Below are 70,925 nucleotides of genomic sequence, written 5' to 3'. Positions count from 1 at the left end.
GCGGCGGCTGGAGCGGCGCCGGGGCCGTCTCCCGCGCGGGTCCTTGGCACGGGTGCGGTCGGAGCCCGGCCCGAGGTGCTGTCGGCACCGTGCGAGCCCTGCACCCGCCCTCCGCCGCGGGGGGACGGCCTGGGAACGCGGGCGGGGGCGTCGGGGCGCCCCTCGCTGAAGCGCTGCTAAACGCTCCGCGGGCGCGCAGGGGCCGGCGGGAGGCGCAGCCGGGCTGCCGGCGGCGCGGCCATCTTGCTGGAGCGGCCGTTGCGGCGCTGTGTGCGCAAGGGGGCGCCGCGCCCACCAGGTGGCGCTAGGGCGCGGGCAGGTGGACTGCCCCGTCGGGCCCCGCCCCCTCTCGCCGGCCCCACCCTCACAGAGACCCGCCCCTCGCAAGGCCGCGCCCCACTCAACACACCGTCCCAGGCCCCGCCCAGGTCCTGCCCCCCAAGGGCTGTCCCGACGGCTCCCGGCGTGGTGCCACGTTCCAGACCGGGTCTGTTTGCCCCGGTCTGCTCCGTGCCTCGGCGGTGTCTCCGCTCCCTCCTCCCGAGGACACGGTGCCGGCGCTGCCGCAGCCCCAGCGTTCGGGAGAGGCGCCTGGCGGCACGAGCGGAGGCGGAGCCTGGTTACCGATGGCTCTGTGACCGACTCGCTGCGCCAGTGACACCCCGTTACCTTCGCCCTTGTCGGTGCCTCACTGCTGGGGATAAGCCGCCTCGAGCCGGAGGTTCGCGTCGCAGCTTAGCTGGCCCCGGCTCGGTGCACAGCGCGGCGCTGCCGGGCGCCCGTGTAAGGAGAGGGCTTTGCCGCCAGCCACTCTCCCCTTCCCGGCGCTTCGGCAGCAGACGCTGCATCTTCGCCCTCCCCGAGCGTCTCGCAGAGCGCCGGTCCGCCGAGCACGGGCCAAGCCTGCCGGAGGGACCGCCCCGTCTCACCGGTGTGCCGCCCGTCCCGCTGCCGCAGCGCTCCCCTGCGCCAGGCGCCCGGTGTAACGCGTCTGTCGCGGCACCCGCAGTGCCTGGTAACTCGTGAACGCGCTGCTGGGGGCGAGAAGCGGCCGGCCGGCGTCGCCGGGGCTTCTTGCTTCAGAGCGGCTTTGTTGGAGGACCCTTCAGAGCCGCGTAGGTAAACGGAGAGGGGCGGGAGAGCGTGAAGCAGGTAAGGAAACGACGTGGTAAACGTCTCTTGGGCAGCTGAAAAGCAACTTCCTGGCTGTGTTCTACCAGCTTCAGTGCGAATGAAAGACATCGGTGTGCCGGCCTTGCTGCCTTCTCTGCACAGAACAACCGCCAGTGTGCCTTCTAAGCACTGCTCCACGTCTCTGCTCTCCTGTCCCTGTGCTGTTTGGAGATTTACTGTGCGTACTGTCAAAGACGGAACTCGTGGGTCATATGTGGCCCCAAAGCAGTCTGTATGGTCTGCAAGAACTCAAATTAATGTGTTGGATGCGGTTTATGCAAAATTTCATCAGCTATCTAGTGACTGCTATTGCTTGGTTATGGGACAGATACTTCTGGCACTTTGGATGTGAATTCTGCTCAAGAGAAGTGAGCCCTTCATCCTTGCTCTTGGCACAACAGCAAAAGAGCCAGTTATTAATCTTTTTTTGACTTCTGTCTGGTATTGTCGTTGGCATGTCTTGCCTACGGGCAGAGGCATAAGTTGCTTCCAGAAGGAAGTGACATAGGGTAGAAAGAAACAAAAGCTTGGCTCCTCAGAGTCTCACATCGTTAGTGGGGGACTTAAAAGGAGAAGCAGTTGCCTTGTAAGAATGGTTTGGTATTAGTGGCTGTTTAAGCAGTTCTTTTTCCATTCAGCTTTTGACAAAAATAGCTGTGAAGGAGCATGTGAACCTCAGAGCATGCAGTCTATTTTTTGATACATCCTGGCTTACATTTGTCAGCTTTAGATTCTTTAGTGCAGCACATTTCATCTGTGCAAAACGTGGATTACACAAGAAATTGGTTTATTGGGCCAAAAAAATCCTTTGAGTTCATTCCTGAAAGGTGCTGGTTGCTTCAGTGATGCAACATCATGACCTGCTCAAAGCAAGTGGTTTCAGTCAGTAGCTCATCACTGCTGATTGTCTTCTGTCTGATTCACTATTAGGTTAATTCACTCAATTCTTCTGTTTGGGAGCTTACACTAAGATTTTGTAAGTACCTTATGCTTTTTCCCATGGGTCAGGCATGCACCTTACATTTCTGGCTCCATCATGGGCATGGCAATTAGTTTGTTCTGATGGATCCAGTGAGCTTTTAACCCCCCTGCGAGGGGTTCCACGTGAACCTCTTCGACAAAGCCCACTGACCCAGTTTCAGCACACTGTCTTTGTGCTGCCCCGGAGACATCTTCCCATCACCTGGGCTGTGAATAGCTCCCTGGTGTGCAGGTTATTGGCCTCATCTGGGTGCATCGAAGTGCTGCAGCCAGTGTGCTGCCTGGGCCTTTCTCCCCAGTGCCTACAACAAGGCTCCTTCCAGCAGCACATCAAGTGGTACCTGGGAATCTGATAAATACACTGTGGTATTTGAACTGATGCCAGCTTCAGTGCCTAGCAATAATTTCGTCTTTTGTCCATGCCAACATAAAGCAGGGGGAATCTTGCTTTCTTCAATTGAGCATTTGGTAAAGTATTCACATTTGGCTTCTCTCCTTGGAGTGCTCTGCTGCTTTCCACTTACAAGTACTCTTGATGCACGCATTTGAATACTCCAGTGGGGAAAGATGTGGATCCTGGGTGCTAAGACACAAAATGTCACTCTGTTGTATGTGACTAAACACAGAAGGGCACAGCACTTGGAACGACTCTCGCACAGAGGTGAGTCCCAGTGAGTGCAGGTCAGAGCAGGTCCCTATGCCTCACAGTGGCATGGAGGGAGCATCTTGCAATGAAAAGATTGTGTTAGAAGCATTTTAGTGCCAGTTATTTACCTTTTTGTGAGGCCTTCCTTAGGGCGCTGACTTTGGCAAAGTAAATGAGTGTCTTTTAAGTGGGTTCAGAGCCTCTCAAGTGTAATTGTCAAACTGCAGTTTTTAACTGAGCTACGATATGAACCAGGGACACAAAAGCAAAAAAAAATGTAACAACCAGACTCCTGTATGTGCTGTTCTTGTATTGTTTCCATGGGTCATTGTTGATTACCTTTTTGGATATGGCTCTTTGTGCTTCTTATTTAGCTTTTAAAGTGTGATTGAAAAGAATATTCAGGGATGCACAGCTGGTTTAGTTACATGGGGGAATTCACTGCCTCCATTTCTTTGGCTCCTAATCCTTGAAGGGGATGTGTGGATAGGTGCTAAGTGTTGCTTTATTATGGTTCCACAGACCAGCTGCTAACTGGTTATGGCTGTCTCGGGGACTTGCAGTTTGGGAACTTTCCCCCTGAGGCCTTAGCTGTGAAACCTAGTTTCACCAGTGGGGAAGGAGAGGAAGAGGTGGTTTTGCTGGCTGTGGCTGGGGTTTGCTGACTTCTCAGAACATACCAACCTTGGTTTTCTCTTTTCACACTGCTGAGCTGTTCAGGTTACAGTGGTTACTTTTACTTGAGATCCTCTTATGTTACTCGTGTTAGACCAACACAGAATAGAAAGACATCCTTTCAAAAAATGTTCCTGTGACAACTAGAATTTGCATGGTGCCTCTGGATTGTGGATCCAGCTTGGTGGGTTTTTTTCTTTCCCTGAAAAAACCCCAGTTTTTATAAAGTACAAAATAACACATCTGTGCTTGTTTAACCACAGCTTGAATTGCAGTGTGTGCAAGGATCAGGCGTCACTACCCTGTGTGCTATGAGCCACTGCTGGTTTGTGTTCTGGTACTCTGGTTGTGCTGCTTCCTGACTTGGTGCTGTTGGATTGCTGCCTCCTTTTGCTTAGCCTGGCTGACTTGAATTACAAGACAAAGCTGAATCAAACCTTCCCTCCTCACCCCTCCTCCAATTAGTACAGTAGAACCTAGTAAGGGGAAGCAGGTTTTTCCCTGTGGACTGCTGTGCGGTGGTGCTTGTGCGCAGCGCTCGGCTAAATCTTCAGTGAGATCAAGTAAAACACATGGCACAAGGGGAGATAAACCTTGGTTTATAATCTGGAATTTCAGAGCAGTTTCTCTGGCTTGCAAGAGGTTGCCGTACCAAGAGAATCATTTCCCTTTGTCATGTGCTGACTCCTCTTGAACTCCTCTGTCGCTGTGGTTCTGCAGACTGCTGCAGAATGACTCTTCTTGAATCATATTTGCATATCATTTCCCTTCATCACAATCTGCTTGCTGGAAAATCAGCTCTCCTGTGTCTTGTATCTGTTGTTCGCTTTTACCCTCAAAGAAAGATGGTGTAGATTTGTTCCATGTCTGCTCTCACCCTGTGTTGATAGGTCTCGTGCTGGGTCTGTACAACATCTCCCTCCTCCTGGCTGCATCCCAGTTTGTGTTTATATTTACAGAGTTAGCAAGCATTTAGCTGTAAGAGTGGCTTTTCCTGAACCCCTTCTGAAACCAATGTTCACAGGCAAGTCTGTTACCTTATCTTTGGGAAGACTGGGCTCAAATCTCAATCTGATGTAGTTTACTTGAGTACAAACCTCACCTCATGGCCAGTTGGTTTTTCACACATGCCTTGTGCTAGAGCAGGGGGTTTGCCTTCCATTGACCTGAAAGAATTCAGTAGAATGAACCTGAAATGTGGTGTATTCATCCTGTATTTCATTGAATGGTAGAACACACGAGTCTGTACTTGTTCACGGGGACCCTGCCCGAGTGTGAGAGCTCACCTCTGTGTAAAGACAGCAGAGCGTGTGTGTGTACAGGTGTGTCACAGTGGGGCTGTGTCTGTGTGTGTTTGGTGCATGTGGTGCGGAGACTGGTAACACAGGGAGGCTGTTGGTTTGTTTACAGTAGAAAGCTGCTTGTTTTGATCATTTTTTATCTCCTATTACGGAACACTCACAGCACTATAAAAGCTCTTGATCTATATGTACTCATTATGGTAATAAAAACACCATAAAATCTTATTATGAGTCATTTTATATGTATATAGCTTTGTCTATGCTCAGCTTTTAAAAACACTACTTTAAAAAAAAAACCAACATAACAAAAGCCACACACACAAATGGGTTGTGTCAGAGTACCTGTTAGAGGTTATGGTGTGTGGTCCATGGATTACATCACTCATAGCAGGCACGTGTGCTTTACTTGAGACTCCGGATTAAATCTCAAAACGCCCAGAGAATGCCCTGCACAATCAGCCCAACTCCAGACTCTTACAGCTCTAGCTAAAAGGTCCTTCCCTGGGAGGCTGAAGGAAGGACATCTTCTAGCTCACTCTTTGGGACACCAATCTCTTTCGAAGGGTTCCCTGCTCCTCTGTGTTCTTTAAGTCTAGGAGTATTGTAGGCAGGGCAGCTTTAATCCAGAAGTGAACCCAGACCACCTACACACCATTGTATCGAGGCAGCTTTCATTTTAAATCCATCATTACCCCTCGTGTCTGCAGTATTTCTTCATAGAAAGTAGACGATGTCTTGGGAAGAGTAGTCTGGAAATTTGGGGAGAAGAGGGAAGGATCTGGATACAGTTTAGATGTGGGAGTTCTGTCATCTGCTACTGTTTTGGGGTTTTTTTTGTTTTCTCATGGATTACTTGGGAAAGAAAGCTATTTTCCCAATCTGTGTTTCAAACCGTATTGCAAAAAGGCCCTTGTGATATCTTTTCTGGATGGGTGGGGCTTTTTAAATACTCATGTGAAAAAATAGTGAAGTGAAAGTGTAGTGTTTGTCTTCAAGATTCATCCTCATGGGAGATACTTTTTTCCATGCAGATCAGAAGCAATAAATCAGAGATCTTGGACAAGACCATTCTACTCGTTAAAGACAAGGTGATGGAGATCAGCCACATCTACACCAAAGCTGATAAATGAGAGGTTTGTGCATTGCATTAGAAAGTTTTCTTCCTTTCTTTTATGTGTTTTATAGGTTACCTGCCCAGGTATTATGATTGTGGCTCCTTATATCCTATGTTTGTTTTTTAAATCAGTGTGTTTACCCATGGCTCAGCACATGTAAATGTTTATGGTTTTGGAACATCCCTGAGTAATTTATTGATGTGGATTCTACAGTTCCTAATGGTAAATAAAAACATCAGTTGTGGGTTTGATGATAATAATATTGCCAATAATGTTAATTTGTTTTGTGATTTGAGGTGTATCTGTGAAACCATTTATAACTTCAGAAGGTCACGTCTCACATCCAGTGAGGATACAGTGATTCTAAGTTGTTGATGATTGTCATGTGTAGTAGTGGAGAGACGTCTGAGCTCCCATCTTCTTTTGTGTCTGACCTGGCATGTGGTGTATCCGGAACAGGGGAGCCAGTGTGACTCACTAAGAGTCACATTCTTCCCCTCCCATAATTCAAGAAAGAGGGTCACCCAGTGAAATCAGATCAGCAGGCAGGTTCATGATACAAAAAGGGAGGTACTTTACACCATGAATGCTATAGAACTTGCATCCACAAGATGTGACATATTCCCAAAGCAATTAATTAATTCATATTAAACAAAATATCTATCCTTCAGCCACAAATTCTTGAAGGCTGAGACATAATTTTGTATATTTGCCCTTTAAACCTTTCCCTAGGCAATCCCTTCAACCAGTCACTGCATAAGAAGGATTCTGGGGCTGCACAGCCCTTCGAACTATGCGGTACAGCTGCTTGTTAATAACTTTTCCATTGTAGTTTCCACTTAAATTCTGGCTATGAACAGCAATCTCTGTGTGGGTGAGGAATTGTTCACTTCTAGCAGAAGCATGCAGGAAAGGATTGAGTCGTTTAAGGACATAAGTGGTGTTTGAATTTCTACAGGGATTTTAATTTTGTTTTGACTGGTGTCTGAAACCTAGTGAAATGCCTGCCACCTGTCTAAGCTTCTGACCTCTCTCCAAATCCGTTTGTTTCTAGTTGTCCAACCCTTTCCCCCTGTTCTACAGGATACTGCAGAGATGCCCCTTTGGCATCTTTTGCCATTTGAAAATTAGGACTGTCCTGGCTGTTTTTGTCAGTGAGTTTAACTTGTTCTGGAATGACAGCATCCAAGGTGGGTATCTTCTCTCCAGAGCTGTGATCAGATTGGGTAAAAATACCTGAGATCTCTTGGAGTAGAAAGAAAATGTGCACGAGATGCATTTCAGCTAGGTTTCTTCCTCTTCTGATTAATTGTGTGCTATTTTAAGGGAAATCTCATTCTCTTTGGTGATTACATTTCCAGGAGCAGCAAAATCCCACAATGTTTGTCTTTTCTAATTTTTGGCTGTAGTTTTACAGGTATTAAGCAAGTGGCTTCATTTAGACTTCCAGGGGCAGTAACAGTGGGAAAGGCATCTCATCTGTGGGAGAAAAGCGAGTCATCAGAATTCACTTTTTGTGTTAGGAATGGTAGTGGCCTGAAAAGAAGCAACCTTATAGTGAAGATAAATTACAGATAAAACTGGCTAAGTGTGATGGGTTATGAGAATATAACACCTCCTGAGGGAACAGAACAGGGAAAATAACATCCCCTTGTGAAGTTTGGGGCTCTGAAGGAGAAAGCTTCTCTTCTGTTAGTGCTTGAACTTTGTATGGGAGAACCTGTGACTTCAAATCTTTCATCTGAGGATGTTACCTGTGCCCTGGCTGAATGGGGTTCAGCAGCCTTAGAGAAAGGACAGGAAATCCATTTTAGAAAACCTCAGCATGTGGAGGTCAAAAAAAACAAGAGTGTCTTTTCCAGGGGAAGAACACTGAATGCCAGCAACTCGTGCTGTTTTGTCACACATCTGGTGATAGCTGGCATTGTCCTAAAGCAAGGCATTCTCCTTCAAAGCCACTGGCTGGGACTCTTGACAAACACTGATTTTCAAGTAATTTTTAGCCCTTGCAGGGAAAGGCCTACAAAACTGTAACTTCCAAAACCATCTCATGTGATGGTGTGAAGTAAAAGGTTTGTTAGATTTTCTGGGAGGCTTTTTATTGTCTTTTTCTTTCTAGATATGTTGCAGTCTCTAGGATGGCGGCTGTGTGGCTGAGGTGGGGGGCTGGCTGAGGTGGGGCTGGCTGTCCTGCCTTGGCTAAGGCACTGTCCAATGGGTTTTCCTGACACCCGGGATAGTTTCTGACAAACTGAACTGGGAAAGTGCTGGTGGGGTATGAAGCATCCTGTGGTTACTTTGTCAGTTCATCTGGACTCAGTAACGGGTGAGTTGCACTGACTGAAGCTCCTAGAAAAGAGACCCTGTAGTAACAGTTCTTTCCAGCAGTTCCCAGTAGATGCAGACCTCCGGCTGCACTCTCCAGAGGCTGATAGAATGGATGAGAGATGGATGCTCAGGCTGAGGAGCTGTGGAGAGTTGAGGTTTGGCTTCTCACAGAAGACAGCTTCGCTGTCCTTAGTAAATCTTAATGAAAATAAATCATTGGAATAGGAAATCTTTCCTATATTGAGGCCTTGCATTTTTTTACCTTTTCTGAGCATCTTTCAGATGTAACTTGATGCTGGTTTCAGCTTGGCTGTTTGCTCTGTATCACCAGTTCCTTTTCTTGAAGACTCCAAGGCAGCACATACTGGGATTTCAGTTAGTCTTCGCCACTGACAACGTGTGATCACATGTGTGTCATGCTACTTCTTTGTGCCCTAATTTACCTCACAAGATTGATGTTTAGTGTTTCCAAAACGCTATGAGATTTTTCTGACAGCCTTGAAGAAAAATATTTGTTAAATTATTACTGAAACATACCAGATGGGAAAGATGAGCAGAGAGAAAATAGAGCCGAGTATTTTGAAACTGGGGGTGTGCTACATTGGTATCTGAAGCTCATTAATCTTCAAGTACTGAATACTACCAGCCGTATTTTTAATGTTGGGGAAAATAAAAACCCATGACTTATGATTAAACATTGAGTGTTGGGAACTTTGGAGCCTTGTTCAGCTTTTTACCTGCAGCCATACTTTTGGACTGACTGATAGCTCGTTTGGGAGCCCCAGCGAGGTCACATGGGTTCTGTGTCAGGAGAGGTGACCCTCCGATGGGATGGCTGAGGGGAGGGCAGGCAACAGGCCTGCAAGCCAAGATTTCAGCCAGGCTTTAGCCCTTGTTTGCTGCTTCCCTGAGGGAGCCAGCGCAGTTCTCGGGGTGAAGTGAGTTTCTGGGGTGTGACAGAAGAGCTCGAGGGGTCTGCAGCCCTGCGCTGGGACATGGGGCAGTGCTGCAGGTTTGGAGGGGCAGGTGGGAGTGCTCGGGGCTTGAGCACTGTGCACCGGAGCAGACATGCCCATGTACACGCCCATGGAGTGGAGGCTGGAGAGAGGTGGGAGTTGGGGCTGGCGGGATCCGGTGCCTTGCACATGCTGCTGGCAGGAACAGCGTGCAGCTTCCCCCTGCGCGTGCAGGAAGTTGGGATACAGGACACAGCCGGTTCCCACTCCAGCCAGTCCTGTCGGAACGAACCCGGAGCAGGTGGAAGAAGCCTTTACACTAGGAATGTCATTGCTGGGCTGTCCCGGGCAGGACTGCGCGGCGGCGTGCAGAGAGGGGCTTGTGCAGGGTGTGTCCTGAGGTGCACACATAGGGGCAGTAGGAGCCGTAGTGCTGTGGCATTGGTGTGAAGGGTCTCCTGTACGAAACGGCTGCGCTTAGGGGAGACATCAGCTTTCAATGAGCCATCGTGCTGAAATGGTAGCGGTAACATTTCTCTATCTTCTCTGCAACAAAGAAGTTAAAATTACAATCCAGATCTTCCCTTTTTTTTTAAATCAGAGCTAAGATTGGCTTCTGACTTCCTGTTCTCTAGGGGGAAGGGATTAGGCCCTTTATATTTTGAAAGACACTGAGCCAATTCCTGTTGCAAAATTCCAGTGCTGAGATAAAATGAATGAATAAAAACAGTTGGAAAAAACTTGATTTGTCAGAAAGCCACCTTCATTAGTGCCTTAATCTCTTCTCTTTCACGGAAATTGTTTTTAAGCTGTAATTGCATCTCACTGACAAAAGCGTCTGGCTACGTATGTAGAGATTTGTGAAAAAAAATCAGCCTTTCTGTAAGATGGTGTAATCTGTGCCAGAAAATAGAAACCCAGCCTCTGCGAGGGGAGAGCTCCTCCTCCAGAGCTGGGTTTCGGGAACCACTGTTTAGTGCTGCTGAGCTCTAAATACATCCTGCAGTACGGATGTGCTGGGCTGTGGTGCTTGCTCTGGAAGGCAAGGGAAAGATCTTCCTTCAGAAATGTTTTACGTGACATTGCCCTGTGCAGAGTTAAAGTGAATTAGTTACAGAAAAGACATTGGCTGGCGCCAGTGAAGTGAGTGGTGAGTGTCTCTTTGCCCTCCCCTTTCCCTACACTCCCTTTGGCTCTCCTGTAAAGAATGCAGTGTGTGGCTGCTGCTGCTTGCACTATTGATTTAAGCAGTTACACGTTGCAGCTCTGCACTGGCCTGTCATCTGGGGCAATACAGGATGCCTTCAGTCCTATCCGATTTGCTGTTGGCACTTGGATTTGTCTTCCACGTGAAGTTCTGTGCCATTGTATCCATTGTTAAACAGCACTGCGTGCCCTCAACCTTACAAAGCGTGTAGGATACAGTTTGCAGTCCCAGTGCTTCAGGGCTCCTGTGCATAAACCTGTGCTGTGCCACCATTCTTAAAACAGCAAAAGCCATAAAATAACAAAAACTAAAACTTGGGGCTGTGTCTCCAGCAAACCCCCTCTGAGGGCAGCAGAGCTGGGTGCGAGAGGTGCTGCTGCATCCCTCCCTTAGCAGAACTACTTGTCTCCATTTTTCTCATGACATCCCAGTGTGTATGTTACAGGGTCCTGTTTGTGCATCTTTATTAGCCACATTTTTCCAAACTAAGAGTTCTCTTACCAGAAGAGGACGATTGTTTCCCTGTTCCAGGGTGTCTTTGGTTATACTGGTTTTTTTCTCAGTTTATGCTCTACCAGTTACTTCTGAAATTCCAGCTGAGCTGCAGAACCGCACTGCAGATGGGATAATGTTTGGGTTAAACACTTCAAATGGGTTGTAAAGCGTGCAGAAATGAGGTTCTTGCCAGCCATAGTTGTGGTGAGCTTGTTGGGAACTTTGTTTTGCCAGGCTTGCCTGGATCGCTGTCTCCACAGCCTGGTACGCTCCTCACTTACCCTGTAACCTGTGTGCATACTGCTGCAATACTGTCGGCACAGGAATGTCTGCAGGGACTGTGGGTTAGCTGGGACAGAAACAAACTGTGTTTATTGTATTTCTATTTTTAATTCTGCACCAACAAAAAAGTTGACCTTTTAAATTATGTTCTGTTTACAATCATTTTACATAAAAATAATTCAGAATTTATAGTAGGGGCTAGGTGGTTTAACTGAGATCTGGGTGCTGCGTCCTGCAGCACCTGATTGATGCTCTGGGTAAATACACCAGGCAAATTGGCAAAAGGGAATGTGTGCACCAGCTTGCTGCTGGGAATTGGAGACACAGAACTGAAATGGCTTATTATGGCTGTGCCATGGATCTGCAGTACGGCCTGGCACTGCATTGAGGTGTCCGCAGAGCCCAGGCTAGAAGACTCTCTCTGCATGAAGTTTGTTTGCTGAACTGTTGTAAGGATTCGGCTTTCCACCTGAAATCCTTTTCTAAACGATTAAAAAGGCCAGGTGAACAAAGGATCCATTTATTTTATAACTGGATAAACTGGTACAAGAATCAGGAAGATTATATGAGCTAGTAAAAGGTTTAAATAGAAAAATCCTCACCCCAGGTACTCCACGCAGAGTAATATCTATGTTAAAGTTTGGATGAAGTTGGCATGAGGAAATTTTGGAATTTGGCTTTTATTATACAGAACATGTCGCAGCCTGTGGGTTTTCACAGTATCCTAAACATGCACAGACACTTTCTGTTTTCTTTAGATTCCCAGTGCAGCTGTGGTAGGGCAGCAGTGGCTGAGCAGGCTGGTTTGTGTATGCTGAGCAGAGGCACTTTGTGTGTGTGCAAAAAACAAATAAATAAATAAATGTAGACAGACCAACAGAAAAATAACCCCACAGTTCATGGCTACATGAGGCCAGGTTTCTCCTTTCATTTTTTGAAGTGTTTTTTCTTGGCAGTCACATTTTTTTTCCTGTGGTAAAAAATGCCCCAGGAGCAGATGGCAAGTGTTAACCGATGGAACACAGTGCCTGGGCTAGCAGCTCTGGGCCCTGCTGCTGGCTCTCAGTTAGGTGAGTTGTGTTTACACGTTAATGAATTTGTTCCACTTGAAATACTCCATGGAATGCGCTGAGGTTCAGGGGTAAAGGGATCCTTTCGGAGTAATCGAGGAAAGCGTGAGGCTTCTAGACACTGAGCTTGTGGGTGTTTTTCCTTTGACTGATTTTAGTCTTTTTGTCATTAATCTGAAACTGCAAAGAGGCGGAAGGAGCAGTATATGTGTGGGAGCAATACTCACACTTTCCTCCTGTGCTGTGATGCTGCTTTGAGCACCACAGCGATACCATAGCTTAGAGCAGCTCCTGTTGGAACCCTGTAGTTCTCAGTTGTGTTACTCCTGAACATTCCTAACCTCAGACAACGATTTGAAAAACAAAGAAAGTTTTATGTAGCAGGAAACATTTTTGTGTTTGTGTGGTCTGCTTCCATGCCTCCTTTGGAAGTGTGAGCCCAAACCCTTAAACAGGCGGATTTATATATCTATATAAATTAACCCACATTTGGCAGCAAAACTGCCCAGAATAGGGTGAACAAATCCGAGGTATTTTCAGTTCATACATAAGACTCCTTACTACACCACCACATGCCATCTACCTAATAACATTTGAAACTAAGCCAGCTCTGAGGTTTATATTCATAGCCAGAAGCAAGTGTTAGTTGCTGGTAATTGAGCATCATGCACATGTAGTGTCTTACACAGCAAATCACTCTCTGCATAGAATGCTCCATTTGTCAGAGGCACCGACCTGCAATTCCTTGTCAGGCACCCTCAGCACTCCGAAAGAGCTTGTGTATTTGTGGTTGGTGCCATAACAGTGTGTTTCAAAGGTTTAGTTGTTATTTCTGGCATTAGTTTTTGAGTCATCCAAAATTGTAGATTTGTTTTGTCAGGGCCTTTGTACAATGTGTTACTCACTTAACTAACAGGGTGTTCAAACAGGACTGGGAATCAGGTTCCTGTTTGGAAAGGCCACTGAGTTAGTTCAGCTTTGGCTTGAGACGTACAAGTGTGACTGCAGGTAAGGCCAAACAGACTGCTCTGAACATGCGTGAGTGCATCTTCACTGCCTGAAACCTGACAGTGATGTGCTGTACCCTTCGGGAAGGCTTCTGTCCCATGTAAACAGTGCTTAGTTAAGCCCTGCTGAGGTCAGTCTGGGAGCACGGGCAGCAGTGCAGTTTGCTTGGCCTGAGGCTTGGGGTTTGAACTGCTCCGGGCAAGCCTGGGCCCGGTCTGTGCTCTGTGGCGTGCGGCCCATCGGAAACGGGACTGGCTAACCCACGTTCTATTGGGCCTTGTGGATGTGTGACATCATTGGCAGCCAATCCCAAAGTGCTTTAGGGCAGAGTTTAAAAGCTATTTCATAATATATTTATATTCAGTGCAGATATTTTTGGGCTTCAGCAGGATTCATTTTGTTGCGAGTCCATGTGTCTGTATGGCTGGGGGAAAAAGGCATGAAAATAGTGTGTTTGCCCTTGGCTTTTGTAGTTCAGCTGGGTGGTGGAATGCAGTAGGAAGTGCAGCTGGTGAGCTGCAGAGCAGCTATTATGGAAACGCTTTTCTTCCTCCAGCAGCAGGAATGCTGCAAGCCAGTCTTGGGCGATTGTTATGTGCTCCCTGCTTGGCTGCTGCTGAGACAGCCAGACCCGCAAATACTCCCCAGGCTGCTCTGGTTTGCCAAGAACTGAAAGGCAAGGCATGTGCAGGTAAAGTGTGTGTGTGCCATCCAGAGTGACCCTGGCAGCTGGGCTGGGCACTGCTGGAGTTACCCTGGCTGCCCCACTCGCCCTTCTGGGCCAGGCTTGGCTGGGCTTGGTTTGGCTGGGCTAGGCTGTCCCGGCTTGTTCCAGCCCTTGCACAGCACCCATCAAGGTGCCGTGCCTTGCCTCGGCATTGTCCACACAGGCTGTTTTACTCTGTTAGTTGACACTGACAAGGTGCTCCATGCTTTCCAGTCCCGTTGCCTTACATGGAAATACAGTAGCTCTGGGACTCACCTGTTTTAATATTTTTCATTTATGAATACTTTTTCTAGCACTTTCTCTATGAGAGTGTTGAGCCAGCAGTGTGCCATCGATGAAGGCCAGCGGATGACAGGGCAGTGACCACACAACCATGACCAGCAGATTGAGGAAGGATTATTCCTTTTAACTGGGTGACTGAGCTTAAGAGAGGGTCATCAAGGGCTGGACAGTGTGAGGAGCGACGAGAGGCAAAGGCAGCTGCGTTTGTCCAGCCTGAAGAAGGCAGGGCAGTCTGCCTCAGGGAGCCTGGGACTGCCAGACCAACCACAAACAGCCACAACAGAACTAATCCAGACTTTCCTTTTTGAAGGACACGCTCCTTCTGGGAACACTGTGCTGGGAGAATGACTGTACTAGTGAGAAATGGGATCTGTCATGGAGGAGAAGGTGGCTGGTGGACAATGTGCCTAGGCACCACATCTCAGGCTGTTCGCTTGGGCAGGACACATTTTGGGGTGAGATTCCCCAAAGCTGTCACACCTCCTCTGCATCCCTCACTCCCTGGCAGGAGAAGCGCTGCTGCAGACCCGTGTCTGTCTCCTTACGAGGAGCTAATGAACTGCACTTCCCATGGCTTCGGCAAGGTTATTGATCAGTGCAGCGATCATTACTGCAGCCGTTGAACAGCCCCTTGCTGAAGAGATCGGGGGGGGGGGGGGGGTGGGGGGGTGGAAGGTGGTTGTGGGGGTTTTTTGTGAGGTGGTGATTTTTTTCCCTGTGCTTTTTCTAAATTCTCTTGACTTTGTGTATCTTGTTACTATTTATGGACTAAAATAGCTGTTTGTCTGTGCCTACGTGGTGTGGTGGTACTGCACTTGGCAGAGGGAAGCCTGATTTATCCTTTCCTTGAAGAGATCTGGTCATAAGTTATAAGTGAAAGGTTGTCGTTCGTGACTGATCTCAGCCAAAGGGATATGTGTGATGCTTTCTGGGGCTTGCATGGAACTGGCCTTGCTCTGAAGTGCTTACACTGAATGCTTAGAACAATAGGGATAAAAGCTGATGAGTTATGATTGAGATGGCGTGATGGTGCCAAGAAGGATGAGGTGTGTGCCTTCTGAGTGACAAAGCCATGAGGGAGGGAATGAACTCAGTTCTAGCAGGTAACTTCCCTATTTCTGTGTTGATTGTTTCCTTCCTTAGCTGCTTAGAATGAAACCTGCCCAGTAGGTCTGTGAACTATTTGTTGTGCTTTTTAGACTGTAAATAATAATAGAAACTGATCTGATTGCCCTGTGTTTGGAAACAGTATGCCTCAAAGTTTATATTGTCTTCTAATAAGGAGACTAGTAGGAAGAGCATTCCTTTTTCCCTGTCAAAATATTACCAGAGATAAGAAAATTGCTGCAGGAGTCAATAGTTACCTGCAAAGCCTTCATGGCAGTACCACACATTGAAGGAGAAGGGGAAGGTAAGGTGGTCTTCAAACAGAATTCTGTAAAGAGGGAATTTTCAGAGGTTGTAACTGCAAACTGGTGTCAGTGCTGTGCTCAGCTGGCTCCAGGGCAGGGACAGGGGCAGGTACCAGCATCAGAAGAAAATCCCACAGCTTGCCCTCCTCATTGAGTCACATTCTGGCTGTAAAGAACACGATAGCTGTCTTTACCTTGCTGAGGCAGAGTATGCACATGAAGTCAAGAATGGAATCTGACCCTTGCACTGGGTAAAATATGTGTAGTGCAGGAGACAAGCAGAACCTGGGCCACAAAGCCTGTGTGCTGAAAAGTGGAGTGGGTCGATATTCCTGTGCTTGCCTTGGGACAGCTGCTGCTGTTGGCAGAGGAGAGCTCACACCCAGCCTCTGGCTTGTGCAGTCGCTTTGGCAGCTTGGTGCAAACCAGTGTTCCTCACTGGTTTCAGGCAGTGTGCTGGACTGAACTGGGGCAGTGTGGTGTGGGGACACGCTTCCTTCTGCTGGGAGAGAAACCACTTCTGGGGATGGTACGGGGCATGGCTGGAGGCAGGGAGGTCTGCAACCCACACTGCTGGAATGGCTTTTTCAGGTACGATGTAATGCTCGGCTGGCTCAGGCCTGGCCCAAGAGAGAAGTTAAGAGAAGTACGAATTTAAGTGTCTGCACTGAGCAGGCACCCTGGGTGCTCGCAGAGGCTGGTGGGATGTCAGAACCTTGCCTGAGGCCTTTGCAGCCTGGGTTAGACACAGACACAGTTCGTTCTTATGGCTGCTTGTCCTTCAGGCAGCCGCTGCTGTGCACAGTGCCACCGGTGCCGTGTGTTACGGTGTGGAGGTGTCGTTCCCCAGCTGAGCCCTGCGCAGCGGCTCGCTCGCTCCCCATGGCGAGATGGGGAGAGTGGAACACTCATGGGCCAGCTGCAGACAGACAGACAGGTAAAGCAGACACTGCACCCAGCCAAGTGAGCCAAGGGTACCAGCATCAGAAGAAAATCCCTCCCAGGGCAGGCGGGTGTTTGGCTGCCCCGGGACAGCCAGGCTCCATTCCCCATAGCAGGGACTGCAGGACAACACCATTGCTCCCACTGCCACCTCTCACCCCCGCTTCCTGAAGGCTCTTCATTTTCCATCGAGACTGGTTGCAGCCAGAGGTTTGAGTCGCTGTGCTACAGCAAAATCATTTAATCTCCTGAATTCAGAATTGATGCTGTTATTTGTATCCTTAAAAACCTCAGAAGCAAACCCACCCCCTTCTGTGTATGTCTTCTGTAGACCATGTTTTCCAGTGCTATGAATTTCTGGGCTGTAGAACTGATTTCCCTGTGCTCCCTTCTGTCTTTATCCATCAGCGTGAATCCGGGATGACTGCGATGCTGGCAGAACCGGGCAGGTGTGAGAGTGAACAGCAGAGCCAGTTACCTTCTGCTGGAAAGGATCTCCTGTTCCTCTGCCCACCTGTGGCTCTGTCCGGGGTCGGCTGCTTGAAGCACCATTTCCTGCTCTTTCCTGAGATTAATGTCTGTCCTGTTCTTCTTTCAGCACCATCCTCTGTCAGCAGCTCCATCCCGCAGCCTCCCCAGCCTGAACGAACCCAGGAGTGTTTCCTGCCAACTCCGTGGGCACCGTGTGTCACCAGACTTGTGCGGTTGGTGTCAGACATGAACGTCCAGTCTGCTGCATGTGGCTGAAGCCTCTGGTATGTTAGTTCCTGGTCAGAGTGGGTGTTACAAGCTGCCCTGTAACATGAAATAAGCTTCCTGCAGCGCTGTCCTGGGCCTTCAGCTGCACAGCTCTGCACCCATGGTGCCGTTGCCGCAGGATTTGGGTTTTTAAACTGCAGAATAGGTCTGGGGAAGCAAAACCCTGCTCTGGGCTCTGAGGAAGGGCCATGAGGAAGAGGTGGGGATGTGATTTTCAGATGGTGGCTTAGCACATGGTGCAACACAGAGAAACAGAAATAAATGGTTTGTTTTAAACATACCTGTGGAGAGGCTCAAGATGGAGGATCCAGTGCAAAGCTGGGAAGGGGAAAAAAGCTGCTGGTGAAAGTAAAGCTACGTGGCTTTGAGTAACCATGGAGACCAGTGCTTTCCTGATGCAGAAATAAATGAACCCAACCTTTTCATATTTATTAGTGGGACTGATGATGGAAGATAAAGACGCATTAAAATACAAAGAAGTAGAAGACAGAGCTAGTCAATGCTTCTGCCCCTGCAAGGCAGGTTATTGTAACGGATTATTCGTAGTGTAATGAGCTGGTGTTAGAGGCAAATTAGTTATGAAAGGAACAAAATACTCCAGGTTATACAAACCCATTTATCCAAATATCAGCTGCTTTATTAAGAGGAATGAAGAGAAAGCACACACACCATATTCCTGAAATCTTTGGGTCTGGTAACAATGGTGATGAACTTGTGCTAACACCTTCAAGTGTGTGCAATGGGTGTGCCACAAAGCGGCAAACTCTTTGCTGCAGCTGAGGTAGGGGATAGTCCAACCCTACCGCTTTCTTGGTAAGGATGGTAGCGGGTTCCTGTCACACCCCAGGCGCCGATTCAGGTTTGAGTTGTGAAAACATACGTCAGAGGGTCTGCTATTAATTGGCAGCTCTTGCTACAGCAGAGTTACAGCTGACCAGAGATGGCAGCAGGAAATGTCACGTGAATGTTCAGTAAGATGAAGAGCTCATGAAATTAAAATGCCGGTGCAGGTATTTCTGCACCATCACGTAGAAGGGTTTGAAAGAGCAGAAATCCTGGCGAGGCTGGGGAAGGAAGATGCTGCATCAACTGTGACTGCAGCATGAGAAAATGGGGAGGTCAGCAGAAACTGTCTGTCTATCCCTGCTGGAAAACTGCTGTTTGGTTTGGAGGGAGGACAGGGATTGCAACTGCTGTGGGGAGCAAGGGGGGAGGAGACGCCGGTACTAGGAGGAACAACACTACTACTACTTCTTGTTGCAGCCCTCCCTCCACTGCAGGTCAGTGCAACAAACTGCCTCAAAGCCGGGTCACTGGAAGCCCCTCTGAACACCCCATAAAGAAAGCACTGGGTGAAGTGCAGCTGCTGCAGGACCCATCCAACCTCACACCCATGCAGGAAGGTCTCATGCAATGCTGGCATGTGACTGAGACCCATAAGCTCGCACCCTCCCACCTCCCCTCAAGCTGTCAGCATATCCAGGAGGGAAAACACACTTTGCTCTGCCACCCTTCAGGTAAAGAAACTGCAGCCAGGAGCTGGAAGGGTCATTCAGACCCATTGTGCTGCAGGCAGCAACTGTCAGCTCCTGCCAACAGCAGCCTGCCCCAGGCTGGGTCCCTGCTCCAGCAGCCAAGTACCATAACAACTGTGTAACGTCCCTCTCATACGAGTAATGGGTGTGACATGTTAAGATTAAACCTGGTTCATGTGAGATTCATTTTTTCATTGAGCCTTTTGCCTCCCTTGCTTTCTGACCGCTTCAAACTGTGCTGTTACTTCAAATCTAGCACGGGATCCTGCCAGGCTAAAATCCAATTTGAAGAGTAACTTGTTTGAACTACTAAAAAGTTTGTATCAAACACACCCCCCTGCCCCACATCCCCTCCCAATCCTCCTTGATAATCTTGGTAAGACAGACCTAGTTCCATGCAAGATCTTTTGATTTAATTGCTGAATATAAAGGTATTAATTTCCTATCAGGGAAACTGTTGTGGAATTTTCTGGTAACTGAAGCACTTACAAAGTGTTCCCATCACAGGCTCACTCATCACTGACTGCAACCAGGAGCTCAGAATTTTGAAATCTTTTCACTACCGAGCTCACTAACATTAAATTAACCTTGCCAGACATGGAGGGAAATAAGCTGCAGACTCACAATGTCCCAGTTAATTAGCAGATAACGGTGGTTGTGCGACCACTGACCTGGTGGAAGGATTTTTGAAGCTGTATCTGTATAATCCCTTGAAGCCTGGGTGACCTGACACAAACCAGCTCTGAAAGTACCAGCCTGCAGCAGAACTGAGTTTCCTTCGTGAGGAATCACCTTTTCAAGGACTTCAAGTGCCCACTTTTGTCAGGAGAAACAGCTTACCCCCCCACTGACACTGCAAGTGTCAGTAACGACTTACCAAGTCCTTATCAGTGAAACAGTTCAGAAACCTGCTGCCCAAAGAGGTGAGGCTCAAGGTTTGTCTGAAGGCAGAACAGCACACCAAGCTCTGCCGCTGATGCAGATACCAAAGGATTGTCCCTAAACGGCATCTGCTACCAGCTGAGCACACAAATGGGAGCCTGTCCGACTCCTCCCAGTTACAAAAGCAGAAGGGACAAAGTGCAAGACAGAAACCAAACCATCCTCGGGGCAGGTAAGAGGTTTCAGTCATGGCCTCACACACAGCAGGAGCTCCCCCAGCCCCAGTCGTGCTGAGAGTGAAGCACCCACAGCACCAGGCAGCCATACGCCATGAGAGTCCACACAGTGTCTGCTCCTCGGCTTGTGCAGCGGCTTCTTCCACTGGACCAGTGGGGAGATGTTTGTAGTCACCCAGAGAGATGCTGAGAGCTCCACACAGAACTGTTTCCTCCTTCACACCACTAGTGGAAACCCCACAGGTCAGGTAGGTCACAAGTAGGCACTCTGGTATTTGAGCCAGGCCTAAACCAAACTCATCACTCCAGTTAAGAACCGTTCTCATCACAATTAGATTCCCTGCAGTTAACTGTGATCTCGCTGAGCTGTTGGCCATGTAGCTGTGGGTACCACACCTGCCGAAACACGGGACTGCTCTGACCAACCCCCCCAAACTCCACAGCTGCTTTAGTACTCAGGTCACCTCAGTGCCCAGCACAGGCTGCAGCACACACAGCCCACTCCTTCCCGTGCATTCACACACCCTCACCCTCACCTGCCCTCAACACGCGGTGCTCCAGGGAGAGACAGAGCTCTGGGAACCCTTTAGCAGGTGGACATGATCTTCCTTCCTGAGAGATAGAGGCATGAGACACATGAGCGAGACACAGTCCTTGTTTCTGATCACTGCACTCCTACAAACAGCAGCAGGGAAGGAAGGCAGCAGGGTGGATTTACCAGACAGGAACGTGCCACTTGCAGGTAATAAAGCCAATATTTACATTAAGCACAATACAGCAATTTATTTAGATGCTTAAATGAAGAATACAAAGGGAAATAAAGATCACAAAATTATACATACTACAACAGTGTGTCATATATTAGATGGTATAAATGAATACAACACCTTGCTTGGTGTTAACTAAAGATAAAACTAAATATCCAAAACACAGCACTTTGTTTCAGCGTGCTGCTTCAACACAATACACTTTTATACAGATCTAAAAGGTGTCAAAATTAGTAGCTGCAAACTTGTTTCTTGCATGTGATTTTTCTTTTTTAGCTTAAAAGATTTCAGAAAATGGCTCTGAAATACGTTTGTCATCAGCTGTAATGTCAAGGATATTCAGAACAAGAAAATTCTATAATACAATAGAGCCCAGATATATTTTTTAATGTTGCTGGCCTCCGTTTTGAGATTGTACAAGGTTATGTGCAAAAACTAAGTTTGTCAAAATTCATACTATAGCAGTTTCAAGCTTTTGCTAGGTAAACTAGATACAGCATTTATTACACAGCAGGGCAACACTAAAAAAGAGAAACAAATCTATGATGGCTACACAAGAACAATTTCATAAGCTTCACTTGAATAGGTCTAAAAGACTGTACAAATATACATTTCAACTATTCAGAATGATACATGAAAAAAATCAATTTCCCCATAGTCTACTATACACGTTGAACTGGTAGCTTGGATGGTCGGCCCTACACTACCATGTGAAAAAGGGTCATGTTTAAAAAGACATACAACCGAACATGTACAAGAGTGAAATGGGTGTTGGAAATGCAGATAAAATAGATCTCTGCTTTTCTCCGTGTGCATTCTGGAGCCACCAGCTTCTCCGTTTTCACATTACGTTACTGTGCTCATCCCAGCAGGTGTTCCCGAGCAGGATCTGCCACCAGCATCCTTAAATCACAGCACGGGTTGGGTTGGAAGGGACCTTAAAGAACCGCCAGAATAACAGTGGCCACAACCACACTATGCCATGACCCAGCACTCCCAGGCAGCACCAGTTGGAACTGAAACACGGCAGTCACACCGAAATGAAAGGGTCTGGACAGCTGTAGGCTGGATGGCGTCAGAGACGCCTGCAGCGAGCAGCTCACGCTTGCTGGCTGCTCAGCTCCACACCAGTCAGGCTGCTGTGCATTGGTTCTGCTACTCCATCAGTCACGCTGTCAAACTGATCCCCGTCCTCGCTGTCAATTGTGCTGTTCTGCCATTCCATCTGCTGGTTTGACAAGCTCTCCTCCATCTCGGATGCATTTTTCCATTGTGACTGGTCCTTAGACCAAAACTCTTCTACTTTTCCATAGGAACGATTCTTCCACTTTGACTGCTCCTCATCACTTTCCGATGCACCCCCTTTTGTCTCAACAGTTGGTTTGCTGCTACCAACATCTTCACTCTGGGAGGATTCATCTGTCCACACTTCTGGTTTTACTTCTGATGTGTTATCCTCAAAATCAGAAGCCTGCTGAGAACCAGGCCCGCTCTCAGACTGCGAAGCTCCATCTTTCCACTCAACAGCATCGTCTTGATCATCCTGATCACCTTCGCTGTCGGAAACATCACCTACCAGTTTTGCTGGTTCTCCAGCAGAAATGATCTCCTCATATTTAGAGCTTTCCTCTGGTTTTTGATCAGATTTCTCTGGCGACTGCAGTGTGGTTTCTTCAATGATTTCCTTGGATATGCTGTCCTCTGGGTTCTCTGCTATGCTGTCAGAAGAGGTTTTCCCACCCATATCAGAAATAGGCTGACCAAATGGGCTCCCGCTTTCATTGTATTCCTCTTCTATGTTCTCATAACTGTCTGAGGAACTTTCATTGTCTTTTTCTAAATTTATCTTTTTATCAACAGTCTTACTAACATTGACTCTGGAATTCTTTTCGTCGTGGTTTTCAAACAGCCATTCAGCATCGAAATCCATCTCATGTTTGACCTTGTTTAACTCTTTCATATTGAAGCCCAGCAGCACCCCGGGCTTGTACTTTTCGCAATCCCTAACACACTTCTTCCTTTTGTTGCTGAAATGAGATGCGATGTCAGACTTCCACAGCCACAGGCTGGCAGCCAGCTTTTCGATCTCTCTCCTAGTGGGATACGGTTGCTTATTAAAATACTTGGTAAGAAATGTTTTCCTGGCTTCGTAGGAATCATCTTCATGCCCCTTGGGGTCCAACGCCAGAACGACAGGCTCTTCAGGCTTCTCCTCAAAGGCAGAAGGAGAGTCATCGTCATCCATCTTCCTCTTCTTCATCAGCGAGAACTCCATGTGCTCGTAGGTGCGTTTGACCGGAGCTACGGCTGGAGACTGCCCGAGTCGAGACGACGACGTCCCTTTGTCCTGCCCGTTCTGGGTCTTGCCCACTCCTCTGCAGTGGACGAGGTGCAGTGTTATAGTGGAGGCCGTCATGTTACTGGTGTAGACGCCGAGGCAGTGAATGCATTTGTACGTCAGCTTCTTCTCAACCGGATGAACTGTCTGAATTACCTGGTGCCTCTCCCGTAGGTGATGTGCAAGTGCATCAGAGATGGGTCCTTTCAGGATGGAGAAGCACAGAGGACAGAGAGTTTTCCCCACGTCCTTTTTGTAGGGAACTGCCGCTTGTGGGGAGCTTTTCACGGGTATATCTGACTTCTCCTGGATTTTCGGCTGTGGCTTTGAGGGAACTGGGGGAGTATTCTGAGCATGGTAAGCTACAGATTCAGCAGGAGCATCTCTCAGGTTGTAGGTGGTTACAAGAAGGTGGATATTCGTGTGACTGCCCTGCTGCAACGTCAAATCAAAGGTTAGTGTGGAATCAGTCTTAGGTCCCATTTCTTCATCAACATGAACCATTCGCATGTGAGCAGCCAACTTTTCCACGTCATTGAAGGTTGAGCGGCAATACGGACAAGACAGACCATGTATCAACATATGGTTAAGCAACGTATCAGTGGGTAAATAGCGATTACAGTATAGACATTTGCTAGTGAAATTGTGAATTTTCATGATATAGTTAGCTACTGCAGGCACCTTTTCGGCCTTGTGCTCCTTCTCGAAGTGGACGCTGTACACGTTTTCAGGGAACAGCTCGTTGCAGATCGTACAGATTTTCCACTTCTGAGTGGATGACGTATTGACAGTGGAAGGACCCGTAGCAGCTACGGGAGATTTGGAACCAGACTGACCTAATACTCTTGAGGCTGCCTGCGACTGAGATAGCGACGTCTGCTTCAGCTGGGCTGATGAAAGGGAAGATGAATTGGCAGACTGAAGAGAGTATCTTGCCGAGGCCTGGGATCTCTGTTCCCCTCCGAGAGTGTAAGGCCTGCCATTGCCACTCGCTGAGAACTGCTTCATTGTCTGCGACTGCTGTGGGATAGACACTGGTGAGCTGCCGCTCAAGCTCAGCCTTCCCCCCGGCTGCCCCACGTAGCTCGGCGGCACCGACTTGACTCCGTAACTGTTTTGCTGTAGGTGAACGTTTGACATCATATTCACTCCCGCAGAATTCAACGTAGGCTTTGGTATAGTGAGTCTGTTCATCATCTGTTGTGACGAAAGGGATCGGACGCTTCCAGGGGAAAGGGGCCCCATCCTCTGGGGGAGCCCCATGGGCTTCTTATCCTGCGGTTTCGGAGCGATCAGCATCAGAGGTTTAGACCTTGGAACCACCACGTTGGTGTGACCGATCATCGCCGTGACCTGGTACCCTATCCGCTCGTGGTCTTCGATGACGTGCTGTACTAAAGCTTCGTACGACTTGGGCATGAAAAGGCATCGCTTGCAGTGAACACTGCCCTCCTCCCGGGCGCTGGAGCTCAACGGCACCGCGCCGTTGAGACTCTTCTCACCTCCCTTCGCGACGTAAGGAGCGGCGACGTGCTGAAAGTGTTCCCTGTAAATGTGCTTTCTAACTATTTCGTACAGAGGATCTCGGTAAGTGCACTTCTTACAGTAATAAACAGCTTGCTCTACACTGTCAGCCTGCTTGGGTTTAAGGCTATCGTGTTTGTTTTTATCTTTGAAAGTGCTGATGCCTCCGCTCGGTGTGTTGGCGTTCGGAGCATGAAAGATTTTAATGTGCGTTTCCAAAGTCTTTTTGTCCGCGTTGAACGTGCAGTAAGGACAGTTCAGGAGGATCCTGTTCTCAAAGTCTTCGCTATGAACATTCCGGAAGTGGCTTTTGTACGCGGAAAAGAACTTGGAGGAAAATGGACATGCACTGCAGCAAAAGGGCTTTGTCCGATAGTCCTTCAAACAGAGAACAGAGCAGAGACTCAGCACTGGAAAGCAGTTTTTACAAAAACACCCCTCTCAGAACAGTACCGTTTCTAACTAACCACCTCAAACCCCACTGCACCCGTCTCAAACCTTCGGGCTCATTTCTTCTCTCCAATTTCTGCCCTGCAGATCTGGCCCTAAAACACTCCTCGTCTGAACAGACACAGGATGTGTCGAGTGCCGACTGCGTGGGCTCTCAGGAGTCCCCTGTAACCTCAGCCTAAGGCTCAGGCATGAGCATCCTTCTGCACCTGGCATTCCCTGCAGCTGAGCTCCATGAAAAAGTTCACCACAAAGTCATTTCCAGGGGAAAAGGCAAGCAGGGCTGTTCCGAGCAGAAGGAGGTTGTACCCAGAAGATGAGTTACATCCCAAAATATGCTGAGTGTGTATGGATGCAAGATGGATATGGAATCACAGAACCCCAGACTGGTGTGGGTGGGAAGGGCTCTCAGATTCCCCAGTGCCCCCTGCCACAGGCAGGGATATCGCCCTCCCAGCCCAGGGTGCCCCAAGCCCCATCCAACCCAGCCCTGAGCCCTGCCAGGGATCCTTGGGCAGCCCCAGTTTCTCTGGGCACCCTGTGCCAGGGCTCCCCCCCTCCCTTCTTGTGTTCAGATTTGCCCTGGAGCTCCTCATTTACCCACAGGCCTCCTAACTTCCTCTCTATTGGGATTCATCACTCCTATGCTTGAAGCAGATGATCCCTGAATAGCAACCAGCTGTCTTGGGCCCCTCTTCCCTCCAGGGCGTTGTCCCAGGGGACTCTACCCAGCAGGTCCCTGAAGAGGCCACAGTCCACTCTCCTGAAGGCCAGGACACTGAGCTTGCTGTGCACCCTCCTCACTGCCCTGAGGGTCTTGAACTGCACCGTTCCATGGTCACTGCAGCCAAGGCTGCCCTTGAGCTTCACATTCCCCACCAGCACCCTGGTTGGGTGGCCTACAGCAGACCCCACTAGTGTCCCCTGGCCCTGTACTGCCTTTAACCCCTATGCTCTCCATCCCCAGTGGAGCTCCAGGCACTCCAGCTGGTCACTGACTTTATAGAACTTTTACCTATTTCCATGTCTCATCCATTACAGACTTTAACAGAAAAGCAGCTTTTCAAACTCCTTTTGGGTCAGCAAGTGGTTTCAACTTTACCGAGGTACATACTAAGGCTACACAAGCCCTAAAGCCACCAAGCCTCTTCCTTCTGATCAAAGCACAAACCTGACTTTTAAACCAATCCTGAATCAGAAAAGCAGCATTTGACAATCCCACCCCTGCAGCTGCCCTGCACCCTCTCTCCATGTCTGTATTTACCATGCTGCAAAGCACTTGTCAACTGCTGTAACAGAAACTGAAGTTACACTGGCCTTAGAGAGCCACAAGCAATCTGTGAGATTCAGATAGTTACAAACATTCACCACAAGCATCAAGTCTTGTGTATCAGGCTACAGAGAGATCAGCTGGAGTAGCTGGAGAGCTGCACTCTCCCTTGGGGTAAATAAATAGGAACACAGGCCTCTGTCTGTGTTCTGCACCCTCAGACACCTGGTAGGATGGAGACAATACACACGGAAACTAAGCAAAAGCTGTCTCCTTTTATATTGCCATTTTATTCTGGAATTAACTAGAAAAAAGGAGAACAACAGTGGTTTTTATGGAATGCAGTAATAAGGGGACACATTAACACTGCACTAGGAACCCATCCTAACACGGGTGCCCATGCCCTGTAAGAGGAACACCCGATCTTTTGGACACTGAAAGGGGGCTTGTTCTGTAGACATTTCTCACCTGCTCACTGTTCTGTCACTGTTACTCTGCATTGTGCCACCTGCAGAGGCTCCTGCAGTGCACACAACTTGGCTTAAATGAGTTTAGTCAGAATCAGGTTATTATTTCCCCCTCTACTTCTAGCTCAATTCAAATTTCCTTTATTACTGGCTCATAAACACCTAAAAAGTCAGGCTTCCAGCATCCTTTAACCCTGCTGTACAGAACTGCACACACCTAAACCAGACCTCAGACATCCTCAGGTTGTGGGAACCTTCATAGGTGGCAGATAGCTGACAGAGCTACAACGGTGGAGGGAGCAGCAGCTGGATGTGGGCATTTCAGATGGTGAAACCAGACAACCAAAGATTTAAGAAAAGGTAAAAACTTATCACAAACTGCATGAAGTTGTTGCTCTTTTGAACAAAGGATGGTGAAACTGTGCTAGGCCTGAAAACAGATGTGCTTAATCTGTGGTTGTCAGAAGCACTGAAGGTTTCTCACCCTATCAGCTCTCCAGTACTGGGCTATCTGTACCACTAAGACAAAGACCAGGATTATTCCTAAAAAAAACCCCAAAACCAAGCACAGCTTTTTGCTGTCCCTCAAGCTGATGACAAATGAGGATCAACAGGTAAAACCACAGGAAGAGCTTGGGGCATATTTGCCCAATGCCCTTCAGTACAAACCACCTTCACAATCAGATGTGTCAACATGAACTATTACCAACCTGGTTTTTTGTAAGCGATGGGTCCCACAGTCCTACATCTTCCCATGTAGTGTTTTTCAAATAAAAGTCATTAGGTTCAAACTGCTTAAAATCCTGGAGAAGGGGAAGACAGTACAGAGAATCAAAACCAGAGACCAACCGCTCCCTTAAGCAGCTCTCCTACCCCTCCATGCAGTCCTCACGTGCCGCTGCAAACAGCACGTTACCCCTGGGTCTTTGAGCGGCGCCTCTTTGGAGGGGAAGAGGCATCAACAGTCTCAGTATGATAAAACTCCCAAAGAACTACTGTCAGTACTCATCCTCCTAATTAACCCAAGACTCTAATTACATACCTGCCCCATCTTCAAAAGCAGTCACGGACAAAAGTATTCCCAGGCTAGTGCTGTACATTTAAGTTCCTACAGACACTTCACCATAACTCTGATATAGTTTGTCTCTTTGGGGTCTTTTGGGGGCCTGTTTGGTTTGGGGTTTGGGTTTTGGGGGTTTTATTATTTAACTTCACACAGGCATTCAGATGTAAGTCTGACTACACATATGATGTCCAAAAAGCCCAATTCCTATTAAAAAAATGATAATACAAAAGTACTTTGGCATTTCACCTTTGGCATGTGAGTCAGCAGCACACAGGACTCAAAACCAGTGTTTCCACTGACATGAATACTGAAAGTAATGTCCCAGTTCAGGATTTTACCCATAAATTTATACTTGCTCCACAGTTTTTCCAAGCAGGAAGGACTGGCCTCTCTCTCTTCCCCATCTCACTTACATGCTCTTTAAAGAGACGCTGACAGCAAAACTAAAGCAAACAGGTCATAAATGGCCAAGTACTCGGGAGTGTTCATGCATGTGACCTGACGGGACAGAGGGCAGCGTTCAGGAGAGAAGCAGCACCTCTGAGACAGCAGTTGTGAAGTTTGTCTGGGAGAGTCACACAAAGCCCCTCCCTGCTAGGGACTGGCACAGGAACAACTCTTCAACTTGGTGACGGCTTCCTGGACACCTCAGAACCATCTGCATCCCCCAAGCACAGCCTACACCACACCAGGTTCCTGCTTTGTTCCTAAATGCTCAGTTCACAAGTGCCGTTTTTAGGAATCCGACACAAACCACAACCTACCTTCAGTCTACATCAAGTCAGTCTCAGCCTGAAGTGCATATTGTTCTGCTAAACTTCCTAGAAAGTGTTTACAGATATATCTGATCTCAAGTTGTTAACTAAGTCCTACTTTGTGTCGAGATAAAAAGCAATGCAGGGGTAGCATCGCCTGGGCAAGGCTCAAATGGAATCCCAGCAGCATTCTTGGAAGCTGACAGGAGAGGGGCATGGTGTGGAGGAGCAGGATATGGGGGATTCCTTTAGAAGTCACAGTCAAAATGTAACATTTCATGAAACAGGTTTAAAAAAAAAAAAAAAAAGTCATGCACCACAGACCTCAGGGTCCCACCAACTCCAGAGAATTTTAACTCTAACTGCAACACTTGGGAGGTATCATACTTACTTCTATATGTTCTTTACAGTATTCCAAACCAATGTCACTAAGTATTTTTTTCACAGTTTTCCGGGCCTTTCTTAAACTGCCAAGGTTGTTGACAGGAAGTTGGAACATAGTTTCTAGTGAAAAAGAAAGTAAGAGAAAAGGTTTAAGTCAAATGCGTTTTGTGTGACAGTGTTGCACTTCATTATCAGTAATTCTCTGTCGCTGCACCCAAGAACCTGGCACCAGAGCTGTGCCCTTCACTAGAGCACTGACACACTGTCTGCCTGCTCTTTCTGAGGTGAGGCTGCCCACAGCCCTGGGCACTGACACACTGGGGAGAGCACTTGGCAAAAGGGAACAACTGATGCAACAACTATTGCAGGAATAGTCCAGCTGCGGCTGGAAAGAAGCTTTTTAACCAAAAAAGGGCTTGCTTTACATGAAATTCACCCCCTATGCTGAAGTACTTAAAAACCTCGATTTCTCCTTTGTGCAGGCATCTCCTCACTGATCTGAAAACTGGCAAGTTGAGTTTCAAGCTTTGTGTCAGCCTGGTAAGAGATTTAACAGCATCTCTTCAGGGAGAAAGATGCTTCCTGCATTCAGATGCAGGTAGGATCAGAAATGAACAGGCAGCTTCTGAAACAGCAAGAACATGTCAGAGCTGTGAGCCTGTTCCCTAACTTTAATGGTCCAGTGCCTGCTGCATAACAAGTCACCCCAGAAGGCAGTCATTAGTACTTCCATAGCTAATTCAGCAACGTTTTACTTTGAACAATAAAAGGTTTGGTTCATATCAACACATGAATCTGCTGCAAGGCCAGAGCTTACCTACTTCATCTAAATACAGACTTTGCTGTTGTTAGGAGTTTGAAAGTATTTTTAATGCTTTCAAGCAGAAGCCTACGATGTGGAGTTACACAAAGGCTGCAGCCATTACCTATTTGTGGTAGATGAAAATTCTCCCTTTCCATCATGAGATCAAGGGCAACTACCAAGCTACAAAGAGTTTACTAAGGAATTTCCTCAAAGTACAAAGGATACTGCAACACCTGAGTGTCTGTCATCAAAACCAACCCTGCTATGTGCATGCTCCTTTAGGTGCTACTTGTCTGCTCACTCCCCAGCCTCTTCTTTCCATACTCTACCAACTCTGACTGGGTAGTGCTTGAAGACAGTCACTAACAACTTACTGTTCCACAATTCCCATCACCACCACTGTTCAGTTTCCAAAATAAACAGAAATGAGAAGCTCTGCGAGTAACAGTGCTAATACAAACCACCTCAACTGGCTTCACAGTCTGCAAGCAGTGCTGCTACCACATGTTGCTGTGCACTCATCTCCTCAAACTCATGGGCTCAGAAACAGCTCCTGGGTAATTAGGAGCAGAAAGCTGTCATGGCATGTAGGATTCCTCTCACAACTAGAAACGAGAATTGAAGTGGAAACAAGCCCAAGTTTATGTCAAGCTGTACAGAAAACGTTCAGAAGTACCACAGCAACTCTGGCCATTAAAGGGCTGTGGTGCTCCTACCAGGCTGGGCACTGCCAGACTGCCACAGCACCAGTGTCACCGTAACACCCCTCTGGGAAAACAAGGGAACCAAAGGGAAAAAACTAGATCTTGTCTATAAATCTCAGGGATTCCAATTAGATTTGTAACAATGAAGTTACTTAGACACATCACACAAAGTGACTAGCAATGGTAATTTTCACAGGCCAGAGAAAGTATTCCAATGTTCTCCACTCATTTCCCTCCAGCAGCACTTGTTAAGAGAATTTAGTGTGATCAAACCCACCTTGATCTGCTCACACACAAAACTCTAACTGCAAGTGCACGGACTTCCTTGGCTCACTCGTCTCAGGGAAGCCCAGAATGCTGATGAGAGGAGTAGTTCTGATCTGGCCCCTTTCACTGCAGGGAAACTCCAGCCCCCTTTGAAACATGCACAAGTATCTTTCTAGTGAAATACCTTACAGGTGGAGTCACCACCTGGTCTCCAAACACAGGCCCCAGTCAAGCTACGGAGAGCACTCACACCGGCACGCTCCACCTCAGGGAAGGCTGGAATTAGAGGGATCACAGCAGAAAACCACTCTCTCTTCCCAGTTATTCCCTCTACAGCCTCTAATGGCTGTGTGGGAAATCATGAACTGCTCTTTTTTCCCTGCTGTATCCATTTTCATCTCTACTCTTTTATAATCAGCTATTTCACCTGCAATTACCATCGATGCCCAGGCCCTAGATGTTCTCCCTCGATGCCAGCGTGTGACTGTGCAGATAATTGGAGCGATTTGTGGCACCCTTTCTGCGTGCTGCTCACTCCTGCCCAGTGAATTATTTTTTATCCTCACTCAGAACTAGGAAATAAGGTTCAAATCGGAGTTTATGGTTTCCTGTTGCTTTGAGAACTAACTCAAGCAAATCAGTTATTGCAGTGAAATCTGCATTCAAGCTTATGGTTCCTTTATCAGATGTTCTGGTCACATTCTGAGTTTGTCCATGTCCCTTTTTCTTATGCTATTTCTAAAGGCACACACTGAAGAGGAGTTTAAGGAAATCACTTCCAATGTACCTAAGATTTTATAACCCTGTCCTGGCATTGGGCTTTGTAAGTAACTCCTGAATGCCCCAGGCTCTGCCCTGCTGTCCTACCCATCCTTGCTCACATGGTGCCATCAATTTTACCGGGTGAGCACCTCTGGGCAGAGGCTCGAGCCTGTTACTTGTACTATTACTTGGCAGACTTTTAATATCATTTATGGTAAAGTATAAGCACATCAATGGTGGAAAAGCTTTTGAAAACAGCAGTGGTAATTTACCTTGCAAACAGGAGTCTGTATTGAGAAACCATTGTATTAAAAAAGGCCACAAAGGGTATGTGTATACACTTCAGGGCAACACCGCAATTAGTTTAGTTCAACACACACAACTAAAATCTCCTTGACTAGAAACATTAATTGAAGGTTGGAACTTGGCTTCAATTGTAAAAACAACATCTAATACGGATTAAAGTTGAGCCAAGTCCATTTTAAAGACATGAATAGGAATTGAAAATATTTAACAGGGCTGCAGATCAGCAATGCCATTTCTGTGAAGTAATAGTAACAAATTAGTTTAAAAGATGATAAAAGACTAATGGGAAAATAATGCTCTTGCCTTAGAATCTGAATTCCTGACTGGCCTATTGATTCAGGCAGATGGTTGTCTCCTACTTGCAGTTTCCAAGTAGCAACATTTTCTCTGTTTTTGATCTGCAGTTGAAATAGTGAGTGAAACTCAACGTTTTCAGAAGGAAAACACCATTCCAACCAGCCACAGCATCTCCTAGGCCAGTCACTACACAGCAGTTTTCACTGCTGAAGCCCACTGACTTTTTTTTTTTGGTGACTTGGAACAGATCTGACTTTTGTGATACTAGAACTGCATCAACAGGAAAACAAAAACACCACACAGACCGGATTTACATCCTTAAACACAGGTCACAAATGGGAAAGAAAATATTCCTGCTTAAGTTTCTCTTCCCTCCCTTCCCTAACAACTGGGAACCGTGACTCTGACAGAGCTACAATAAAGTAACACAAGTTTCCTTTCAAAGCTCAGCCTTGGTTGGTTGTTTTTAAACTCAAGAACATGCAATTATTAGTAGTTCTTGCTGCTGCTGCAGTTCATAGAGCAAGAGTGAAAAATATTAACGTAGCCAAGAAATTCATGACGGCTCCACTAACTCCTCCTCTCCAGAGGCAGCTGAGTAAGCACTGCTCTCTTGCATGGGCTCAGGAAGGCTTTCAGCAGCTTCTTCGTAGCTACCTGTGTATTACCTTTTTTCTTCAAAAATTATACAAAGCAGTCAAGTTTGTTCAGGATTTCAATGAGTATTTTCAAGTGAACTTCAAGGAGGTAATGCCCTATTAATTTTGTTCCAGTGTCACCCAAGTTCTTACTATCAACTGAGAAACATCAGTGCCCAAAAGCATTTTAACTGGCAAGCTGTGCTGTTTTCTCTAAAGCCAAAGTCCCCAGTTGAAGAACATACTCATTTTGCTTGTGAAGAAACCCTTTCCTTCCATGACACAGCAATAGTCAGGTACAGAGTCTGTCTTTAGTCAGTAACCACTTGTAAACCTGAAAGCCACACGCTCAATGCTTATCAACAAATAGCTTATTTTAGCACAAACCACCACCAAACTTCTTCACCACAAGCATCAAACACTATCTCTTCACTAGGGTGTCTAATACACCGTGACATGCCTAATATACACACATCCAAATGATAAAGCAAATGATTTAGCACTACCTGAAAACAAGATCTTGATTCTATCTGCACCACGTCCTTGCCTCTGCCCTCCTGTCTGCCTCACTGTCAAGTCTTCAAGACAAGAAATTATCAAGATCTTTGTATCACAACACATCAGGATAGAGGATATAGTTAGATCTTCACATCTGAAAATGGAAGATCAACCCTGTTTTGCAAATTCCACTCAACAGCTGAATCCAACTCACCTTGTCTTAACAAAAAACTCATCCCTAAGCAAATACCATTAATTTTAATTAGGAAGTTTGTTGAGCATTTAATCATTGTCAGTGGAGAATCAGATACAGCCTGATATTATGGTCTGTGATGATAAGAAGAGATTTTAGCATCTCCTTCAATTTCTATTTACAGCAAGCGTCTCCAGTTGTAACTGCCATATACAAAACATACTGCTGGCAGGTCTGTATTGAATGGAGACATGAAATCAGTTGGGACTAAGCAGCTCTCAAATGACCAGTTAGCCACCAGTGCTATTCTTCACACCAAGGTGTCCCTTAAGAGGGGCCACCTGGAGCCAGGCTGCTGCTTACTGCTCCAAAGCCAAGCACCAAGGAGTTACTTGAAGGGAAGACAGCACCATGGCACCAGCAGCCAGCACTGACAAACCCAGAGGTGCTCTCCTCTGACACCCAGGTATTGCTACATCCAGCAGCCCCCACAGGGAAGGGTGCCCACAGCAAAGGGTCACAGAGACTGATCCTTCTGTAGAAGGCTTCACTTTAATGCTGTTTCTCCTGCTTTTCTACCAAAATGCCAGGAATGAACAGACTCAGGAACACTGTGCTGGAGTGAAGCCAAGGCAGGCACAAGCCTTTTCACAAGGCACATGCAGCTCAAGCTTTACACATCTATCAATTACCAACTCCTACTGCTCTGAGTGGTGCTACTCACCTAATACTACAGACTCAATACAGAACTTCTCTCTGAGATCTCCAAGTGGCTCTGAGATCTCCAAGTGGCTTTCAAAAGCAGCTCAGCAGCATTTTTTTTTAAATAAAGGAGTTCCTTTATCCTGAGATGATACCATGTAATCAATGACAGTTGTAGCCCAGGATTCTCGTTAGTCAGACATCCTGTGTTCCTATGGATTCTGTTCTATAGCTGCCAAGACATAACTAATTTTCATTATATTCCTGCATGGTCCTACTCCATCCTGTTCATTCCTGAACAAGTCCTAGATATTTCACACATTACAGAACTTTTCTTTATAAGGGAACATGCATCTGTACAAACACCCACAGAAAAGAAAGGAGATCATGTTTATGTTCAGCAAAAATTCTAGAGAGAAACCTGAGCACTCATCATCCTCATTAAGTAACTGGAATAATGAGATCTGCCCCTAACTCAATCAGTTATTTCCAAGTACACGACTCAACAAACACAGTAAGAATTATTTTGTGTCTTCCCTCTTGTTTCCTGTTTCTAGACTTGGGTCCCACCTACAGATACACTGGGAGCCCTTATTTGTAAGTTGAATTACACGTTAATCTACAATAAAATGCTGGGTGGAGAGAATAACTGATCATTTAAAAACAAAACACCAGGTAGCATTTTCAGGTGCCTAAGAAAATTGATTACTTAACCTAGTCATGAAATTCTGAAAAATTAAGACTGATTTAGTAAGATCTCACTCATGGTTGGCATGTCTGTGCACAAAACATCTGACTGCACCAGTCACAGAGGAATGGTAAGATAAGCGGGGTCGCTGCGTAAGGAGGATTGGGAACCCTCTTGTGCCCTGTGTTCATGCACAAAGGTCTAGTCCAAACAGGTACCAACTTCCAGTAGCCAAGTGTAAGCAGAAAAGGGAAAGCTACAAAGGAGCAGAGTATCGTTACTATGTCTCAGTCACAAGCTGGAGATGCAAAGCTGTATTTCAGACAAAGTTCACACAGTTACTGTTCCACTGCTACAGGTAACGGCCACCATGCAAAGCATCCACAACAGGCTAACAAAGGGGGGGAAGTGAGTACGCTCACATCGCCATCTGAAGGGGGACAGGAGGGAAGGTGGTGTGAAAAAAGTATCTGCAAGGTCAGCAGAGCAACGAGTTAGGGCACCTCACAGAACTCCAAGTGTGGGCATGGTGTTGTGACTGGAGAACCAGAGCACTGGCTTTGGCTTTTGACAGGCTACAAGAGCCCCAGAAGGAAGAATTCAATCTCAAGTACAGTTCTGATAGGAGCATCTAAATTAGGGCATAAAACGACTGCAAAGACTGCTGAGGTTTGAGAAGTCTGCAGGAACCAGCAGTTCAGGTCACTCCACAGAGGCACGTCCTGAAATGGGAACGGGGCCAGGACATAATATGGGCTGACTGATTTAATTAATAATTATGTCCAAGCCTGTTTACAATCAAAGGCTTCGTCACAGATTTTCATGAACTCTGGTTCTCTGCTGTAGCAGAAAGAGACCTCACCACCAGGTCAGTGTTGCTTCACAAAAGGCTTTTTCTCTCTACTCAATTCCTCATCTAGTAGGAGAAAAAAATGTGTAACACCTTGAAACGCTCTTGGGAGCACCACTGGGAATGATATTCAGGGAAAAAAACATAATTCAAGTGAACAGGAAAATTTCTGGAGAAAGTTCCCTAGTTTTAGGAACTTAGTGCAAATATCCTAAGCCACAGGAAGTCAGTGCTTCTAATTTTTATGGCATGACAAAAAAGCAGCAAGGAAACAAGGTCTAGCCCCAAAATTAACCACTGCATAGTCACAGAGAAGTTTCATCAAACCCCAATTCTCCCATGTATCACTTTCACTTAGGCAGACTTGCAGTGAGACTTTCAAATTACCTCTTCACCACCTTGCTACCTTTACTAGCACTTCAAATCCCAGATGGAAACAACTGCAGTCACTGTACTAAAAACATCTAGAACCTCAAGCCTTACTCTAAGTGATTTTTAAGCCACGTTCAGAGTTTAAGAAGCTCTCCTCACTGTACCAGCTCCCAGCACTTCAATGTGGCCTCACAGTTCAGCCAGTTAACATATTGGTTTGAAGGGGCTGGAACCACCTAGAAAACTGAGGAGTTAAAGATTCCTGTGCAACTATTGGAAAACTCACTCTTGTTAGAATACAATGCTGCACACCTGTTTTGGGGTTCCACTTTGCAAGAGGTAACAGCTGCTTGTGCTACTTATTTTTCCCAGTGCAAACAGCCCTCCCTGATGAGGGATGTACTCTGGGACACAACACACTGCATTCACTGCCCGAGAACTGTCACCTTGGAGGAGAGCACACAGCAGGAGAGAGGGCAAGGAACACAGGAAGGAAAGCCAGCAACAAACTCATACCCATCCAATTATCAGAGATGATAAAAAAGAGAAAGCTTCCACCTGTCTCTAGACTCCAAAAGCTGTTCCTAGTTTACTTTGACAAAAAAACCTTAATTCTCCCACAGGTCTTTTGCACTTTGGACCTCCTCAGAAGAGCTGCCTTGCAGCTGCCACCTTTGATACCATCAGGGGACAGCTGCCAGCCTGTTCTGCCAACTGCACCTCCAACACCAAAGTGAAGGATCTCCCAGCTTACAGCTTCACAGCCCCGCAAGGTAACAACACTACACTAACTACACTACACTACTAACAACACTACTCTGGTCTGGGACAGATCCAGTTTCAGACAAGAGAGCCTTTTTCTCTTAACAATCTTCAGCAAGCTGTCCAAATCATGTCCCCATCATGTTATTTTCATTTCTGGACAGCATTATTCAAAGAACACTTATTTCATGTTTCAGCTTGGTTACAGGTCTAACGAGCACCAATATAATTCTACTGTCACAATCTTATTAGTAAAACGGTGGTTTTCATCCAGAAACAGTTTAAAGACTTAAAGAAATAATCTGGAGGAAAATCCTGCTGTGTAAAGGAACCAAGACAGCACCAGTCTAGGTCCTCTACAAAAACTACTCTGGGTTTTCTTCTCTTTTACGCTTAGCTGATGACACCCTTTCCTTACTGCCAGTACCACTAGGAAAGCCTTCCATGACCAGCACACACAGAACTGTAGGTGACCCTAAACATTTGAGGAAGATGTCTTCAATTGAGCAAGATTTGTGAAGAGCATCACTGTGAAATGGGAAGTAAAAACCAGTTATGGAATCCCCAAAAACTACAAACCAACCCCACTGGTCCCTAGTGCATCTTGTTTGGGCATCTCAAACCTGCATGAGTGGGCCAGGTGTCCTAATGCTTCCAATGCTGCTCATGCCAACAGAGGAACAACTGGGAAGTTACTATCTGGATAATCCCTTTATTTCCTTTGGAAATGTTATGAACACAGTTCTCAGTTTTACTTAAGTTCACGGAGCTGACAGTGGCTAGAAGCAGCAGTCAACCGAAGAAAGAAAAATACAAACCTAACCTTTCCTAGTGAGTACTGAGTGACCATTAGGAATGCAGGAGAAAGGAAAGAAGCTACAGAAATAAGGTTCCTGGAAGCAAGGTTTTTTTTTGTTTGTTTGCTTTACATGCATTTATCAATTTTCTCGACACACAATTCATTTTCCCAGCTGATGATTCCCAGGCCTGCAATGAAAACCTCACCAGAACAGAGAGGTGGAAAGCTGGTCATTTATTTTGAGAGCATTTCCCCCTCACTATGCAATATATCAAGTTGCTCATAATAGGCAACATTTACCCCTCACCCTACCCCTTCAACACCAGAAGTTTGGTTTTGGCTCAAATGAAAGTTCAACACCAAAAAGACAAGCTTTGTGCATATTCAGTATGTTGACCATTTTGGTTTTGTTGAGTAATAATATTTTCAGCCACATTCAGTACAGATCCCCATAGGCACTAGTCGCCTTATAATTAATTAATTACACAACTCTCTGTGTGGTGGCTATGTCCTCCCAGGCTGCCTCATCATAACTAACCCTGCCAAAACACTTCTATAGTGTTAAAAAAACAAAACCAAAACCAAGCATATGATAAATAGGGACAATCCAAAAGACTGAGTCTGTTCCCCTTCCATCCAGCCAGCTCTTTCCTCCCATTCAAAGGAGGCACTACTTCACCAAGGATGAAGGTGAAGTGTTCCAGGCAAAGTGGCCCCGTTTTCCCCAAGGGCAGGAGCAGGCCAGCACTGTGTGTGAAGGCACCACAATGTGTGACCAACTCCCCTTCCTAGGCCAGGGAAGTCCTAGGCCTTCAAAGGACTGGACTCTCACCCACTGTAAATCCACGGCCAGCTCATGAGCCTACTCCTGATGGTTTAGGGCTACTGTGAGACAAGTATTTTGTAACTCCATTAAAAAAAATGCTATCTAAACCAGAATAGAAATGCAATGTGAGAAGGGGTCTTAGGCTTTGTGTGTCTAGTGTGTGTCAGCGTTTCAGATTTAAAGCCAAAGCATTGGCTGAATTTATCAAATCAAACGCAACGCCAAGTGACTTGATGCCAAGCCCTGAGATCCAGTGCTGCAGAGTGTCTCTCTCAAGCTGACTGCTTCTTCACAACGTTCTCTGAATTTTACACTTCCACACTACTTGTAAGTAATTTACCTCGGAATAAAACTGGAAATGAAATGACAACTATCTCTTGGGCACAGTGCTAAAAGGAATAAAACAAAATGTCAGTTCTACCTTCTCTTGCAAGCACGTTTGGCTGACCCTTCCTTTCCTAACGCTCTCATTTACTGCTGGTAACGAGGACTGAGAAAACCACAACCTTCTGCTGATCTGAAACACTGTTATCAAGTGCACTGCTGAAGAAGGTATTGGGTGTGAGCAAAACAGAATTTCATAATCATTGTGCAAACCCAGCCTTTTCTTTCCCATTGACACTTTGTGTACATCTATACTGGGATCAATCTCGTCTTACTAAAATAATTAGCTCTTTAAGAACTACAGTTAATTAAAGCAGATCTCCTATGAGGTTGAAAATAAATACAAATATTTTCAGTTATTTCCGCACAAGCGTATAAACCAGAACCGTTCCTACTCCCTTTCCCCCTCTCCCCCTCATCACCCCTCTTCAAAAGGTCCGTCCTTTCGTCGCTCTTTCCCCCTCTCCTCCTCATCCTCTCTTTGCTGGTTCTTGGCCTTCTTGGTCCTTACCTCGCTCATTTTCCCTCTTCTCATCTTCCCTGCGCCAATTCATAGCGTCCACAGTCTTTCGTCGTTCTCTCTCATCCTGTCTCCACCGCTTCTTGATATCTTTGTCCTTAACTTGCTCATTTTCTCTCCTCTTCTCATCATCCCTGTGCCATTTTATTGTTTCTGCATTTTTCTGCGGCTCCACGCTTCTTTTGAGATAGTCTTGTCGCCTCCTCCTCTTTTTTAACATATCCCTTTCCCTGGCACGAGCCTGCTTTTCTTTCTGGGAAAGAAAAGCTTTACGGGGCATCATGAGCTGCTGCTGTACCTGTAATAATATTGTATCCATGGAATAATATACTATACATTCACTCAGTCAGGCACCAACAACGCTCATTCGGAGCTGAATACTTCAAACACTAAGCCAAGGTCATTTACTGCATCTTCTCTTTCCTTCGTACCCCTCTGACAGCTCCACATCGGGCAGGGACAGGCGAGGCCCGGCTGCTGCGCGGGCTTGAGGTGCACCTCCTCGCTGGCACCCCTGCGGGGGCACTCCCAGTGCCGGCCTCCGCAGGGTGCCCTGCCCTCCGCTCCCCGCACAGCCCCCGAGCTTTCAGCAGCTGCCTGGCATCGCTGCATCCAACTGAAGGGATGGGCTGATAGGGGAGGTGAGGGAAACTAGTGACTGTCCAAACCTCCGAGTCCCCTTTTACTGGAGATCCACACGGAGTGAAACTTAAAGGTCTCATTTATCTTTCCAGACCTCCATCTCTTCCAAATGTGGTTGAAAATGGCCAACTTTTTTCTTGGCTGGGAAGAGGGAGTGGGGATTAGGAGACAAGCCACAATCTGAAAAATTGTATAAGCTTTGTTTCCTTGGGAAACCTGGCCAAAACATTTAACTGCAGTTAATGAAATAAGTCCTGACTCATCTACTCAAATCCTCCAAGTATGTCATGTCTTGCTATTCGCAAGAACAAAGGAGAAGAGAGTGGCACTTGGAGCTTCTGCCGGTTTTGGGGTTTGTTGGTTTGGGGGTTTTGCTTTGTTTTTAAGGAGGTGCCAATAAGACAACCTTGTAACAAATGGGTCAACAACTTTTGGTCATTTTGCTGTAGCCATCCAACACATCTTTTAAATTACCAGTGTTAATATCTGCAATTTGTAAATCGTGGAAAACAGAACAGAGCAAAGAAAGAGTCTGTACGAATCTCCTCTAAATACTCTTGTGCACACACTGAGCAATGTTTCAGACATGACAAACTGCAGTTCTGGCCCAGGTTTGGGGGTTTTTGTTTGGTTTTGAATTTTTGTTTCGAAGAGAGTTTTGCAGAAGTCTAATCAAAATGCAAACTGCAGAAAGGACAAAATTACTACATTAGAATAATTAAGCAAAGCCTGAAGCAAAATGAAACAAATGTACTTTTAAAGTTTAGCTACCTTATGGAAAGCACTTGTTCCCAGCATGCAATACTCCATCTTTTTCCTACAGAAAAAGCAATGTTTCAAACCCTTATTCTAAAAGCTGTTCCTTTCCCCTACATAATATACCCCCCGCACACTCAAACCCACTACTCTAGTCCGTTGCCTTTGTTAGGTATGTATCGTGATCCCATGGTTTTCATTCTGATAATTCAACCCCACATTTCTTAATATCCATAATAATACCAAAAGGGAAGGGCTGCAGCAGAGTGAAACAGCATAATCAAAAACACACATGCAGTCTGGTAACAGGTTAGTGTATAAAATTCAGATTATGCCAACAATTACTTCATTAAAAAGTGCAGGATAGGTCTCCACTAGACAGCCTGCCTTTAAGCATTAAATATTCCTCAGTAACAGTTACCATTAAAATCAGAAAGCAATGAAAATCCAGGATCAACATCCTCAGTGCAACCCAGACACTGCCAATCTTTAAAATGTTTTTAATTTGTCGGCTGTGTGTTGCTGCTACATTACTGTTGTTTACTAGAGCAAGCTTAACTTAGTACTTTTAAAATATATGTAATCTTTATCATTTTATCAGTAACCTGATTTTACTTCAGTAACAATAGCATCTTAAAAGAAATCATATTTCATGCAAATGATTCCCCTTCCTCCCCCCCAACCCCCCAAGACAAGTGCTGACATTGCAAATCTCTCATTTTAAAACAACTGTTTGGGCTTATCGTTATATTTTCTTTCATTTGTTTTTGTTTTGTTGTTTTCCATCTCCCCTGTCCCCCCCTAGCCCCCAATTTGGCTTTTTCATTGTTAACTATAGTATTCCTCCCCTCCCTTCATACATATGCCAGCCCACTTTGACAGACTGATTTATAAACAAATGATAGAAAATATCTTAATAAGAAACATTTCAGTTGAATTTTCAAAATTAAACATTTAATTGCGATTCAAACAAGATATGTCATATTCCAAGGAATAACTTAGAGGGACATCCAACTTAAAACCATGTGTCTTTGAACTTCTGTGTCATCAGTCACAGACTTGCCCCCAGTTTGTCTCAGCATGAGGGAGTACTTCGGGCAGTCAAATCATATTTCACTTTTGCCTCTGCTGGTTTTCATAAACCAAAAGAGGGGGAAATATTTAAACCAGGACACTAATTAATATGCAGTGAAGCTGCCAGACTAGTTGAGCTCAAAGCCTCCCACAACCCCAAATTTTCTGGAGTTCAAGTTGGTGTTCCTTTAAGTTCCAAATGTCCAAACATCAGCAGTAAACAGAGCTATCTTCAATTATTTTTTGCTCATAGTTTGCCAAATTAAAGCCTTAACTCTTCCCAATCTATTCAGTACATATTATGAGGCATTTACCTCCAAAATTAATGGTGCTTGGGCGTCTCAGACTCATTGGACAAGTTTCATGCAAAAGCCTCCAAAAATAATTCTCCTTCCAGAACGCCCACCTCAGCGATTATATTACACCTACTGTGTGAGGCCAAAGCCCGGGCATAGAAGAAGGATCATATCCTGCTGTACAAAACAAAGCATTAAAGACAAGAGATAAGAAATGTAATAAGGGCAATCTTACATTTATAACGTATGTTTCATTGCAAAGGACTCCAAAGCTCATTACAAACCACATTTACGATACCTTTATTGACACAGAGCTACTGCAGTGTGCACTCCAGCAAGCTAACGGTGCTGCAGGAATCTTTAGCAGGGTTGTGACTTAAACAACAGATTCTGTTGGGTAATACTACCTGAGGAGTGTTTTGGTGCTGGGATTTCAAATCAGTTAATTGTAAAATCCAGCAGGATATGGAGACAAAATGCTCCTATTCACACTTCGTGAAGCCTTGAGCGAGGCGGTTGGGACGTCAGTTCACAGCTCACCTGAGCTGCTGGAACTTGTACCACGTACAGATGAGGCACTAGCAAAATACCAACAGCTCTTCCCTGTGTGGGTACTTTTTCTTAGAATGTTCCCCCCTGAAATTCTAAGACTGTGGGAGTTCAAACAGGTGACATGGCTGTCGGCCTCAGCCCCAGGACACACATCCAGAGAAACATCTTCAGTTACAATGCTGCCAGTAGGAGGACGTGAAGTAAAAACCCTTTGGGGCAATGGCATGTATGCAATTATGCTGCTGAAGGAAGACTAATATCTCTTCAACTCACATGACACACGGACAGAAACTCAGTCTTGAACAGACTGGAAACACAAGACGTAACAGTAATATCACAAAGTCTGGGACAATCCAAAGTTCAGAAAATCAAAATTTGTCATTTAAGCAATGAGGGGTTTTACTGTTTAAAACAGTCTGATTTTAACCTCTGTTGTTTATACTGAATATTGCATGTGCTTTAACAAGACCCCAGCTATACCTTCAAACAGGTAAAGAGAATGGGTTGTTTCATACAGGGCTATTTTCTAACTAGAAAGTAGAATTCATGCCCCTGTATCTCTATCCAGCCCAAACTGCCGCTCTCCCACAGGATCCTCATCGCAGGAAGCACACTTCTGGATGAGGACCCATCAGCCTTGAGAGCAGATCAGTGACAAATTAGTGTATCCCTCTGAAGATACATGTACTGAGCACAGGGAAGTACTTCATCCCACACTGTGCCTCCCGATGACGGAGTATCATTTCCCTGCATTGTGCTGCTGACAAGAATCACCAAGCACCTGGAATTCTCTGACTTTGTATAATCCAAAATTCTTTTATTTTAGCCCTTATTATTATTTTATTTTAGCCCTATTATTTTAGCCCTTTTGCTAGTATTTTAAGTTGGGAGATTTCCTTGGTTTACATGTAACCGTGCAGCATAATAACCTACACTGGAGCTGACAGCAGCTGTATGTTCCTGGATGAGGCGAAACAGGACTGTTAAGTTTCTGTGCTTTTTAACTCCCTATTCCAACTGCATTCAAAATAAGGTCTAATTTTAACAGTCTGACCAGCCACTTGCATGCTCCAAAACCAGCCATGAAATAGATTTGCAAAGAATGCTGTTAGTGCAACACTGAGCGAAATCTCTTAAAATACAAGAAAAATATGCAAGAAAATTAACCCATGGTTCCCACAGCAATGGAAGAGCAGCCTCCTTGCTTAGGCATGTAAAATGATGCTATGTGGTATGATGGTGTACAGAATTCTACTACACTGTCCTGGTTTTGGCTGGGATAGGCTTACTTTTCTTCACAGATTTGGATTTGTGTTGGGTCTACAATCATGACAACAATGGCCTCTCCCCGCAGCAAGGCGGAGGCTGGGACTCCAGGACCTGACAATTCCAGGACAGCTGAGCAAGGAAGAGGTGAGTCAGGAAGCATAAAAGGAAGGATGAGGGAAGAGTGAGCACATCAGAAGCACCAGGAGCAGAGTCATCAGGGAGAAGAGAGAAGTGGGAAGAATGAAAAACTAACGAAAACTTCCTTGAACAGGTAAGAGCTGCAAGTAACTCCCCTCCCTGTACTGAGTGGAAAAAGCAGCCTACCTCCAACAGGACTATCACTGGCTTACATTAAGCAGTTCCACTTTCTTCTGTTGGACTCTCCTCTTTGCTCCTTATTTAAGCACTGCTGGCCTAGTTTTCAGAGGGCTGTGCACCCACGTCTCCTGTGAAGGTGATGGGATTTGGAGTTTAACAGCATGTCTGAAGCACCACAGGACTACGTGCTGCCTTCTCAAGTGCACTGCAGCCCCGGGATGGAGGCTGGTTCCTACAGCTAGTAACAGGCTCTATTTGGACAGGGAGCACCTCCTCAGCCTCACCAGCGCAACCATCTGCAACATCAAGCTCCTGCCCATATAAGTGTGGCCTCCAGCTAACTTCTAACACAGACCTCTCCACTCCAACTATTCACTCAGGGTGCACAGCTGCCAGGTTAGACCAGCACGCGAGTTCATGCTTACGCTAGCGCGTCAGCGAGGACAAACCCCAAGTCCTTCAACTTGTATCTGTATCACAAACTGACTGGGCATGTTAGAGAGATATAAAGTGAACAGGAAACCCAACCTAATGCTCTGGAAAAACCTGACATGTTGTTTTAAAACTAAGATTTAGAACTGAAGGAAACCAACAAAATATTTTGCTATCTGGTCAAAACACTGAGAACTTTTGCAGCACTGTGCATATAAAACCACCCTAACTCCTCCTCATAGTCAGACTTATTTCCTCCAAGTCCCTTTGTCAAAAAAAAAAGAAAGAAAGAAAAAATATTTTAAAATCACTCCAGAGATTAAATCAGCTAGCTAAAAAAACTGAATTCGAGTTGTGTGTCACAAGAAGGACTGTTCCACACCACTTCTGACATCCTCTGTAAATATTCCTTCAGGAGGAGAGAAATCCATCTAAAATGTAGTACTAAAGAAACCCACCCCCCCCCTTAAAATCCTTTGGAGGAAACTCTCAGGCTAAAAACCTTAACATGCTGTTTCAGCAGTTACATGCAATTTTCAGCAAGGGCTTATGAAACTCTGTTTTATCTCTTTTTTTGGAACTCGCTGTCTAGCTTCTGCTTGGTGACTCTTGCACCAAGAACTCCAACTACCCAACGGAGGAAAAACTTCTACGGAAGGCAATTCTAGTGAAAGGAACCAGTAAGGCTGATAGGTCTTACTCTCCATTCATTTTTTTACTTAAAAGGTTAAAAAATATCTTCTGCAGTCTAGCAGACAGGGAATCTTCTAAGACATTCACACACTTCTCATTCTTGCTCGGTTTCTGGAATTTTCCACTGGTGCCAGAAGCTCCATCTGGTGGGTGTGTACACTAACTGCAAAACTGAGAAGGAGTTAACTATTTCCTTATCAACTTTGGTTTAGTAGTAAAAGTTCTGTACACCATGTAATTTCTGTGCCCCCCTATGAAACACAAAATGGCCACATTTCGATTGCTCTGGGAACCACAACTGCTTATTTCTCTTCTTGGTGAATACTCTGCTACCTTACACACTGACAGGCATTTCTGTTGGGTGTTCTTATTTTGATGACATAGGCTGAAATATGTTAAATGCTGCTAGCCAAATGTCAACATTTTCTAAGGAAGGCTCTTTTGAACACGCATGATAAAACCTACACTGATTCCAGCAATCTCTACTGCTTTCTGGAAAGCAGTTTTAAATTGCATCTGTTCTCCAGGGCATGCTATGCTTCAGTGTATAGGAAATTTTCAACTGGAGGCACTAGCAGCTCAAGAAGTAGGCTTATGCACCTACTGCCATCTTAAATAATATCTTTTGTGTCTGCTCAAGATCTCAAAAGAGAAACGTTTATACACATCCACATATGTGCAGTGAAATCAATATGCAATATACATACTCAATATGATAGCCTGGCTTGTTTAGGGCTATTTCTTAAAGGTTTCACTCTGAAATATAATAAAGCCTGCACATCTTGCTGAAAGATGGAGATCACTGAAGCACGAAGGATATTATTTGCTTACACCATGATATCCACACTTCAGTGATCAGGAAAAAAGGCTGCATGAATATGCTCTGCAATTCCAAAAGAATCCTCATCTAGATTGTAGATAAGCATGGACAATCCCAGGAAAAAAAAAAAAGGAAATATAAGCATGTTTTGTGAATTGGCAGTTACCATTTCAAAGATCATAGAATCACCTTGCAATTTCCAATCCACACCTCACAAAACAGTCGGGGTAATTAAACAAAGCGGCTCAGAGCCTCTGTAAAGTGTGTGAGAACAAAACATGTAATCAATGAACATGTAATTTATGATCGGATTACACTGATTGTGAAACTGCAATCGGATTAGATTGCAAGTGAAAACCGTAGTCCTGTCTCCTCTGTGTCATGTTTTCCTGACATCACACTGTGCCAACAGCCAGAGCAGAGGCCTGATCCAACTGCCAAGGAGCGTGTGCTCCAGGCAGAGCAGTTCCTTCCCGCACCCGAACGGACGTGCTGGGACTGGTACCAGGTGGCAGGAAGGGTGGCTCATACCACCCCTTCCAGTGGCAGCACAGACACAGCCTTAAACCAAGAGTGAAACTGCACCCCTTGCTGTGTCTGAACCAGTAACATGCATTGCTTGCACGCTGGTGCAAGTGACAGAACAAATCAACGAAACAAAAGAGAGCATACAAACACTTTTACAAGCTCCTCCAACCCCTGCCAGTACAGGCGCCCTCAGACAGTAGATCCTGGTAAATTAGACATTGAAGGGATCTCGCCAACTGGCTAGCATCTGAGTATTTAAAGTGTAAAAACAGTCAGTGAAACAGGCTGATGCTGATTATGTTTCCTTCGCCTTGCCACTTCACACATGCTATGCACAAACGCTGGCATTACAGGATGGGGTAAAGTCTGTAAACAAGAGCTTAAAATCAGTCTTACCACTTCACATTTCTTACCTCTTTCCCTTTCTGTCTAAGCATAGCTCCCCAGTGTTCCAATCCCTGACTACATTCCAGCGTTAATCCACCTCAGCTACTGCTGTCTTCGGTCTGACTCGGGAACCTTCGATATTCAAAAGGCTTCATAGCAGCAGCAGCAGGAATGGGGAAACAAAACAAAAAGAAAAGAGCACAAACTTCAGTTTTACTTTTGGGGGCAGGGGGAAAGGAAAGCATTTTATAACAATCATTTTGCCTACTTAGATTTCAAGAGACATTTTGCCCCCTTACTGTTGCTGCTATGAATCTACATCACTCACAACTTCTTGGCCCGGCTGCAGCACAAGCTAAGAACTCTCAATAGCCAGAGTCACATCAGAAATTACAGAGGAGGGGTAAAGAGGGGTGAAAGAAAGAACAGCTGAAGGCTGAGGCCTGAAAGAGAGAAGAGGAGCTGGGGGTAGGGAAGAAGGATCAAACAGAAGTTTGGGAGCAAGCCCTTTCCCACATTTAAACAACCAGATGAGCTGAAGAGCATTACTGCAGCAGAGGGGCTGTTCACACAGTTACTTCATTCCTGTTGCTTGCAACTGTTTTTGATACAGCTTGAGAAGTAGATGTTAAATGAAACATTTAGCAACATGATCTGAATTGCCAAGAACTTGCAGGTATGTGATATGTTCAGATCTGGAGTCAACTACACAGGTTTAGGACCCAATAGCCATTACCAGTTTTCATCAGAATCATCTTTAATGCCACCTTAAAAAAAACAAAAAACAGAACAAAAAACCCAGTGGTAACTGAAGTGACTCACTGCAGAAAAAATGGCATTTATTCCACTCTTATTCAAAACCATCAACCAAAGAACCAAGGTGAAACAAGAGTGAGGCAAAAATTCAAACCTCATGTTTGCCTTTCATCATCAGCTAGCTATGGGAAGCTCGGAACAATGCAGGCTTTGCCTTGAGGCACATGGCCCTCAGGTACATCAATAGGAGCTACACCCTCTATAAAAATGTGCATTCAAATCTATTTGGTGTTTCCACCAGATCCAAGTACTTCCCGGAATCCCAAAATGAGCAGGTCAGTTTGGCCATGCAGGCCAGGAAGGCAAGGGCATTCATCCCAAAATGTGTCAGGTGAGTCAAAACAAACCTTCCACAGAAGGTATGGGATTTCTTTTCAAAACAAAATTAACATTACCATGAGCTGGCTTTTTTACACTACAAGTAAACATACACTTGCATCAACATACTTATTTATATGACTAGGAGTCCCTCCACATTAACACCATTACAAAAAACATACCCAGTATATATTGAAAAAATACTATGTAAGCATAGACCAGACCTTAATGTGACCAACAATACTGTACCACTCGTTTAGATGCAGGCCAGCATAGCTAGCTGTTCTGTTTAAACAAGCATGTTACATGAATCTTAAAAAAAAAAACCCAACCCAGCAATCTTTGCATTTTTAATCTACAAATTCAGCTGAGCTGTGATTTTAAGAACACCTCATGTCTCTGCCCATGCAGACACAGCAGATGAAATGACACCTGCGGACCACCCTGGTCAGGCGACTGACTGCAGCCCCTATGTACTACCTCTCGCCTCACACCCTACACACTTTAGGCTTTGATCCTCATCAGACCAGGTATTGGTTTGTTCACTCCCCAGGTATAAAATTTTGTCTCTTTTAGAATAACTTCAAGGAGTGGAGCAACTTTCCCTTTTCCGAAAAAAAACCCCAAACCCCAATAGCCAAATAACCTGAAGCCCCAACCTTCCCCCCACCAAACCAAACAAGAAACCCACAAAAACCCACCACAAAAAAAAACCTCAACCCAAAACCAGAAACTTAAAAAGCAACACCCCAATAAATTTCTTCCAGTCACTAACTTTTATTTGTGGCCACCTCAAAATAAATACGTTAACCCATGAGCACCATCCTTGCTCCCACAAAATCATTTCTTTGGATTTCTTTCTTGACGTCAATCAAATCATCTGATATCTTAATAAAATGTTATAAAACACCCATTCAGATGATATGACTTCTGACTCCTGATAAGATTCTGATACAGTTCTGTATTCCAGGAATGCGACTTTAAGTGTCAATATTTACTTTCAATATTTACTATTTATACAGAGTGGTAAAGCTGGGTTGGGAATTATCATCTATTGTTCACTCCACAGTGTGTCAGAAGCACAACTTACCTTCTACAGAAAATTTGTGCCTGGATTCATCTAGAATTTAAGTGGCAAATTCAGTAACTGCAGAGTTCAGTTTGGCAAGTACTTAACAAATGAGACTTTATGCTATTAAAGCTTAATTAAAGTGCTGCTGTAACATACCACTGGAAGTGACACATACCACTTCTGAAAATGCTAGCGGGCATCTTCTGACACCTGGTAACTTCTACCCTACGTACACAGGAAAAAATCACGTTATTCATCTCATCCTGATGAGCACACACAGTCTTCCTAGGTGCTTTGTTTGTGCAGCTGATGCTTAACGCTGTAGGGCACAAACTTTCCAAGAGTCAAGAAGCTGCTCTCCTGTGCAGGTTTTTCATCCCTAGGCACTCTGGGGCAGGCACCCTTCGCCACTTGTCTGTCACCTACAGGCAAAGGCAGCCACCTTTCACTTTCCTCATCCCACACATATCCAAACACCTCCTCATGAAACTGAACACAAGTCATCTCACAGGCTCTTAAGGACTTTTAAGCTCTAGCAGCTCCACACAAGGCACTTTCAAACAAAAATAGCAGTAACCTGAGGACAGGCTGTCTACAAACTTGTCTGATGGGCCACCACTTCAAGTTTAACAAAAGTTTTTTTAAATCATGGATCAATAAAAATCTATCAGTTTGCAATGATGCTGAGAGCTGTCCCCAAACACTGGAAGCATCTCAATTTCTATTTGACAGCAAAAAGCCATTCAAAAAACTTTAGCACAGACTGCAGTAAAGGGCAGCCTACTATTAAAAAAATAGTACAAAAACATTTGGCATAGTGTTACTTTTGGAGAACAAGTTACTTGTGTGTCACCAAAGAACACCTCTATTTTGACCAAAGTTTATTTTAAGTATTTGTTGCAATAATCCTCAGGAAAAGTAACAAACATGTTACAACCCATGGGCTTCAAGTGCAGTTTTATTAATGATAGTATGTTTCTCTTCTGTGGTCTCTTTTTAAGATTTTGAGGTTTCAAAACGTATCAGGGTAGATGCTGATCTGCTGTTATCAAATTACTGCCCAACATCTGCACACACACACGTCTGAGAAGGAACCAAGCTTTGGTTTATTTTGTTATTAAAAGGGAAAAAAAAAAGAAGAAAAAAAAATCCCAACAAAAAGAGCAGCTTTTCTGTTTTCCACTCGGGACAAGCCACCTTTCCCACCCAGGAGGGTGTCAGGGCACGTTGCAACTGTTACAGGTCCCAGGGTCCTGAGGGAAAGTTCTCTCCCGAGCAGCCGAGGCCCGTGGGCAGGATGGGGACGGGAGGGGCACGGAGGTGACAAGGCGCGGGTGCGGCTGAGGTGGGCAGACGCTGCCCTGGCAGGTGGGGTCCCAGCCCCACCACCTCACACCTCTGGCCTCAGGTAGGGGCCGAAAACAGCAGCCAAGATAGAAGGAAACGCAGCCAGCACGCCCGACCCGAACAAGGGGTGCGCCTGGATCCCCCCGAGGGGAACGAAGGCCTCTGGCAGGACCCAACGGCCCCGGCCCCGCCGCCGAACAAAGCGCACGAGAACGCCCAGGTGCGGGGCGAGCCGGACGCTGCCCCAGACAAAGCCCTCGACGCTTCGGCCGACACGAGGGAGCGAACGGCACCGCGGCCAAGCTCCGGCGCGGCCCCTCGCCCCCCCGGGCCGGCCGGCAGCAGGGCGGGCGCGGGGCCGGTGCAGCCCGGCGGCGGGGGCAGCCCGGGGGCAGCCCGGCGGCGCAGAGCGGCCGCCCGCGGGCCCGCCCCCCGCGGCCCTGCCCGGCGAGCCCAGGGCGCCCCCTGCCGCCTCCCTCCCGCACTCGGCGCGCCACGGGCTGCGGTGCATTTTGGGTGGGGGCTGGTATTTTTCTTCCACGGCCATAAACCGGGAGCGACAATACGGACCGGGGAGGGGGTGGGAGGGGCGCGGCGTACGCCGCGGTACTTGTCTTGGAGATCTCGGGGCAACCCCCCCCCTCTACCCCCGGCTGCGGCCGACCAAGCGAAGGGGGTGCGTGACGAGGGGGTGCAGCCGGCTCCCGGCGGCTGAGCCACGCTGCAGGGGCTGGTTCCCCGCCTTTGTGTGAGGAGCGGGTGCCGGTAACCGTAGCCCAGGGGAGGGGAGGGGAGGGGAGGGAGGGAGGGATGGGCGAGTCAGCGCCGCTCCATCCTGCGGCCGGTGCTGGGCTCAGGACGCCGCCGCGGATCGCGCCTTTTCCCGCGGGCATGGGGGCTGCTGGAGGGAGGCTGCTCCCCCTTCGTGGCACAGCAGCCAGCGCTGCTCCCGCCTCGGTCCAGCGCCGACTCCGCCGGCGAGGACCCGCGCCCGGCAGGCTCTGCGGGCAGCGCCGGGATGCCGAACCCGTTCACCGGCCCATCATCCCGGCCGCTGCGTCTTAGCGCCGAGGCAGCCCCCGCCATCGCTGCCGCTCTCGGGACACATCCGTGTGCGGCCCCCCCCCCCCTCCCCTCGTACCGGGAGGGGGAAGGGAAGAGGCCAGGGCCGCATCTGCCGCGCGGGCCCCGGGCAGCCGGGAGTGAAGCCGGTAGCGCAGCGGTCCCCGCGGCCGGCCGGAGTGGAACCGGCCTCCGTAGGGCAGCGAAGTCTCTTCAACATGTGTGCGGCCGGGGGAGGGGGCCCGCCCGCCAACTCCGCAGCCCCCCGGCCGCGGCGGGCAGGGCGCGGGGCTCCTGCCCCTCGGGGCGGGCGCCAGACTCCCGCCGCCGCCGGGGCTGGGGGGCCGGGGCTGCCGGGGGCCGCGGCACCGCGGGCGGAGGGAGGGAGGGGGCGGGCGGGGGCTGCCCCCGCCCGGGTCGGACCGCGGACTCACGCACACACCTACCTGACTGGGGCTCTCCTCAGCAGCGAGGGCGGGCGCTCCCCCGGCACCTCTGGCTGGGGGTGGGGGTGCGCGGAGGTGCCTCCCTGGCGCCGCCCGGGTCCCTGGGCGGGCGGGCGGAGCGGAGCCGGCGGCGGCGCGGGGGAGACAAAGGGGGCTGGATGGCGGGGGGGCGGGGGGGGCGAGTGTGCGGGTGGCGGCCTATGGTGAGCGGGGCCCGGGCGGGGGGCGGGGGCGGCAGCGGCGGCGGCTTCACTGGGCTCGGTCCCCGGGGCGGGGGGTGTGGGGCTCCGGGGCGGGGGGGGCTCCCTGGGCGCCCTGCAGACAATACAGCCGGGTCCCTCCTGCCCAGAACCTGCCCTGGCCAAGATGGCGGCCGAGAAAGAGCGGAAGTGACGCGAGACTCTCATTAGCATACGGGACTCATTGTCCGGCGGGAGGGGAGGGGGCCGCGCCCCGGGGGGGAGGGGGCCCGGGCCCCGGTGGATTCCCGCTGGCCTGGCCCCCATCTCGCCCCGCGGGCCGCACCCCGCCGGCGGCGGACGGGCGGGTTACACAACCGCGCCGGGCGGGGGCGGAGGGGGTGGGGGCGGCTCTCGCGAGAGAGACGGACAGAGCCGTCGCCGCCGGCGGCGGGATCTACCCCGGCCCCGCTAGGAGGCGCCGCGCCCTGCGGCTGGGTCCAGAGTGGGAGCCGCCGCCGCCGCCCGGTTATCCCTCCGCCGCCCCCGGCCGGGACTACATCCCGTCCTGAGGGGCCTCCGCCGCCGGGGCGGGGGCACGCGCCTGGCGAGCGCCGCGCCCACGTGACCGCGGCGCTCGCACGTGACCGCCCGGCCGTGAGCACTCGGTCCCGTGCCGCGGCGAGCGAGCGGCGCCTCGGGCCGCCCCCGCCCCGCTCCGCTCCGCGCGCCGCCGGGCCGCTGCCCGCCCCCGGGGCGGGGCGGGGCACCCCTCGCGCGCCGAGCCCCCGGGGACCGCGCCCCGCCCCGCCCCGCCCCGCCCCGCCCGCACACCATGGACAGCGCCGCCGGCGGCGCGGCCTGAGGGCCCGGGGCCGCCCCCCGCCGAGGTGGCCTCGGGCGAGCGCCCGGGAGCGGCCCCGGGGTAAGGCGCAGCAGGCGGGGGCTCAGCCGGGGCACGGCCAGAAAGGCGGGCCCCGGCGGAGGCGCAGGTGGCAGGGCCGTGCCCGCCCTCCCCAGCGCGGCGGTGAGCTCAGCATGGGCGCGCGTCACGGTGCGCGGGGCTGCGGGGCGGCCTTTGCGTGGGGCACGGCTCCTGGCAGCCCGCGCCCGGCGCTGTGGCACAGCCCCGCGGAGGAGCCGCGGGCGGGAGGGGCTGGCGGCGCCTGTTGCTGCAGAGGCCCCGCAGCGGAACCGTGTGTCTCCGCAGCCAGACCCTCTCTCTGGGCCGGACGGCGCGGGCTGAGCGCAGGCCTGGCGGCACTGCGAGGGAAGCTCAGGCTTTCAGACCCTGGCTGGAGTGTAAAAGCACAGCAAAGTCGTCCTGATTTACACAGGCTTCAGTAAATCCGGGGGTCACCTGTACGTTCAGGTGGCTTGTACCCCGAAATCGTGTACCTGTGTCCCCACAGTGCCGCCCGCAGGACCCCTGGCGCATGAGCTGGCGCTCAGGCTGCCGCTCGGCAGCCCGCAGGCTCAGGCTGTCACTGCCGTTCACACCTGTCCCGCAGCGCTGGCTCTCACGGCGTCTTCTCCTCGGAGCTCGTAAGGATCAGCTGGATGTGGGAAGAGTCTCTTACAACAGAAATACACAGAACTTACTGTGAAGCCAAAGCTTGTGCTGCAGCGTTGGAAGGGTTTGTAGAACTGGGGTACCTGGAAGTTCCCCTGCGATACCCGTGTGTCCTGGTTTTGGTCAGGATGGGGTTAACTTCCTTTGCAGCAGCGGATGGGATGCTGCGTTTGGGTGTGAAGGTGAAAGCAGTGCTGGTAACACCCTGGGGTCTTTAGTTGCTGTCAGACAGTCAAGGACTTTCTCAGTTCTTCATATTTCTCTATTCATGAGAAAGGAGGGGTGAAGCCAGGACAGGTGACCCAGACAGGCCAAAGAGGGTATTCCATGCCAATTACGTCCTGCTCAGTATAGGGGGGAGGCTCCGGTATGTGCAGTTTTTGGGGGACGATCAGGTTCCGGGATGGCTCTGGGTGGCACATCCTGAGTTGTGGGTTCAGTGAGAAGCTGCATTGTGTATCAACAGTTTCATATATTTTTTGCTCTAAAGTCCTGTTAGCATTGTTATATTTTATCTTTCTGCTATTCTAGTGAACTATCCTTATCCCAACCCACAGGTTTTTGGTTTCTTGGTTTTGGGGTTGTTATTTGCCCCTTCCTTTTCCCTTCCCTTGCCGCACCGCCCCCTCTCCCCCCCCTTCCCCTGCTCTTTTCCTTTAAAGAGCAGGCAGCTGTGTGGATCTCGGCTCTCAGCCGGGGTAAAACCACGACAACGTGGAGGAGAGCGAGCAAGCTGCTTTGGTTTTCCTGTGACAGCATCAGTGTGCTTCCAGAGTAGGTGTTCTGTGTGATGGCACAATTAAAGTGCTGGGAAACATCTCCAAGCCGTTGTTGGGTCTGTACCGTATCCAGAAGGTATCCATAACGTGGCCACTCAGGCCAGTTTGATTGCTGTGGACTAAATGCACAGCCCCAAACCAACCCTGGGACCTTCCACTTCCAGACTGTTGGGTTTATGTGTTACCACTGACCACCTCTCAGCCGTCACTTACCAGTGGTGCATTGGAACAGACTGTTACTTATCTTACTTCTCTCTCACTGGTCAGACTTGTGTTTTCTCACAACAAATTAAAATTGTAGAAGAAAGGGAGAACTGTTTGCCGCACAGTTAATCCAGTGTTATTAAAGACTTGTCTCCTTTCAGGAAGAAGAAAACAAACCATGCTAACAAGCAATTCTAAAAGGTTTGGAGAGAAGAATGGTAACTGCTGCAGTTGCCTCCTGGGAGCTGTACATCCACCCGGTGCTTTTGGCTGTGTAGAAGAGTTCTTAACTGGGCAGGTGAGTTGTAACTGGAAAGAAATGGAAGTTAGCAAGAACTGATTTAGATTTGAGGCTGTAAGACATTCTTGGTCATGTGGGTATTATGCTTGGAAGATGGGCAAGGTTGGAGAGGATTGTCTTATTTAAACCCTTGTGCCTGACACCAGCATGCTTCAGGGCTCTAGCATGGATTTCTTACATGTGGAAAATAAATTTCTAAGAAAACAGCAACAGGAGGAAAAAAAAGTTTAAAAGCACCAGAAAACTCAATCCCTGACCCATAGACCTTCTAACCCGCCGGCTGAGTCTGAGAACACAGAAGTGTCTGAAGGTCAGAGGAACTGCCTGTAATGGAACAAGATAATGCAACTGGAAAGAGAAACTCCATTTGATAGATACTGAAGGGAATGAGCACAGTGTGAAGATACGTGCAAAGGATACAGCAGCTCAAGCAGGAATAGTTGGAATCCAGGCAGGAGGACTGAGTAGGCTTTTGGACATCTCGCCTGAGTTCTGGGCATGAGTGTAAGTGCCAGAGGTTTTGCACTGTGCTGTAGTTCCCTGATACTTACCAACAGCCACCTCGGGCTGGGCTGGTGCTGGAACAGCCCAACATGGAATCTGCCTCAGCACCAGCAGTGCAAAGGCATTTCCAGCTGGGAACAGCATTTCCATCATGGCAGTGTTACCCAGCCCAGAACTGGGGCCAAAAAGAGTACAGAAAACAATTTGCAAAGAGTTCAGGAACTGGAATTTGGTGTGGGAGGGAGTTAAATTAGGGAGAGAAGGAAGTGCCTCAGAAGGCACAAGATGGGTGATGGCAGGTGAAGGGTGTTAGGGTGAGGGAGAGAACAACAGGAGGGAAAGAGGATGTAGCAGCAGCACTTTGAGCATGTCAGCTGTGGCCTGCTCTGGGGTCAGGTCTGCAGTGACAGGGCTGAAAAACCTGGGGGGAGGGATGAGACGGCAGCTGTGGAAAGCAGTCTTCAGGTGATGGACAAGATCTCACTTCGTTTGGTGAGAGTTCTTGTGGTGGTTTGCACAGTGTGACAGTTGGCAACGGCCAGTTAGAAAAAAAAGATGGGAACAGTACAAAGTTGGTATGAAAAGCCTGGTTTTCAAGGTAAAATTCAAGCAGTGGGCAAGGAGAGAAAGAGCCTTGAGCCCGTTTTTCTCCTGTGTGTACAGAGTGAGGTGAACAAAATGGAACAAAAGTTGATGACAATAGTCTTAATATACTTTTTATATTACAGAAGTGGGTATTGTTTCTCACAATAGACAATGGCCACTAGAAAAATCAGTAAAATCATAGCATGGCAAGAGACAAAGCACTTAACACTGGAGGGGAGACAATTAGCATTCCCAAGTTGAATAGGTATAATTGAACATGTGTTGTGCTACTGATTCTGGTAAAAAATGTGCCCACATTCATAATTATACCAGTTTAGCAGCAGTACTATGCTTGGGTTTTATTCAAATGCAAAATAATTAAGATAGCTATCAGTGGCTTTCAGTACCTAACACAATTATACAATAAATGCAGGTACATTAATCCATGGCTGCATTAAGATCACTGGTCTCCCAGTGACCTTTGAGACCCATTAAGCTGTCCAGCTCCTCTGCTGCTCAGATGCTTCATCCTCTTGTCAGCATTCTCTAAGCTCCTTTCATGCAGATGACTTTGGGAAAAGGCACCAGGAAGGAACCAAATTTAGTCTGTGTGGAGATGGAAGTGGGGAAGAACCATCCCTTGAGACAGAGCACTCACCCCTTCTTGTTTTTTAGGGAGATACTCCTATTGAGCAGGTTTGTGATGAGAGCTGCCCGAGATAGGTTTGGTTGGTTGGGATAACTGGAAAGGTTGATCCCTTAGAGCAGTAAGAAATGTATATGTCATAACCAACTCTCCTATTTCCCTTGGAAGCTGGCCAGCCAAATGTGTCCTTTGGAGGTGGTGCTGTGCTGCCATGACAGACCCCATTCTTTTGGTGAATGTAGGCATCTTCCATGTTGTCAGTGCTTTCAGGAACACTGCACACAGACAGGATTTACTTAGGGAAAGGCATTAGAATTAAAAAGATCACCTAACTTCAGTATTTCAATGATTTACCACTCTCAAGCAGCTTGTCCTTTTTACTTCCCCTGCATTGTAAAACAAGGCACATAATTATTTTGACAGGATCCACCCATCGAGAGTTCTGCCATATGCGCTCAGAATGGGAAACTGGACTAGGAACTGGAAACACATTGCAGTCCTGACTTGACATTCACCATGTAGTAAGTAAATCTGTTTATTTTCTTCCTGGGTATCCCCCAGTAGCTGTACAGTAGTGGGATGAAGGGACAAAAGCACTCCCAAGCAGTGACTGTAGGAGCTCAGTCAAGATCTTCCCTGCTCTGGACCAAAGCAGAAGTATCAGTTAGTGCTCAGAGCTTCCCCTTCCCGAGCGCACAGCATTTCAGGAGCTAGATAGCCATCCTCATCTTCCCAGGAAACATCAGGTTCCCAGCTGTGGTTTTCCCTGGGTTCTCCTCCTAGGGGGGTGTGACATGTTTGCAAAAAGTCAAAACATGAGAGAAGTCTGAGGTAAACACAAGGTTTTGTTTTGTTTTAATTATGATGCACCATGAATACTGACAGTCAATGCAACTAACCCTGCAGGAATAACCTTCCATTGTGTTATCTTCAGCCACCTCTGCTTTGTTGAAATCCCTTTCTCAAGGGCCGAGTTTCAGATCTAATTTTGGATTTAAAGTTGCAATTCAGTTTCCTTCTCTCCTGTCCCAATATATTTCCCCTGAGCAGTAATAATCACAATCTATAAGAAATTATAAACGGCCACTGTGCTTAAATAAAAGATGTGGCAGAGGAGGAATTGATGCTGAAGAAGTTTCCATGCCTCACAGAAGTTTTACCCTCTTTATTCACATCTTCTCCAGCGTGGCACCTTGGAGTGATATGTTGTAAAGTAACAGTGAAGTTTGACAAGCAGCCCTCTGGTCTGCAGATACACTGTTGGTCCTGATCCTCACCTTAACGTTTGCCTAAAACTCTGCAGTGCTAATGCTGACAAGTTGCTGCTGCAGTCATCAGTGTACTGAACTCCATAGGCAATCTGTCATTCAATTCCTCTGTGCCAAGACTCCAACCCATGCTTATTCTTGGAGTCTGGATAAGGCCTTGTTACTGATTAGTCATCATTATTTCTTACTGTTGATATGCAGCCTTGTTGTCAGCTTTGCAGTCAAAAAGGCTTTTGTGCAACCTTGCAGTCAGCTTTTTACATAGTCCACTGGAAAACATGGATTATTGTGGTGCTCACGGTGGCAGCCAGGTGCATCTTCAGTGCAGCCTCAGGCTTAAACCCTTCCTAACTGCAGCTGAGTCCCTCCAACCTTAGACCAGGCCAGGCCTCAAAGGCGGGAATGTGGGATCTCATTTTGAAGCTGGTTTCGCCTCAGTTGGATGTGTTAACCAGGTCTTGGTTGTCTGAAGCGGTGTCCCAGCTCCAGAGTCACAGTGAGCTAGGTCAGAGGGGTTAAACTTGACCACGTGAATCCCATGCCTAAATCTTCGTATGCCCACGAGCGATGGGATCCACAGCTGGGGCTGTCAACATGTTTTGCAAAGCCCCAAGGCAGGGCTGCTGAGGGTGGTGGGGTGTGAGGGGGCCACAGCTCTCACAGCCCCCCAACACAGTACAGTTACCAAGCACTAAGTCCTCTGACTTTGAGGGAGCTTCAGATTTTCTGGTAAAAAACCTTCCCACTGATACAGGGCTGCTTATGTCACACAGCAGAGCTCTGACTGGGACCTGCAAGGTCCAAACTGAGGTCCAGGATAATGCTAATGATCTGCCAGGCAAAACTCCACTAGCCTGTCTGTCCTCAGCTTTGATTCTTCTGGATGCACATGCTGTGGCTGTTCAAACAGCTTTGCACACCTGAGCCTGCTGTGTGAGACTTCAGACAGCACCTTAACTCTCTAGTCCTCAGCAAGAGAACGAGACCTCCCAGAGCCTCGCCTGCCTGCCAGGGCAAGGTGAACACTACTGTGCATAATGTGAGTTACCCTCTTCCCCCTCTTCATTAAACGTGCACAGCCAGATATATCCATGATACAGACTGATTTAAGCCAGAAAAGAATTAAAACTCCTGTTCTTGCCAGATGATTGAGTGCTTGCAGACACAGGTTTCTAAGAAAGGGTAACAGAGAAAGTCCATTAGCAGAGTATTTGTGCCTTCACAGGAAATGAATATGGATGTAATTAAGAAAACCTGATTTATGTGGAACTGTAAAACCAGGGACATAGAAAGAAAAAATTCTCTGTAAATGTCAAATCAGAGTTTTGAGGTGGCCAAAACAAGGCAGGTGGTGTATTGCAATGGTATTAATAAAGGAACTGAAAGCTAAAATGCCACTATATGAATCCCTAGTACCTGGATAGTGAAGACATTTCATGGAGTTCTAGGAACCCGATCTTTAAACATTCTAGTGTTATATTGTATATATCAATATACAGCTATATTGAGCAGTGAAACAAAAAGCAGTATCACTCTGTACTTTGGTTCTCGGGATCTGGAACAAATGCAGGTTTTACACTGCAAACTGCTATTTGACATAAGAAAAAATTCTCCAGTGTCTTCAGTCAGGTGAAATGGGTCTTCTCTCACCCTCAAGTTGGGGGAGATGCCATACTCCTGGTTCACAGATAGTAAAAATGTTTAGTTCCTAAAGAAAACAGGAGAAAGGAATCATCTGCTGGACACACAGGAGACAAAATTGTTCCACACATCCAGTTCTTATCCAAAGAATATTCCTTCCTTCCAGTCTAGGAACAATGTTACAAAGAACAAATCACTGTACTCCTCTGTATTTCCTCTTAAACTACACAAGCTGTTATCAGTTCTGTAGAAACTCTTCTATCTGCTTTAAGATACGTGCATGTACGTGCCAAGGCAAGAAAGGGAAGTAGTGGGTATGTATTTAAAATACTACCTGCAAAGCACAGAACAGAGATAAGATAAAGTCTTTTTTTTATGTCCTTGCTTGTCTTTATTTCAAAATCATCTTTAGCTTCTGCTGAATGATTAATTTTTAAATGCAAAAGACTGTTTAGCTTTGTGTTCTTTATTAAGACTTCATTATTTTTACAAAAATAGAATAGAGCATTGCCTTTATTAGTTTTTAGTTCAACATACAGTTTGTCTATTTTGAAAGCATTCTGGGATACAATATATTTAATTTATTACTGGTGGTTACTTTAACTGTTAGTTTATAGCAGGTCTTCAGGTCCCCACGTGAGTTATCAGGCTTCTGCTATTCTATATGAAAACCCACACAGACGACAGCAAAGGTTTTTCTGAACAAGTTGATTAAGGATAAACTATCATGTTGTAGCAAACAAGGTCAAGAGTCCCTTTAAGAAGGAGACTATTTCATTGCCTCCCAGTTTAGATTCTCCATAGACACGGTCCACAAATGAAATAGGAACCTGTTGAAACAAGCAAAACTATTTTTAAGATTCAAACCCCAAATAAGCAGATATTCTGTAAACAAAAGAATGGCCTTTGAACTGCAGCATGTTCAGGCATGGGAAGGAGGCAACACCAGACTGGCTTCCGGCGTGTCAGTTCTTCTTACCAGGGGCTTTAATGACGCCATAGCTGGGGAGCATGAAATTACTTAGCTTGTCACCTTTCAAGATGATCCAAAGGCATTACTCAGTGGCTGGATGACAGACCAGTCAGAACAGACTTAATAGCTGAAGTGCACTAAGAGCTTGGGGGCTTAAAATGAACCTTCAGCACTCTCCTCCTTAGCTAAAAACAACACCTTTGAGTCGGTGCCTCAGGAAGGCAAAGATCTCTGCCACCACGAACCAGCATTCTGCTCAGCCTCACCTCTAGCTAGATGACATCTCAGTATGGATGTATTTTACAAGCAGTACCTGTCTTTGTCTTTGACCACTTTATAGCACATGTGCAGGGTTAAAGGGCATTTAAAACGCTACTTTTCCTTGCTCAAGTGATCATACTGTCCAGGTATCAGTAGCCATAAAACAGTAGGAACACACTGCTGCTCGTTAATCTGACCACGTACACAGGACACACAACAGGACATTCTGCCAACACCAGTTTAAAATATTCAAGACTTTCCATATATGTTTGTGTGCAAAACTGAAATTCTTCAGGGGTTACAATAAAGAACTGCATTTGCAAAAGACATTAGAAAATTGGCTTAGTGATCTGCTGGCAGTTTCAACCAGAAATCTTCTGGCAAGTGGAACACAGACATCACCCCACCCTTGCATCTGTGCCAGGGCTGAGGATTTCTCACAATCCAAGCAGATCGGTCCCCAGGAGAAGAGAACCCAGGGCAAGATGACGGTTGGGAAGATGCAGATAGACTCAACAATGACTCTGGTGTTCTCAGCAGGGTCCCTCTGATGATCCCAGTAAGCATCCTGGTAACTACAGACAGCTGAGCTACTGAATCACTGAGTATGTGGTCAGTGCAGGATGCCAGAAGTGTCATTTCCTGGCCAGCAATGAAGGAAAGGTTCTATTTCATCTAATAAAAGGTACTTGGCCTTTCCCTTGGATGTAAGAATTAACCACCCGTGGTGTTGCTGCACTTTGCCTTTCTTGCATAGGAAGCTCTATCATTAGTCTTAAAAGCAGCATTTTCAAAGGGTGTATTCCACATGCTGTGGTACCTTTCCCATATGTAAAGTACAGCACAGTGGTGCGTACAGGAGTCTTTCAGTACAGCTGATGTCAGCTTGTCTCATCTTCCAGTCACTCCTTTTAGACCAGCAGGTCTCAATCTTCATTTTCAGCTTTGCTTAGGAAATATTTTACCTTCAGAAGTGTATCTGTATCTTACAGCTGCACAAAAACCGCCTACTCTGCCTGTAGAGTTGTAGCTCCCACAAACCAGGAATCAGACCTGCAATTCCTCTTTTGGAATTTTCCTATTACTGTTTTGGGTAATTCTAAACTCTAGAAATACTGTATCCAAGTATGTGAAACCTGATGGAAAACTGTCCTGTGCCAGGAAGGTACAAGACAGAGATGACACACAGGACAGGAAAAACACACTGGTCTCATTTTTAGGGGTGTGTAAAGAAATGAGTGGTGGGATCAGACAGCAGACAGAGAACAGGGCTTTGCAGTGGCCATCTGAATAGGTACAAGCAATCCAAGACTGCATTTTTTTTAAAGCCAGAGAAGTGCATTTTACTGTTTTAAAAATGCAGAGCAAATAACATCTCATCTCTCCCTGGTTTCAGTATCTGGATGTACAGAGAGGTGAGGATGCAGTTCAGCAGTGTTAGAAAGCAGGTCACTGCAGCTCTATGTGAAGACCAAAGAAATTAGGGTCAAACCCCAGCTACAGACAGGTATTGATGTTGCTCCGTAAGCAAGAAAGGTGGAAGAAGGGAACTCACTTTATTGTGTGGAAATTCTCTACCCAATGTTGGCAGAGAAATGCAATATGTAAGGTTTAGAGAGAGAGAAGTACCAGCAGCAGAACTCTCTGACAATTCATGGTCATGGAAGCCATGGTGAAGAGCTGGCTCTGAGATCTGGCTGCAGAGAATTCCAGGGAATCATCTCTAAAGACACCAGCAAAAGCCATTCAGTGAAATATGAAAGGCAGCAATCAGGCTGCTGGACGTGCAGGATCCAGCAACTGTTTGGAGTTCCTTTTCAGTCACATTCAAAGTGTTTAAGAGTGGAAAGTTGTGATAGCTGGAAAGTTGGAAAACAGTGAGGCCATAAACAGAGTAAATCTGGAACAGAATCGGGTTGCTGGAGGAAAAAAAAATACTGAAAAAGACCTAAGTAGAGATGTCACCTCAAGATGGAGGAGGAGAGAAAAGGCTCAGAGCAGCTTCAGGGTATACTCTGACTTCCTTTGCTCCTTTGAAGAGCCCTGTAGAATTGTATGCAGCTGAAGAAATGGCAACAGGAAGAGAGATAGATCTGAGAAGCGAATCACCCAGGGGAATAAGTAACTGGAATTTCAGATCTGGTATTCACCTGGAAAAGCTGGAAGAATAGAGTTCCACGTATATAATTTCTTTACATTGATTTGAAAATTTTCCTTCTTGGAAGCACACAAAATTTGCTATGCTCCCAGTAACCTGAAGTTATGTTTAAATAAAAGCACAATATACTTATGAAAACTTCTACTGTACCTCTCCGACAGTATATCCTAACTGTCTAGCCCGAACAATCATCTCCATCTGGAAGACGTATCCTTTAGAAACACATTTTTCCATCAGTTTCTGTAAGACTTCTTTTCTGTATAACCTGTGAATGATTACAGAGAAAAATGAAACCTGGGGCACAACAATCTGAACTTGGGAAATCAGGACAGTGTGTAGGAATCACAGATCTAATCTCTGACTCCCATCATTACTACCTTTAAAAATACCTTTAACAAAGTCATAAGAGCCACATTCTTGCAATCTAGTTGCCTGCTTTCTTACCCCTTTCCAAAGAGATTTCATAGTCCCCAGTAAAAAAGGTCTGTTCTTACTCCAGTTCCTCATTTCTTAATTGCAAATAAACATCATGAATTGCAAGCCAGGCCCATACCTGAAACTCCCCGTTAAGTCTGATGCACCCGGTCTCAGCAAAACCTGGGTTATAAAATTGGCCCCACGACTGTGGAAGAAAACATGAATGTCAACACTGCTCAGTACACAATCCTGACAGATCAAGCAGAATTTCTAGAAAATAAGCAAACATCACTCTACTAGCAAAGTCCCCCACAACCTTTTCTTGCTTAATATGAAATAGTTGTACTTCCAATATGTTTCACTGATAGATTTGACTAATAAATCACAGAATCTTAAAATCAAAACCCCATTTTTTTTTTACATTAAGATGATTAATAATTATTGAATTTCTCTATGAAGCAGAAAACAATTATTTTTAGAAATCACATTTAGTATCTGGTTCTCTATGGTAGAGCTGTCAGTACAACTGCACAGCAATACCATACAGAAGAGTCAAACCTGACAGCGGTCAAACATTTTTCTTCTAACACTCTCTGTTCAGTGGAGTACAAATATGTTTCCTGGACAAACACGAGACTTGGATTTAGAAAACCAAGGTTGTTTTGGTTTACAGTGCTTTCCTCACACAATAAGGATAAGCTGTGCTAATGAAAAACATTGTGAGACCAAAAAGGCCATTACTGGGGGCTGTCTTGGACACTGGCAACATGTGCCTTGTCCAGTATGATGTAAAAGGATTCCTCTGTAATGTCTGTTCAGCTTTCTGCCCTTTTCTGGTGTGTATTTTATTTAGATCCACAAGGAGCTGAGCACGTATTCCAGTCATTAAAACCAGGAGAAACCCAAATGCAGTCCCTGTGATACCGTCCCCAGATCAGAGCTGCTTCTGCTCAGAAGCAGACAACTTCTGCTCAGAATTCTCCTCAGTGACACATAAACCAGCATTAACTTAAGCCCAGTCTCTGCTATCAGGAAAGAAAGACTGCAGACACTTGTGGATGAACCCTTTCAAGTCCCTAAGCTCCTGTAACTTGATGGAGTTTTCCTCTTTGCTTTTGGGTGAAGCCTCTCCCCAGCGTTCACTGTAACTGGTTTCCAGGAAAGTCTGAGTAATGATTCATTGACATTGATTGTGACAGGTAATTCTTAACTTATGACAAATCAGTGTCAACAGAGGGGCTTAGCAAGCGATTTACTGCTATGGGGAAGAGCCCTTACAGCTGCTAAAGGTACCTAGATGTATCTCTCACACTTGAGAGAAGCATCATCAGCTCATTCTTTGGAGACAAAGCTGAATGACCATCCCAATCTGATGCCATGCAGCTGTCTCCACTCTTCCAAGCCATCTCTCCAGCCTGGCCATACTGTAACATTCTTTCTCTGTGGGTTTTCATCAGAGAATCTGCAGGTCACACCTGCTTCCTTAGTTAACAGGGTTTTGCACTACCCTATTGTATCAACTGAAGGCTCAGTTCAGCTCACACAGGTATTGGAATTATTTCTAAATAACAAATGTGTGCGTAAATATCTAGAAAAATACTAACCTGATCAGTTTTCTTTTCAAATCCCAGCCATACACTCCTCCATTTCCTTTGTATCTTGTTCCAGACACAATATCAAAATTGCCTTCTTTCTGCTTTCTATAAGCAATGAGGTTTATCAGAAAAACAGGAATATTTGTATGAGGGTGGGAAAGATTTCAAAATAAGAACATTCACTCTTGGCACAAAATCTGTATTTTACAAACCTTTGACAGGTAGAGAAGAGATGGAAGGAACAGTTACACTGGTTATAAGCATCATGCTAAAAACCTGTTAATTGTTTGCTTATGAGAAGCTACCTTGGGGAATCTCATGGTTATCTTTTCCCAACGATGTTACAGAATTTCACAGACAATTTAATAAATAATTTATAGGCTGAGGCAGTTTTACAGCCCTTTTCTAGTGCAAAATGCAGAATGACTTTAAATACAGATTTAGGTTTTTAAGTTACACAACTCCATAGTGAGGAAACCCCCCTCCTCCTCCTCCTCTGGAGCTATCCTTCATCCAGAGCATCCCTGACTGCTGCAGAAGTGACCTGAGGCTTGAGGCTCCAGCCCTGCCTGGCGAGGGAGGTGACAATCAGGCAGGCTGCTGCCCTGGGCCCACACAAAAGGGCTGCTGACCACTCCTCAGACACTTTGGTATTACAGAGAGAGTGGGACATTGACAAGGGACAGACAAGAGTGTTTCACCAGTACCTGAGGACATGGTTCCCACTCAGCACCCCTGCACCCACACAGGATGGAATGGTGGGAAGATGACATTTGTACACATGCTTGTCACAGCTGGCAGCTGCTACAGGAGGAGGACTCACCCACACACTGCTTTAAGCTTGGGGATTTCTGCTCCAGTTAGGAAGTAATTATTTTTCTGGATTATTTTGGGACAAATCTAATGAGGTCAAATCACTTTTATTGGTGTACCTGCCAATATTCTTACTGCAGATAGACAGCTTTGTGAGAATACAAAGCTTTCAAATATTAACAAAGCAATAAATGCTCAGAAGTCACTCCCTCACACGAGAATCGGCACCTACCTGATAAACTCGGGAATAAATTTTGGCTGAAATGGAAGGAAAACGCATCAGAACAGATCAGAAAAGAAAAAGGGGTGGGGGGTAAAAATATTAAACAAAATTTAAGTTATATGAAAACCACTGTACATAGAATACAGACTTACATGGTGAGAGAGGTCAGCATCCATAATAATAATAAAATTCCCAGTGGCGTGTTTCATCCCATGAATATAAGCAGTGCCTGATGAAAACAGTACAGAAGTAAATCCCCTTGCTATTTATTTGCAATCTTCTATCCACAGCCTTTGCTTATATTCTGAAATCTCTGAGTTACACTGGGAAAGGATCAACTAAAGACTCCTACCATTTATTTTAAAACATATCAGTGGTCAAGACTGAAATTTTTTTTCTTTCTCCCAACAATTTCAGCACTAGATTTTATAAATACAGACCCTGGCAAACCCTACTGCACCAGAAACACACTAGGAATCGTGCCTCAAGAAGTGGGGCACTATTGGAAATAAAATGTCCAAAGCACCAGAGGCACTTAGGAGCCACAGTCCCCCTGGAAACAGGACACAGGCAGCACTGAGAGCTAACCTCCCTTGCTTTCTAGGCTGGGGATTTACTTTTAACAGCATATAGACCTTGTGGTGTTGTCCTTAACACCATGAATCACGTTCTGATACCTAATCTGAAGAAAGTCTTGTTTTCCTCTTTAGGTTTGGGGGTTTATTCCTGCTGCCTGAGCTGGGGCCGCTCTCTCAGTCAGAGCTGCACAAGTTTTGCTATCACGGTTTTCCTCAACAGCACAAACATCCAGCTTGAGTCCTGTCATTCAAGGACAGCACAACAGAGATTACAGACCGGCATGTACTCCTCTCTGATCCAAATGACTCCCTTCTGTTAACCTCAGAAGGAACAGAACAGTGATAGCAGAGCTCTTAGCAGGCACACTCACAGGAAGCTGAGCTCCTGGTTAATGAACAAGCTCTTTCCTTTCTTTCCCATGTGCTGCAGAAAGACACACAGAAGGTGTGTCAGGGAGCTGTGCACAACAAGCAGACACAGCCCCTGAAAAAATGACATTCAGCCAATTGTAATCCCTAATAATAATCATCAAATTTGGACAAAGGGTGAAAAGGCAGAAAACAAAGAAAGATATCTGGGCTCTTGGGAGTGCTGTGGATAAATGAAATACAGAAAAATACATAGAAAGGGAGAGCTCAGTCAGCTGCACAACACGTCAAATGTTTCACCAGCACATGGAAGTGGGGGCTGCCAAGACATGCTGCAAGAAAGCAGCTACTGATCAGCGACAAATCAAACCAGGAATTGTGTTTTATCACTTTCTCCCTTCCTGTTCTAAGGACAGGGCTACAGCATGAATCCTAACAGACAGAGGTACCTCCATTTCTCCATTAAACAAGTTTTAATGCCGTTTACGACTTTGTAGGGTATCTGCTTTCTTCTAAAGCCATCAGTGACAACCTTGATTGACCTATTTAGTGAAACATGGCATCAGAGCTGTAGAACTGCAGGCCTGTGTCACTTGGTGCAATCTGTACTGGTCACTCTCACTGGGATGGGATTGGCTTCCCAGTTAGCAAGATGTCTGCAACACCAGTAACGTTTGCAATGTACTTCAAAGCCTCCCACTCACGGTAGTTAACAGGTGAGACAATACTTAGCAACGAGTGCTGGACATCTCTCAATATGTACTTTTTATGTGAGTCATAATTCACACTGAAAGAACTCTGTCCAGACAGGCACCAGAAGAACACCCAGCCCTCTCTAACTGTGTCCAAGTTATGGAGCATCCTGCCCAGGGACTGCACAGAAAGAGCCACGACCCCCCAGGGTCCAGAGGTTCCACATGATACAGCGGCTGCTCCTGCAGAACGGGATGTTCTTCCTCAGCCTGGACCCTTCACTCTGTGGTCAGCGAGTGCAGCATGGGAGGGAGGAGCAGCACAGGAACACACAGCTCTACAGACACACAGGGACCACAGTTCTCAGGTGTGGGGTTGTGGGGAACTCGTTATAAACAATAAATAATACCCTGCGACTTTTACTTAGGTGGTTGTTGAGCTTGTTCACTTACAAGTGTATTTCTGCTTTTGGGTTTTACTGCCATCTTTTTGTCCTGGATCTTTATACACTAGAATCAGTCAAAGAATACAGCAGGGTTTTTTTACATTTTTCTCTTTTTTTTCCAGTACCAACCAGAGTTAAGCAGGACTTACCGAGGCCCAACTTTCTTGGTCTGGGTCTTAGAAGCTGCAGGATATATTAAAATACACACATATTACTTGAGGTACAGGTTTTCATTAGTGTTAGTGACACCTTTTCAGGGTATAAAGGTATTTGCATACTTTTCATTTTTGGAAATCTAAGTAACACATAAAAATAGGTTTATCTGTCAAAATACAGTAGAAGCAAATTGTTACATTAAACAGGCATTTCATCAGGTTACATTTAAAAACAACCCCTGTTTAAGCTTCACTTCGTAGTTCTGCAGTAGAAAAACAACGAGCACCAACAAAAAACACCAAAATTAAAAAGCACCATCTTAGGAACTAGAGAATTTCCTCACATCCACCATCTGAAGGACAGCTATAAATCTCACACCAGTCTCACCAGCACCATTATTTTTAAGGAACACCAAATACTATCAGCAAGTGTCCTAGGAAGTTTCCCAGAGTGATGTAGTGTACTTTTAGTACTGGATACGAACTTTGCTCGTGCTTGGCAGGGGTTGGGGCACAGCCTAAGCCTCAAAGTTAAACTCTTAAGCCGTGAGGAAAGCTGGCTAACCACTTTGAACTTTTCTATTACTGGCATCAGACAAGGAGGAAGATAAAAGAGGACCCCAAGCCCAGCGAGGTTCTCCCTGTCTTCATTCAGAAACGCTCCTCAATGGTGGTACCAGAAGTGGGTGAGGTGCTGCTCACAGCACAGGACCCTCATGCTGAACACTGGACACTTACACTGTGCTGCCATAAACCTTCTACGGCAAAACAAGTGGCTTCGCTGGCCTGTGCAGGCTGAACAGCCAGCAGCAGCTGGCGGTTACACAGCAGCGTATGAACCAGGAAGCAGAGAGCCCCGTTACCGCAGCCCGACAGGTGCAGTCAGGAGCCCAGACTCACCTTCACCCTCCCAGTGCCCTGCCGCTGCCGTCACCGCACAGGCAACGGGGTTTGCCCAGACCTCCCGGGCCCCCCAGACCCGCACCGAGCGCCCACAGCCGCCGCCCGCTGCCCGCAGCCGCGCACGGAGCCGCTTCCAGGCGCAGCCCCCGCCCGAGACCCCGGGCCCCGCTGAGGGCCCGGCGGGCAGGCACCGCGCACGCCCCACTCACTATTCGCTCCGGGCCGTAGAGCTTTTCCAACTGCTCAGCGACCTCCTGCGTCCCGTCCGGGCTCCCGTCATCTATGATGACGATTTCAAAGTCCTTCCCGCTGAAACGAGAGGTACCGCGGCGTGAGCGGGCGGGCGGGGCCGGGGGGCCGCCCCGCACCAGCACTCCCGAGCGCGGAGGTCGCGTCCCGCCCCCCGCAACGCGCCCGCTCCCGACTGCCCGAGGCGTGACGGAACCGGCTCCCAGCGCCGCGCCGGGAGCGCTCACCCCCCGCAGCCGCCCCCGGCCAGCCCCGGCTCCCCGCCGCCGGGCGGTACCTCTCCTGGAAGGTGCGCACCAGGAGCCAGACGACGAGGGGCAGATTCTCCCGCTCGTTGTAGGTGGGCAGCAGCACCGAGAACTTGTCGGCGCCGCGGGCCGCCATGTCGGCGCGCTGACGCACCCGGAACCGGCGGCGCGGCCGGAAGCTTCCGGCCGGAAGCGGAACCGTCGAGCCGCCCAGCTCCCGCGCCGTCCCTCGGCCATGGCGGGCAGCGCGGAGGCGGCGCGGTTGAGCGCCGAGATCAGCCGGCGGGAGCAGGAGCTGCGCGGGCTACGCGAGCAGTTGGCCGCCGCGCTGGCGGAGGAGGGCGCCGCCGCTGCCGCGGAGGAGGAGGAGGAGCGTGCCGCCGCCTTTCCCGACCCGCTGCCGCCGCTGCCCGCCCAGGCCTCTCTGAGCGCCGCCGACATCCTGCGGTACAGCCGGCAGCTGGTGCTGCCCGAGCTGGGCGTGCGGGGGCAGCTGCGCCTGGCCCGCTCCTCCGTGCTCGTGGTGGGCTGCGGCGGCCTGGGCTGCCCCCTGGCTCAGTATCTGGCCGCGGCCGGCGTCGGGCGCCTGGGCCTGGTGGACCACGACGTGGTGGAGACGAGCAACCTGCACCGGCAGGTGCTGCACGGGGAGGCCCGCCGGGGGCTCCCCAAGGCCGCGTCCGCCGCGGCGGCCCTGCGGCAGCTGAACTCGAGCGTGCAGTACGTGCCGTACTGCGGCGCCCTGAGCCCTCGCACGGCCCTGGAGCTGGTGCGGCAGTACGACGTGGTCGCAGACTGCTCTGACAACGTCCCCACCAGGTACCTGGTGAATGACGCCTGCGTCCTGGCCGGGAGGCCGCTGGTGTCCGGCAGCGCCCTGCGGCTGGAGGGGCAGCTCGTCACGTACAACTGCCAGGGAGGGCCCTGCTAC

The 70,925-nt window shown here is 47.3% G+C and overlaps 3 protein-coding genes across 3 annotated transcripts in view; 1 reads left to right on the top strand and 2 right to left on the bottom strand.

Annotated features, from left to right (window-relative positions):
• Positions 1-20,780: 20,780 nt before the first annotated feature.
• ADNP (activity dependent neuroprotector homeobox) lies at positions 20,781-40,851 on the bottom strand. Its single transcript, XM_084271365.1, has 5 exons — positions 40,820-40,851; positions 39,398-39,704; positions 29,041-29,153; positions 27,539-27,631; positions 20,781-25,019 (listed from the first exon to the last, which is right to left on the bottom strand). The coding sequence occupies exons 1-5, from the start codon at positions 40,844-40,846 to the stop codon at positions 21,879-21,881; spliced, it is 3,681 nt and encodes a 1,226-aa protein (XP_084127491.1). The 5' UTR covers positions 40,847-40,851; the 3' UTR covers positions 20,781-21,878.
• A 19,508-nt stretch (positions 40,852-60,359) lies between these two features.
• DPM1 (dolichyl-phosphate mannosyltransferase subunit 1, catalytic) lies at positions 60,360-70,134 on the bottom strand. Its single transcript, XM_084271398.1, has 9 exons — positions 70,024-70,134; positions 69,707-69,806; positions 68,589-68,622; positions 66,507-66,583; positions 66,364-66,389; positions 65,328-65,423; positions 63,860-63,928; positions 63,457-63,571; positions 60,360-60,744 (listed from the first exon to the last, which is right to left on the bottom strand). Exons 1-9 carry the CDS (start codon positions 70,128-70,130, stop codon positions 60,640-60,642), a joined length of 729 nt encoding a protein of 242 aa, XP_084127524.1. The 5' UTR covers positions 70,131-70,134; the 3' UTR covers positions 60,360-60,639.
• Positions 70,135-70,229: 95 nt separating this feature from the next.
• Positions 70,230-70,925, top strand: part of MOCS3 (molybdenum cofactor synthesis 3) — a gene marked incomplete at its 5' end in the record, with an annotated part of 2,204 nt that continues 1,508 nt past the window's right edge. Inside the window, one exon of the mRNA XM_084271685.1 lies at positions 70,230-70,925. This exon is cut by the window's right edge and continues 1,508 nt beyond it. Within this exon, the coding sequence (XP_084127811.1) occupies positions 70,230-70,925 (696 nt within the window).

Source organism: Gallinula chloropus (assembly GCF_964237585.1).
Source record: "Gallinula chloropus genome assembly, chromosome: 16".
NCBI classification, from domain to species: domain Eukaryota; kingdom Metazoa; phylum Chordata; class Aves; order Gruiformes; family Rallidae; genus Gallinula; species Gallinula chloropus.
The sequence above is the reverse complement of the archived record's forward strand: the minus strand, read 5'-3'. Positions and strand labels throughout refer to the sequence as shown.

Coding starts and splice junctions, on each gene's coding strand:
- ADNP (XM_084271365.1), bottom strand. CDS start 40,846: ATGCTGGGAACAAGTGCTTTCCATAAG. Junction 39,705..40,819: donor GAACAAGTGCTTTCCATAAG/GTAGCTAAACTT, acceptor ATATTATTACAG/GTACAGCAGCAGCTCATGAT. Junction 27,632..29,040: donor ACTGTAAAGAACATATAGAA/GTAAGTATGATA, acceptor CCCCTTCTCCAG/GATTTTAAGCAGTTTGAACC.
- DPM1 (XM_084271398.1), bottom strand. CDS start 70,130: ATGGCGGCCCGCGGCGCCGACAAGTTCTCGGTGCTGCTGCCCACCTAC. Junction 68,623..69,706: donor TCTACGGCCCGGAGCGAATA/GTGAGTGGGGCG, acceptor TATATCCTGCAG/CTTCTAAGACCCAGACCAAG. Junction 63,929..65,327: donor TTGAAAAGAAAACTGATCAG/GTTAGTATTTTT, acceptor TTTCTTCCACAG/TCGTGGGGCCAATTTTATAA.